Source organism: Vicia villosa, linkage group LG5 (assembly GCF_029867415.1).
Source record: "Vicia villosa cultivar HV-30 ecotype Madison, WI linkage group LG5, Vvil1.0, whole genome shotgun sequence".
Classification (NCBI taxonomy): Eukaryota; Viridiplantae; Streptophyta; class Magnoliopsida; order Fabales; family Fabaceae; genus Vicia; species Vicia villosa.
In genome coordinates, this window is record NC_081184.1 from 159,046,440 (window position 1) to 159,107,387 (window position 60,948).

Below are 60,948 nucleotides of genomic sequence, written 5' to 3' on the forward strand. Positions count from 1 at the left end.
AGAATTAATCTGTCAAGCAATTCAATATCAATTTTATGGTCCTATTCAAGTTGGTATCAAAGCAGCATTGAGGTTGTTCACTGTTAACAAAATGAGAAAGTTGGTCATGAATCTGGAGGTCATCTTCAATCTTCGTCATGTAAATGTATGGGACATACCCGAGACAAGTGAGCGTGGTTTGGAAGATTTAGTACAGTTCTTTAGAGGTTTGAAATGATTTGCAATGAAACCAACAATTTGGTGTTTGTTAAACATTCCTCCACGAACCAGTACATATTTATCTCTTGTTGCATGGTCTGTCATTCCAGGAGATAACTGCAATGATGTTTAATGTCTCAAGCAGCATTTGTTTAAGAATGTTAACCGAGATATTTCCTTCGAATTGTAGTAGCTCAATCAAAGGCAAGGGTTGCCATCTCTTAGAGGAAGTATGCCACTGATGTTTTGGAAGAAACTAGGATGTTGACGATAAGTCAATTGACATGACTTCTGATTGGGAGGACCTTTTGCTGACCTTAGTAGATATTGAAGACTGGTTAGGAAGTTTAAACATTCATACTATAACTAAACTTGACATAGCCCTTTCTTTGTAAACTTACAGTAAATTCCTTAATTCTCCTCGCAATAGTCATTGGGATGTAGCGGTTCGAATCTTGATATATTAAAGATCTTCACTACAAGAATTAATTTATAAGAGCATGGGTCATACCAATGTTGCAGCAAATACATATGCATATTAGGCTGGATGCCCCAATTATCACTCAACCACTAGTTGTTATGTTCTTCTTAGCGAAGGGAATGTAATTGCTACAATCCATCGGAGAGACAGATTAACAAGCTATGACTCTTATACTACATTTGAACTTATTAGTTTGAAAGTTGAAACAACTATTTTGAGAGTTAAAGCTTTGCAAATTAGAGATGAGACTCATTTGTATCATACGGTAGCATGATATTTTGCACCTAATCAAGTCTTCCTTGAGCAGACTAAATGAGATTGAATGTCAATCTATCTACAAGCAAGGAAACATAAGCTCAAAAAATACATCTAATGGTAGTAAAATCAAGATATACTTGAATATTCAACCATAATACCATTTCCTAGCATTACCGTTGACTTTAAATGTAGCTGCCAGTCTCCAATGTCAGTTCGAGAGCCAGATGCAAGTAAAGAACTCTCGCGAATGTTCAATTTTTCTCTACCTACATCAAGAACATTACCACCTTCATCAGCCAGATAGAAAAAGAGCTGTCCGCCTTTCCCAAATTCCTCATTCCACTTAGACCTGGGGTTTGACCACAAGAACAAAGCTGTTCATTTGATAAAAAGCATTCAATATAGCAATACTGAGAGCTGCGGATAGTCATACATGGGAACAAATCCTTCACTACCTACTTTTCATCAAGGAAAAACCAGAAACAAAGTACTTCTGCCATAATACTTATACGAAAAATGATTTGATTTTGAAGTTAATAGCATCACTTACTTATCAATCTGCACATCAATTCGAACTGCCCAGTCGCCTCCAAAACCGCTGCCATCCCCATTTGATTTTAAGAACTCAGTAGTCAAGATCAGGCCATGGTCAACTAATACTTGATGCCCATAATCACGTCCATTATGCTTTATCCAACCATAAGCACTTAATTCATCCTCATGTTTGCAGACGTGCCTCAAGTGATTACTACCATCTTTCACACCAATCCACATTAATCCAGCCATCAAAGATTGTGGAGTCCTGACATAAACACACAAACACGCCCCACAAAAAACAGAAAAAATGTGAGAAAGTCAAATGATGCTGAAAATGGCATGTCACACACACAATCTAAACTAGATATATAGACACAAATCTATATGGAATAAACCATTATTTTAGTCCCTAAAGCATCACTATACTTTCAATTTAGTACGTAAATTATATGAAATTCGTCACTTTAGTCCCTGCTATTTATATGTTAGAAATTAACATGACTGATTTTCATATGATTTAGGAACTAAAATGAAAAATCTCAGAAACCTTAGAGACTGTTTATCATTTTTAAATACTTTAGTATGTGATTAGTATGTTAGTTGTTATGTTAGTATTTTCGCCTCGAACCTAGTCTTTTAACTCCTTTACTCCTAGTGTGCTTTACCCAGCTACCAATCGAGCTGGCATTCGAGAGGGTGATACTCTATTGACTAAATTGACGGTTTATTCAATTTATATATGAGCATTATTTGCAAGCATAAATCATCCAAATACCTTGCACGGATTCCAAGATAGAGATGAGGACGATAAGTTCCCCAATACAAACTCTCCTTGTGCTCACCTTGAAACTGCAATATCACCGAACCAATTAATTCACATCAACCAAATTTACGAAAGCATAAAAATAAAAAGAAAGTAAGATAAAGAGTGATCAAAATTATGAAGTTGAAGTTGACCTGAGGAAGGTCCATGATCTTTGGCGCGGGAAATGGCGTAACGACGCGAGGTTCTGCAACGGAATTAAAAAAGTGACGAATGAGAAACAACGTGATGAAGAAGAAGGTGATTGCAATAAGCGCTTTGATTTTGAAACTTTCGAACAACGGAATAGAGTTTCCGTGTTTGCTTCTACCTGTGTGAGGGTTAGAACTTTCATGGAGAGAATCGGCGTCGGGTTCAGGGGAGGAGGATCGGAGTCTGTTACGAGCGGTTGTTCTTTCGGCTCCGATCATTTTTGGTGAATCGTTGACTGACGGGGAAGAACGGAGTTAGCAGTTTGCAGTGTAACTAACGACTACTTACAGTGTTAGCACTTTGGAATAGAAGAAGTTTAATAATGGAAACAGAAAAGGAATATAGTTTTATAGTGGATGGATTGGTCCATGATCTTTGGCGCGCGAGACACAAATTAAAAAATTAAATATAAAAATTGTATTTTTTTTGTTAGGTTTTTAACAACTTTGGCGCCAAAAATCGAAGATATTTTAGTAATTTTTTATTTATATTTTTACTTATTTGTTTATATATTTATTTATTTTTATCTCATTACTTTGTTATTTTTTCTTTTAAATAATAAAATAATAATTCCACTAACTTTTTCAAACTAACCACCAACTAATTTTTAATTTTACATTTGTTTATTGCTAAAATTTTCTAACTTAAAATACTAGCTATCTCACTAATTTGGCATTTGTTCTTTTAATTAATAAAATAATCATTCCACTAACTTTTTAAAACTACCCACTAACTATTTACTATTTTTATATTTATTTATCTATAATTAAATTTTTCTAAAATAAAATATTAACTATGTTTTCTTATTTTTATTTATTTTTTAATTTTCGTTTTTATGAAACACTAACTCATGTTTTAAATAACCACTAAGTAGACACGTTTTTTTAAAGAATTTTTCTTTACCCATTTCCCTATGGGGGTCACCCCCAGCGAAAAACCAAAACTGCCCCTGCTTCGAAGATTCATCTCCGAAGTTTTTTTTTTTTTGAATTTTTTTTAACTTCGGAAATGCATCTCCGAAGTTAAAAAAATTTAAAAACGTGAATATTTTCGGAAGTTCATTTCCGAAAATATTCCTGCATATACAAATTTCTCTCCTTCACTATTTCATCATTTTTCTCCAAAACATCTCAAAACCCTCTCCAAAACCCAATCAATCTCCATCCATTTTTCGCCCTAAAATCAAGTTTCAAACCGTTGATCACGTTAAAGGGAGCATAGAAAGCTACAATTTCAGGTAAACATCACTCATTTCATCCCCTATTTCACTACATTGATTGATAAATTTTATGCTGAAACTGATATGGTTCGGAAGTTCATTTCCGAAATATATTACCTAATAAATTTCGGAAATGAACTTCCGAAATATGCCCTGGCAGTTAAAAAAAAACAGTTTTGGCCAATTTTGCTAATTTATTCATTTGTTAGGTATGGTGCATCCGGACAACATCGTGCGAGACGATGGAGTATTAGTTCCGGAAATTGTCAACGTTAATAACGATCTGGTTATTGACGTTACTCCTATGATCAATGCGGTCGATGTTCGGCAACATTTTACAAATGATCGGAGCTTCGGTAGTCGCGAACAATTGATTGATTGGGTTCGGAAGGAAGCTAATAAACATGGATTTGAAATTGTTATTTTAAGGTCGGACAACGGAAATAGTAGGCGGAAAGCTTTCGTTGTTTTGAATTGCGAACGGGGTGGTAGTTATGTACAATCAAACCGGGTGCTAAAACACGAGGACACGGGATCGAGAAAGTGCGGGTGTCCGTTTAAGTTGCGTGCTACTCTGAGGGTTGATGATTTGTGGCGGTTAACCGTAATTTGTGGAATTCATAATCATGCCTTGGATGTCAAGTTACACGGACATCCAATGGCGTGTCGTTTGTCCCGCGAAGAGAGGAATGTGATATCGGACCTAACGATAGTCAAAGTGGCGCCTCGCAACATACTTGCCGATTTGAAGCGTAAGAATCCGGATAGCGTTTCAAATATCAAGCAAGTTTACAATGAACAGCACAATCTCAAAGTATTGAATATGGGCCCTCGGTCGGAAATGCAACAACTTTTGAAACTACTAGGCGATAACAAATATGTTTCAAGCTTCCGAACCTCCGAGGATAAAGTTACGGTGCGTGATATTTTTTGGACTCATCCCGAAAGTATCAAATTATTCAACACATTTCCAACCGTTCTAGTCATGGATTCGACGTACAAGACAAACAAATATAGGCTTCTGCTTCTAGAGATAGTCGGTGTGACCTCGACGGACAAGACTTATTCGGTGGGGTTTGCTTTTTTGGAGTGTGAAAAAGAAGACAACTTTACGTGGGCCTTGGGAATTTGCAAGTCTTTGTTAGTTAATCAAGAGGTTATGCCAAATGTCATTGTCACCGATCGGGACAATGCTTTGATGAATGCGGTCGATAACGTCTTCCCGACATCTACCGCTTTACTTTGCCGGTATCACATAACTTGCAACGTGAGAAGCAAGTTGAAACCCGCGGTTGGGACAAAAGATAGGCCGGATGAAAATGGTAAAGTTGTCAAAGCCGGTGTTGTGGTTGATAGGATAATGGCGGCATGGAGGGAAATTTTGGATGCATACTCCGAAGAGGTGTATACCGAGAAATTGTTACACTTTAGGTTTTTGTGTGGTTCCATTAAGACTTTTTGTCATTACGTCGAATCCACCATTCTTGACAAAGTTAGAGAAAAAGTCGTGTGCGCTTAGACAAATCGGGTTAGACATCTTGGTTGCACCACGACTAACCGAGTTGAATCCGCACATGCGGTCTTCAAGAGGTGGTTGGGTGATAGCAAGGGAGATTTGTGTCGGGGATGGGACACCGTCAACCAAATGCTCCAAAATCAACACAATGAAATTCAAACATCGTTCGGTCGGAGCAAGACGGTTATGGAACACCGGTATAAGGGCCAAATTCTATTCTCCCAATTGATTTACAACATATCTCAAACGGGTTTGAATTTTTTGTTTCATGAAGCTAAGCGGTCGGAGACCACGGGGACGGATAGTTCATTATGTGGGTGCACCATTAGAAAGACATGCGGCCTTCCATGTGCTTGTATACTTGCAAAAAAGAAAAAGTTGAATTCACCCATACGCATGGATGAGGTAGCCGACCATTGGAAGAAACTTCGTTTTGATGATTTTGACCCGCCGAAAGAAAATGACTCCAAAATCACCATCTCCGACGAGTTGGAAGTGATAATGGAGAAGTTTGCTAAAGCGGACGACACAACAAAAATGCATATAAAAGAACAATTGCGAAAGATCGCATTTCCGGAGACCGCCGATTTGAAACCGCATCTCAACCGGTTAAGACGAAAGGTGCACCGAAAAAGTCCAAAATTACACAAGATGACACGTCAACAAAACGATCTCCTTCCTATTTTGAACATGTTGATGCATCGTTCCCGGAAATTCATGAGACACCTAAGTCCAAGTTTAGTGGTAACAAAGGTGCCCGTATTTCGAAGCCACCTCGCACACCGCCGATAAAAAAATCACCCATTGTCTACATTGATGATATGCCACTTTTTATGCACAAATATATCGATAACATCGTTGATGTTGGAGGCGACGGAAATTGTGGATATCGGGCCGTTGCGGGTTTGCTCGGTAAAGGGGAAAATAATCACACTTTAGTCCGACGGGAACTTATTGCGGAGTTGACTTCGTATCGGGACATCTACGGCGGACTATATGAAAATCAAGAAAAGTTTGCGAAAATTCATGATTCACTTGTTCCATCACTTACCGGTATCGCTCCGGTCTCGAAGTGGATGTCATTCCCCGATATGGGTCATCTAATATCAAGTGCATATGATATTGTATGCGTCGATTTGACGAGGTTTGGACTAAGTGAGACTTTCTTTCCACTTCATAGTCGACCGCCATTGGACTCGTCGGGCCGGATCATATGCATCGGGTATCTACGATCGCGGCACTTCGTCCAAGTGTTTTTGAAACCGGGGTGTCCTATACCGGCTACTTGTTGTCAATGGACCGCACATCGTTCAAATGAGGCGGAGACTTGGCCGGATCCTTTCGTTTCAAGAATGGCGGAGTTTGAAGAAATGATGAGCCAAGAGCGCGAGCAAAATAGAGAGCGGTCGAAGAACGTGCCTATTTTGGACTTAGGATCCACCGATTGGTTCGGTGAATTTTAATTCGTTCCGGATCGTTTTTGGTTTGTAATGACCATTTTTGTATGTATTGTTGTTTATCATGTAAAATCGGACCGATTCAATACACATATAATATAAGTATGTTTTATGTCATCTTTGTCTAATTTATGTTTAATGTACCTTCCATTTGTTCAATTTACACAACACATTAAGCAATCAACAAAATGCAAAATTTATGTCTGTTTCTGCATAATTTGGAAATGAACTTCCGAAATATACATCTCTGCCTCCTATTTTCGGAAGTTCATTTCCGAAAAGTCCCCTGAGGCAGGATAAGGTTTGTTGGGTCATCAATGCTCCAATAAGTCTATAAATACTACACACTCTTCTTCATCCTCTTCACACCACAAAACACAAATGACACAAACCCACCCCCACCTAGCATTCGTCTACTTTGAAACCGGCTACCCGATGCCGTTCCAATTTCGCTTCTCGCGCGACACGCCGTTTGCGGAGTTGATAACGTCGCTTAACACGCTTTTGCACTATCCCGAGAATCGAAAGGTTGTCAAGCTCGAGTACCGCTCGCCATCGCTTAACGACGAGGGAGGCATTAAGTTCACGCCTTTTGAGATCAAGAACGACGAAGATTTAGCGGTTTTGTGGACAACGTTCGACCGATTTTCTTCGAAAGGCCCGATCGAGTTGGACGCGAAACTTCAAAGATCGGCGGACGACGTTATCAAAATGTTGACTCATCCCCACCTACCCGTGTTCAACAATATGTAACTTTAATTTTCAGTAATATTATCGTTGTAATCTTCACCCGATTAAATAAAGCGAATCGTTGTTGTTTTTCATTTTTCTTCTGTCCAGACATAAATTCGGAGGTTCATTTCTGAATTCCCTCAAGGGGGGTGCGTTCGGAGATGAACTTCCGAAAACACCACATTTTCTGAAAAGTAACTTTATTTCGGAGATGCATCTCCGAAATCAATATTTTATATTAAAAAAAACACGTTTTCGGAGATAGATTTCCGAAAACACCTTTTTTTACAAAAAAAGTACCTTTTCGGAAATGAACTTCCGAAACAAGGGGTAGTGTGGTAAATTCACCAGGGGTGGGCAAGAAGGTTAGGAGGTGGGTGAAGAAATTTTCTTTTTTAAATTTAAAATTAGAGCATAAAGGTAGTGCAATATTAGTGTAAAATAGTTTACACGGTCACTGCATTACAATCTTTAAAAAAAAAATTTATATATGATTTAAAGAAAAAGTCAAACTTCTACAAAAATTAACGATTATGATTTTACATTGTCAGTGTATTTTCACTAAATTCTTAAAATTATTAGTTATACTCATTTTTTTAAAAAATAATTATCATTATTCTTTTTTTAATAATAATTTTTAATTGTCATTATTTATTATTTTTTAATAATTCTGTAATATTTTAAAATTATTAGTTATCATTATTTTTTTCACAATCTTTGATAAACATTTTTAGATATCTATCACAAAACATTTTGATCAACTCGGGCACACATAAAAAATGAATGAATAAAAAATTAGTTTATGGAATGTATCGCAAGTAGTTTTAATTTAATTATCTAAATTTTAAAATAAGTAAAAGTGTATTATTAAACGTGTATGTGATTAGTTTAAGTTGTTGGTTGTTTAATCTTGGTCACTAACTTTTTAATGGTGAAATATGTTAATTGTTGAAATTATAGATTTTGAAAAGTCATTTCAACTCACACATATAAATTGAACTACTTCATCCATCCAATTAATATTTGTAGTGTATTTAATTTTAGAGTAGTGCTATTTAGTACGAAGGAATTTGAAGAAGAAATGCAAGAATGAATATGTGTCACTATTTTAGTGGAGAATTTTAAATTAATTTTAAATTTAACTTCCTTTTTAATAGGAATCATGGGGTTGTGGTGATAATGGATGGTTATGATTTATTCTTACATTTCTTATTTTTCTATTTTCTTACTAATAAGCATTTTCCTTAATTTTATGTATGTAACAAGAGTTGAACATGTATGTGATTACTGGATATCTTTTGTTCTCTACAAATATTTCACAATTTATCCATTTATGATAAGTTAACTCTTCTAAATATGATAGTTTTTTTTTTATGCATTTGCAATTCATTTCAGAGAAACGTTTCATAAGTTCTTTAGCGTTTCTAAAACAAATATTTTCACAAGAAAAAGAACAAAATATATAGTGTTGGCAATATCTTGAACAAATTTTATTGTATACCATTTAAGTAACAAATGAAGGTTATTCTAAAATAACAACTTCAACATTATCATGTGGGATAAATTTTTGGAGCATAAAAAATATTTTGTTCAAGATAAAAAGCATCCAAAAGACTGATGCGTACGAGTTTGGAACAGAGCGACTACATATAAGTTAGGTACAGGGGCGGATCTATAGCCCAGCCAGCCCGGGCACGCGCCCGGGCTCAACCCCTCCTTTCGTTGTATACTCCCCCACCTAATAGTCGATTTTTAGACAATACTAGGGGCAAAATTAATAATTTTTAGACAAAGTATAGGGCAAAATTAGTAAAAATAGAGGGCAAAATTTTTAGACAAAATCAATGGCAAATTTTTTAGACAAAATCAAGGGCAAAATTAGTAGAAATAGAGTATAAAATTAGTAAAAATAAAGTGTAAAATTTTTGCCCAGGCTCCCTAAAATTTCTGGCTCCGCCACTGGTTAGGTATATGGTATAAATTTATTAATAAGTGCTTTTATAGTAAAATCTCATTATATATTCCCTCGATTATTTGAGAAATCGAAGGACTAGGTGATTTGATTTACAAATAAAATAATAAACAAAATTTTCTAGGGTCATGAACTTTTTTTATCCTCGATTTTGTCCAAAAACTGAGGGATAAGATGATTTGTTAAATATAGGCGCTTTTGGTTCTAAATAATTAAAACTTAAAATTGTAGAAGGTGGGAATCGAAACTCAAATTCTGAGTCATATTTTATGTCGATTTTGAGTAAAATGAGGTATAAGATATCATTTTTTAAAAAAAGATTAGCGAATAATGGCGTGTTCCAGATCATTTAGCCTCGAATTTTGAATGGCTGAAGTGAAAGATTTGTCATAAAATGTATTATTTGTACTTTGTAGTAATGAACACAAATACCTTAAACATTACACTTACATACAAAGTTCTTCAACTCACATGAGTAGGTCCTCTAAACCACCATAATAGACAAGATAAGTGCGGGATGAATGTGCAATTGATATCAACAACCCAGCTCCCACCTTTATTTTAAATTTTGATTTTTTTTTTCACACTCATCTTTATCCTAGTTAAATCAATTTTTTCGGTTAAACTTAGAACAAAATCGGCTGAAATAGATCAAAATCAGAATTTGTCATCTACCTATGTTTCAAATATGTCCCAATAAATCTCTCTCACCTTGCAACCAAAAATAATTGGTTGTTAGCCCTATCCACTTGCACTTCATGCAATTACAAGTGGTTCTCTTGATTCAAATAAGCCAATTATTAATAATTAAAAAGTACTCTAGGTAGCATGGTTCACTGTCTTTTTCAATGTTACTATGTTAGTGACACGCTAAGGACAAACATGAAGTGATCAATATTTAATTTTGTTTCTCCCTATCGCAAGACCCCTATGTGCTCCACATAGTTGTAACATACATTATTATGTCACATAGATACACTACGTATGCATGAATCTCTTTGGCCATTTTGTATTTTTCTATACTTGTCTTTAGTTATTGATGATAAATTTTAAATTATTTTCATTTTCATATGCATTACACCATGAGATGAGATGATAGAACCTTAATACATTTATGGCGAATTTAAAGTCTCTATTTAGAGATATGCATATATTTGTATTTCATTTGAGGACGAAGTTTTATTTTGGTGAGCATGAGAAAATAGAACCTTAACACATGTTAAAGCAAACATTTTATAAGTTCACATCCGTTTTAAGATGATAAATCACATCTTACTTTTCTTTTGGTATTTTGTCATGTACACACATAAGTATAAATTTATTTTCTATTTTTCTATTGAAAATGAATATGGATGTTTTTCATACTCCAAAAATATTCCATGACGCAAATAACATTTTTTTTAAAATTAAAATAATATAAATTTTTCAGTCTTTGGTTTTGAATGATTTACACCTCTATTTTGTCAATAACAGATACAAAGTGTGAATAGAGCCTTTTTAATAAGAAATTGGAGAAGAAAGATCGTTTAGTTTAATTATAGTTCCAAGCCATTGATGATCATATTTTTGAGAATAATCAAGTGTCGGCGAAAATATTGAGATTAAGCTATTGATTAACTTAACTCGCAAATAAGCAAGAGTCGTCACTAATCTTTATTGTTTCTAAATGAATGAGAAAATAACATATAAAACCCACAGAACTTTTAAAACAAAATTAACAAAACTAACAAAACAAAGAGAAAAGGGTACGAGGGTTTGCTATGCAAGGGGAATGTATTAACAGCCTTCACATCCATGATACTCCATGGAAACCTTTTGAAAATTTGTGTTTAAAAATAAAAGAGTTAAAGGCGCAAAAATATTGATGGGATGAGAAAAGAATATTTTTTTATTATGCTCTACAAGACGTTGCATCTTGTGCCTACACACCCCTTTTGAAAAAGGGGGAAGATTTTGAAAATTTAAGAAGATGGGCAAGAGATGAAGGGACTATCCTAATACATAAAATAAAATTTAAGGAATAGAAAGATCTAACCAAGCATGAAGCAAACATTTGACAATAAGTCAAAATGAGCATTCCCTTTTCCTTTGGATAAAGCATTAGAGAAAACCTAAGTAAGCATATGAAAGTCCAATTGCATCCGATAAACCCAAAGCATCATATGAATCTTGGAACATCAAACAAATTTAAAGTATCAAGCTAAGCCACATGTATCAGATGAAATTCCAAGTGTATCCAATGAAATATTGAAATTCTCATGCATCCGATGAAATCTCAAAGTCACAATTAACAATCTCTGCACCAGATAAAAGTAGACAGATAAAACTCAAGGTATCAGATGAATTTCTTAAGGTCTCAACTAAAAGTCTCATGCTCAGATGGACGGTCTAGATAAATTTAGGTCTCAGATGAAAGTCCAAAGCAAAAGATTTATCCTAAGTTTCAAAGTTCAAATCTCCATATCAAAGGATAGTAACCATAGTCCAATTGATAATTTTTATAGGGTTTTGTCTTTATTAATGTCTTTTAAAAGAAAAAGAAATGCCCAAAGGGCAAAAGGAAAAGGCTTAAAGATAAATGGCATAAACATAAACAAACAAATGAAAATGTAATACTAAATGATAAATTGAATAAAAGTAAATTGCAAGAATTTAAATGACAAGAAATTAAATTGCATTAAAGTAAAGTTAGTACAAGATTAATGTTAATGTTAGTAATGATGATTAATCAACCGTTTCAGGACAATTTAGCGTTATGCTAAGCAATCGAAGATGTACTTATATAGAAGTGGCTTCTATAAGGCTGGTCAATGACAATTTATGTACCATACTTATTAGAGAAATTATATAGATCATTCTCCTAAAACAAGTAGCACAAGTAAAAGCAAAAGAGAGATCAAGCACAACGACAATGAGATTGGTTCATTACTTCAATCATTCTTCATGATGACTTAGGAAAAACTTATCATCGATCCAAAATACATCAAATGCTCCAATGATCAATGGAATGTAGATTTGAAATGATGAAATTTCATCAATCATCCATCCAAACTTCATGAACAAGATGAACTTCTAATCATCTAATTGATAAAAAAGAAAAAGAAAAAGATGAAGATGGATATAGAAAACCAAATCAACATCCAAAGTCCATTGATATTAATAAGACCTATGATCAAAAAGATCATAATTCAAGGCAACCAGCAATCAAACAAAGTAAAATGCATTAATACAAATTAAAATGCATGAAAAAGACTTTTAAAACGAAAATAAAAGAAAAATAGAAAAGTAATATCTAATTATCAATTAAATAGCAAATAGAAATATAGAAAAATCAGAAATGATGCACGAATTTTTAAAAATATTTTGGATGTTTTTAGAATAAAAAAACTATTTTAAAACAAGTTAAATATGAGAAAAATAAAGTAAAATAGCAAAAATAAAAATACAAATCTCAAAAAAAATACACAAGATGTAAAATGAGATTAATTTTTTTTTTGGAGTTAAAATGGATTTAAAATCAATTTTCTAAAGTAAAATAAAAGAAAAATAAAACAAATTAGAAAAAACTAGATGCGTTGGATCAAGGCCTCATTAATTGACGTGGCAGATCCAAGGGATCTAAATATGAGGTGTATGGTGAAATTTAAATAAAAAAATACGTTGTATCCATTTAAAAACAACCAATAGAATTAAAACACCTGGCCTCATATTATTGGTCAGAATGTTTAAAATAAACTCAGGCCAACCATCTGCACCTTCGATTATATTCTCCTGTCACCTCTCACCGGAGTTTTGAAAATGGTAAAGTTACGTTACAAGACCTATACCATTGTGATCGTTTCATCAGTGTGAATCTAGCGATAACCTCCATCGAAATTTATCTAAGCTATATGAAGCCAATTTTAGAAAACACGATGGATTTTTAGAAAATGAAATTTAAAATTAAATGGTGAAATCAACAAATAAATGAAAGGTGATGTAAAAGAAATAATCAGGGAACGAAAAGCTATATAATGGGATCGAGTTTGAGTCATAATGATGCCTCTAACTACCTTATTCTAGTGGTGATCGGAGTAGTTGAGCTGGAGAACGATTCGGAGGCTCTCAAGGCTTGGGAATTGTTGCAGAAGCTTCAGAGAGTGATGATGAAGCTTAAGGAATCAAGATGTAGCTTTGAAAGTATCTGAAAATGAAATCCGATCTCAGAAAAAATTTGGTGAAAATTTGAAGTTCAAGCAGGGTTTAAAAGGTTGTCAAAGCTTGAAATTCAGAGCAAATGCTTCCTTTATTTATAGCTGAGTTCGGAGAGCTTTGTACGTGTGAAAATGATGCAAAATTCATGTGAATCATGAGTAAGCAATGTGTGACAATCCTTGTGAATGAAATAACTCAAAACGCAAGCAAAACCTTCACATTTCTGTAGTTTTCTATCTTTAGCAATCACTAAACATGCCCAGGTCCTAAACACGTGCAAACTTTGGCTTGAATTGGAGTAATTTGTGATTTGCGAATTTTGACCAAGTACAAAATTCATTTTCATTGAGGCATTTTCAAACCTATGTGAAATTTCACCAAGTCCACAAAATTACCTCTAATGTTTTCAAACTTTTGATGATCTTCTAAGCATAATTGACTCTTGACTTGTAAAGAGAAGTTGTAGAGGATGTCAAGAAAAGTCATTTGCCCAAAGAAGCCTTATAACATTTTAATCTTGAACTTGAAATGTTGACTTTTTGGTCAAACCACCTTGATCAAACTTGAGTCTTTTAATCTTTTCTTACAATTCAAGGCATCTTAATGCACATATGAACGCATCATGATGGACTCTTGATTAAAATTTGATTGAATGAGGGAAAAACTTGAGGTTGCTTGATGAAGAAGGCATGAAAATAAACACATGAACCATGAAATTTTCTTGAGGAATAAGCAACCAAACTTTGCATAATTATTGATCAATTGATATTCAATGATTCTTAAAGATATCATGCATAAGATTATAGGTCAAGCCTTGATGAATGAGCCTTTGAGAATCAATGATTTATCAATCTTTTGAGCTTGAGCAATCAAAAACCTCGCTGATGAAACCATGCTTGATGTTCTTGATCTAACCCCTACCTTGAAATCAAATGAAAGAGACAAATAATATTTTGGTATTTGGATTAAAGTTAGTGACATATAAATAATATACACAAACAAGAATAAAGCAAACAAAGAGGGTGCTTGGTGATCTCCACAAGGCAAACTCATAGAGAGGGAGAGAGACTGATAAGCATCCAAGTTTGTGATCTTGATGTGATGCATGATGAAAAATGATATGGGATCTTAGGGGTAAAAATTAGGGTATGACACCAAGACCTTCTCATTTGCTCTTTCTTACACCACAAATCATGGATGCAAGTTTTGTCTTGTTAAAGCCATAAATGACAAACTCCTGAAGAGCCATTTTATACTCACTCAGGGGTTTATCAAACACACTTTTAATTTGATTTCTTTCTAAATCATCAAATTGATTTTTAAGAGATTTTAATTCATTAATTTTTTGTTTAAACGACTTTTTCAAAATTTTCACGCGTCTGGCTTTTTCTTGACAATGTTCCACGAGGTCTTGAATTAAATTAATTAAATTAGCACGAGAAAGTTTAACAAATACCTCATCTTCTTCCATAGAATATGAGTAAAAACTTAAGTAAGATTCCGTGTCTGAAGATGTTAAAGCCATCAGAGCCAGACCGACTTTTTCTTATTCTTTGTGAGATTCTCATTCTTTGTTAAGTTCATCCCATGTTTCTGTGAGACTCTTTTAGACCTTGTTTGTGAAGTTGTTCTTCTGAAAGGTTCCTTTCTTTGGATGGTCCTTTTGCAGCTCTGGAAAATCATCTATAAAGTAACTAGGCTTCTTGCAGTTGAAGCATCCCTTTAGTCATCTTTGTTGACTCTGAAGCTTAACCTTCTGAAGCCATTGCCTCTGCAAGAGAATCTTCTTTTCTTATTATTAGCCATATATTGAAATCTCTTGATTACAAAAGCTAATTCTTCATCTTCCGAAACTTCTTTAGAAACTTCTTCATGAGTAGGTTCTTCAGATGATCAACAAAATTCAAAACCAATTATTTTTGACACGTTCATCTCCAATTTCATGACTTTGACTTCTTGACATGTTCATCTCCAACTAAATCCATATCATAACTTTGCAGATTACTTATCACACTTTTAAGACTTATTGTGTTCAAGTCTTTGGCTTATTGAATGATAGTCACTTTTGGTCTGTATTTGACAGAAAGACTCTTAAGGATCTTCTTGACATGATCAACAGTTGTATAACTCTTGTTCAAAACTTGAAGTCCAAAAACAAGAACTTGAAACCTTGAAAACATGTTTTCATATTCCTTTATTATAAAGAGTTTATACTATTGGACCAAAAGGTTTGCCTTTATCTCTTTAACTTGTTAATTTCCTTCACAAGTATCACAAAGAGATTTGAAAATGGTTTGAGCAATACGTTTGCCAATGATTTTGATGTATTCAGAGTGAGGTAAATAATCCACTATAATCCCACGCACTGTGCGATGTTTTCTGTATATCTTCTTTTGAGCAGGCGTGAGACTCTTTCTGTCAGCCACAATACCTATTCCATATACTTCAATGCTAATTCCATCTTCAAGAATATCCCATAACTCATTGTCAATGCCTATGATGTGAGTGTACATCTTACTCCTCCACCATTTAAACTAGGATTAATAGGTATTTTTCCCCTGCCACATAGGCGGGTTTTAAAATACCCTTATGTAAAAAAAAGTTTGGATTCGCCCTCTAACATATGAAGATTCTGTTATTTTGATCCCTCATGATACACAGTCATTAGAATATTTGATGTGACATTTATTTTTTATTTTTTTATTATTATTTTCAATGACAGTGGATGGACAAGCTGGATTTATTTTTATTTATTTATTAATTTAATTTCACGTTGGTTTTCTTATTTGTTTTTTTATTTATTTAGTTTTTGATGCTAAAACATAAATAATCAACAAAATTTGTTTTATTTATTTATTTAGTTTTTGATGTTAAAACATAAATAATCACCAAAAGTGTCCTTGGAGAAGGTGTTGAAACGAGGACATATCACATGTAGCATTTTTTTACACATGCACTTGCCACTAAGCTATTTAGTTCTGCTTGTCATAATATTCGTTGAAACATTTTATAACAATAATATTTTAATTTTTAAAACTTAATAACATTTTAATTGTTTAATATATGTTATTAATACAATAGATTTATTTAGTTATTAAAAAATATTAAAAATATATATATATTTAACGTTAATATTTAAACTATTGTAACATACATATTTTTAAAAAATTAAATACCGTTGATATTTAAAAATGTTAATATTTAAATAAATTTAACATTTAAATTACTATTTAAAAATAACGTTAATATATTAGTTTAAATTAATTTATTACATTAGTTTAACAGTTACAGTGTTTTTTAAATTATCATCATTTTATATAAATAGTACTCGTATTTATATAAACCATTCATTTAATTCTAAAATAATTTTAATATTTTAACATTAAATTATTACAGTATATTGATGATAAATTATTAATTATTATATAGAACATAAAAACATTTTTATTTGGTTCAGTTAATATTAACGTTTTTATGTAATTAAAAATAAACCAAATTAAAACTAAATTAAAACTAAACTAAATTAATTAATATTAAAACTATATTAATTATTTTAAAACTAGTTTAATTAATCTAGTTAAATTAAAACTAATTAAACTAATTTAAATTAAAACTAAATTAATTTAGTTTATATTAATTTATATTTTATAATTTAATTAACTTTAAGAGTAAAATAAATATTAATTATTATTTTATAATTTAACTAATATTAACTAATAACTAGTAACATTAATTATTAACTAATAAATATTAACTAATAACTAATAATTATCAACTAATAACAATAATATTATTTAATAATGTAAATATTAACTATTAACTAATAATAGCGTTAACTAATAACTAAACTCAAATTGTAACACTATTAATTAATAATAATGGTAACTAATATTAACTAATAACTATAATATAATTATTATATTTTAATTAATATATTTTATAATTTAATTAACTAATATATCAACTAATTTATTTTATAATTTAATTAATTAATATATTTACTCATAACGTTAACAGTAATTAACTAATATTAACAATTATATTTTAACTAAGGCAATTACTTAACAAAATCAAGTAAAATCAATTACTTGGAAATTAACTAATTTATATTATAACGTTAACAATGATTAATTAACAAAAACCAAGACGTAGCCTAGAGGCAAGGGGGTTCTCTATGCATATTTTGGGTCCAATGTTGAACATCCCATGGAACCAATTTTATAAGCTTTGAAATTTAACCATTAACACCAAAACAATAAAATAATATTATAAAATGCGACTTGAAATTAAAATAAATAAAAAATAATAAAAATTTCAACTAAGCCAACCACATCACTAAAAATAACTAAAATAATTTAAAAAAATATTGCCACATCAATTATTCTGATGACTAGGTATCATGAGGGGGCGAATCCAAACTTTTTTTTTACAGGGGAATTTTTCAAAACTCGCCTATATGGCAGCCGCAGGGGGCGAAATACCTATTAACCCTTTAAACTAAGTAAAATCTCCATTGAAAGTTGGAGGTTTAGCAATATAGTTATTCTTCTCATAAACACTATAATCATGGTTTACATTAGAATAACCAGAGTTAACATCAGATTCAGGTTCACCACGAGACATGTTTTTCTTATAATCTTTTTTGTACCACTGTTAAGTGTTAAAGCATATATCGTGCTTTGATGCCAATTGAAGGTGAGAAAAACACAAGAAAGATGGTTGAATTGTGTTAAAATTTTCTTCTTTTACTCTTTAAAATCTCTTATTTGATTCTTAACACAAGGTTAAAATTTGGTTCAGAGTCTGATGATAGCAGCACAATAAAGGTTCAGAGGTAAAGAGGAATAACAAACTGATATATTCTGGTTCCTCCCATAAATCAGGAGTATTCCAGTCTCCTTGTACTTCCAAGCGATTTTACTATGATTAAATCTGATTACAAATGCTCAAGCACACGAGCAAAAGACTTCCAAATGCTCAAACAAAAAAGTAAGAAACTCCAATGCTCAAGCACACAAGCAAAAGACTTCAGATGCTCAAGCACACAAGCAAGAGACTTCTAACAACCTATCTTACAAATTAAAGATTGTTTAAGGCTTACACTTAATATATAATCAGAAGTGTAAACAAAATACTACACAAAAAACTATAAGACTTAAGAACTTTTAAGAATATACTATTGATAAGAAGTTCTAAATATAAGCTTCTGCAATAGTTTTGACAGAGTAACAACTCTTTGTTTGTCAAGGTGCAATGTTGTGTTTTTCTCCAATATTTTCAACTCATTTTATAGATGAACACAAAAGAGACGTTGGAGAAGACTTCATGCACAAGGAGTTTTTGAGAGAAGCATCATTAGAGACGTTGGAAAACTTTCGGATATGGTTAATTCCCTTGAGAGGCCATTTAAACATCCTCTACTACAAGAGGAATTTTCAATTGCAATCCTTCCGTCGTCTGCAGATTTTTGCTAAGTCTTTACGTGATCTGAAGAGGATAATCAAAAGAATATAAAATGGCTTTAGAGTCTGATAGTGACCTATAAGAGTTTCTTGATCCTAGAGCTTTGACCGACATCAGATTTTGAGATTTTAAGGGATGAATCTCAGCTTCTGATCCTTCATACTTTTAGACTTCAAACTCTGGATCTTTAGAAGTTCTAATCCTTGATCAAGTTTAGAGTCCGAGACTTCAGGTTCTAATCCTTCAGAGATTGACTTTCTTTAGACTATGGTCTTCAGAAGTTGACCTCTTTAGAAGCTGATTCTTCAGAGTCTGATCTTCAGAATCTACATCTTATAATTTCTCTTTGAATGTTCAATGCAGTATTATAACTGACTTTGAATTAGAATCTTGATCTATGTTCCTGCACACTTGAACAAACATTAGTATACCAAATTGTTTTTTTAATACTTTGTTATCATAAAAACCAAGAGATATAGTACAAACCAATTTTGTTCCAACAAAAATAAAATGATAGGGAAACTCTCTATTTATAGGTTAGTTTATGGTTTAAATTTGGAAACAGTCCATGGGCGATATGAATGCTATAATCGTGTACGCCAATCGATTATTGACCCCTAATAATCGATTATTCAAGCCACAAATGAAAGGATTTAATATTTAGCCATTACCAATCATTAAGAGACCATCCGAATTGATTTTAAACTCAACCAAGTGAAAGTATAATAATCAATTAGATAATTAAGACTAATCGATTATTCAACTCTAAATAGGGATGACAACGGGTCGGGTCGGGTGCAGGTTCCACACTACCCAAACCCACACCCAAAATCGGCACCCGAACCCGAACCCAAACCCAAATATTGTTCGGGTGGTAAAATAACACTCACGCCCAAACCCGTTGGGTTTCGGGTTTTTTCACCCAAACCCGAACCCGCATCAAAATACGTAAAATACATTTTTCTACAATTTTCCTACAACTTTCCACAATATATATATATACATATATATATATATATATATATATATATATATATATATATATATATATATATATATATATATATATATATATATATATATATATATATATATATATATATATATATATATATATATATATATATATATATAAGCGGGTGTGATTTCGGGTGCATGTTTCACATTATCCAAAACCGCACCCAAAATATAGGGTGACACCCGAACCCAGTCAACTCGGGTTTTCACCCGTTGACTCGGTTTCGGGTGCGGGTGGGTCCCGCAGGTTTGAGTCTACTTGTCATCCCTAACTCTAAAAGTTATCTAATTGATCAGACAATCCACTGCTCTGTTAGCTAGGTCCTAAAAACATTTTCAGGAGGTTTTAATAAAATATACGAGACTTCTACAAAATTTTAGTGTGTGTGATTTCGCCATAGTATTTCCAGAAGTACTCGTGTCTTTACAAAACACTATTCACTCAGACAGACACAACCAGACGAACTTTCACACTTTCTTTCTTTCACAACTCCGAAGCTTCAAGTCTTGACATCATTATCTTTAAGTTTAGCATCATACAAGAACCTTGAATCTTCTAGCTTGCCGAAGCTTGAGATATCTTCATGTTGATTACCATCATTAGAGAGTTAAGAGGATAAACCATTGACAAACCTAAAAGTTTCTACTTGAATGTCGTTTGACCATAATGTTAACTTCAAAGAGATGACTAGATCTTCAAGAGCATCATCAAATGATAGCTTTATTCAAGAGGATATCTTGATAAAACATATTTAACATCTTAGACCGTTTGAAACAAAAGTCTTCACTTGAATGTTGTTTGACCACATCGCTAACTGTTAAAAACTTTATTGGATATCGTTTGATATTAGATGTTATCATCATCAAAATCAAACTGATTATCACTTGATTGCAACTTTACTATCAACAAATTTTATTACCTTATATTATCTTGATAATACATGCAAGTAGATTGATCCACCCAATAATATTTTTTTAAAGAGGATTGCTCACTAAAGATTGTCTCTAGAACATATTCATTCCATAAACGACTCTTCTCTTAAGAGATCCTAATCATATTAAGCCTTACTCCGGTTCCAAACATATATATTTCATTTATACAACGAGTAGGATTCCAATTGTCATACCTAGAAGGCACATGATAATAATGCCCATACTTTTTGGTTGATAATGATCATAATATTATATGAATATGAACAGGGGTAGAAAAATAAAACTAAAACAATCAATAAACTTTCAAAACCTCGTGAAATAACATGCAAGGATAAATTTGTAATCTGACAAATCAATGACAGGCCTTGGAAAGGCAACGAACTAGCAAGTCAGCAACTGTCGGCCGGTGAACCTGGAGAGATAAAAGCGGCGAAGATTATAACTTCCTGCTTTCAAATCATTTTTCAAACTAAAAAAACATTAAATCAATTTTTTTTTTCTTTCATACTCAAAATAGTCCTCTACCCCACAAATTATAAAAATCATAATTAAAATTGACACTTCAGTTTTAACTTCCAACAATTATGAAAATTATTAAAATATTTTCAGTTTTACTTAAAATTATTTATTTAATTAATATTTAACCGCATTTTGATGAAATAACTATAAAGTCTTCAGTTTAATTAACTCTTCAGTTTAATTAAAAGTTTTAAATTCGAATTCAGCACACATTGTTAAATTCTTTTGAAAAATAATTTTATTATTTATTATAGTTCTACTCGATTAAATGAAGTATTAATCTTAATAATTGTGCATTGAAATCTACCTAAATTTTTTTATTTAATTAATTTTCACCGTCATTTCTTACATTTTTACTTTAGAATAAATAAAAACAAAAATACATATATATTCGTCTCTCTCCTACTCAGTTTTCTCTTCAACCTTGCGTGCTAGTGCTTCAACTCAACGCGTTCCGATTCCAAACTCAACTCCACTCAACTCGTTCCGATCCCAAGCTCAACTCAACGCTGCTTCTCAAACAACTGAAGATCTTCCCAAACCCTATTCTGCGATTTCTTCAAATTTCTTATTCATTTTCATGAAGCTTCTTTTGTAGTGATTTCGCTTGGTACGCTGCTTTACTTCCAAACCCTAAACCTTCCTTTAATCGCTTATTTTAACTGATTCAACTGTTTTCGCGCTCTTCTTTGGATTTGTTAATAACTGCTTCTGATTCTGAAATCAGATTTTTATTGATTTTTCTGTTGTTGATGATGTTGTAGCACCTGTTTTTTTCGGTATTGAATTTGTAGAAACGAAGATCATAGCTGGAAAATCATGTTTCCTAATTCTTATGTATTTTTGTTGAAATTATTCAAAAATTAGTTGATTAACTTTCTGTATCATTTGAATCAATTTTCTGTTTCCAATGGATATTATTCTATGAAGTGTTCTTAGATTACAAAGCTAATTTGGAAACTTTAGCAACACGTGTTGTTTTTTTGTTTTGATGGAAAAGTTTGGTCAAGAAAGTAGTTGTTTCCTATTTTGAGAAAATAACTTAAGGCTATGATAAATCTAAGGCTTAATTAATTGCTTTTGTTTTCTCAATTTGGTGGCATGGTGGTCCCTTTTTTTTGTTTTTTTTTTTTTGTTTTCTGAAAAGTTCACTTGTAAGTTGACATGAGATTTTATATTATGTATGCAAAACTAGCTTGAATTTGTTGTTTTTCTAGTTTCTGATTTCGTAAAGTTCACATAATTTTGGTTAGTATGTTTGGCTATAAATAAGTGTTGTGCTTTGGTTACTTTATAAGGTTAGTGAAATCGGATGTAAAGGATTAGATTGCCTGTAGCTGTAGTAATGATGCTGTTTTGTTTCTAAAATGATAGTTTTTGTCATCTTTTCTGACTTTCTTTCTTTTCTTATTTTGATCACGTAGGCTGTAGCTAAAATAATTGAGATCATTTAGTTCCCGAGTTTGCTCGGATAGTGGGTGTGAATGATGGATGTTGCCGCTGAGGTTGAAGAAAATCTATTTGCTGTTAGTGATGCGAAGGTAAGATTATATGTGTTTAATTGCTTAGTACGATGTTTTGGGAATTCTAATGCATTATGTATAGTAAATTATCATTTGCCTTTACAGTATGTGTAATCCTTATATCAAGTTATGATTAAGGGCTCAAATTTATTTTATATTAGTTTCTTCATGTTCCTTCCTCCAGTTAGCTAGGGAGGGAGTTGGGAAAATTGTTTTAATTATTTTTCTTTCCAAAATTGTCTATGTAATATGTATTTTTTTTTTATCTAGTAGCTTAATGGCCAGAATTTGACCCCTTAAAAGTGAGTAAGCTGTGGGATGTTGCAGATTCGAACCCTCGCCCCAGCAGTCGGATGTCCATACACAGTTCTTAACGAGACTATGTAATAGTTATTCCTCACATAGAGAAACATAATTAAATCCTCCGTACCTAATAAGTCTCATGAACACTGCTATTTGATTATCATTATTATTTTTTATTTCCCAGCAAACAAAAAAGGAAAAGAGTAAATGATTTATGCTCTTCCTAGTCTGTTGTTTTGTATCATTGTATCTCGTAATCGTATTATTACATTACACCCCCTAATTCTCTGCAATGTAACCTAACCAACATCTATCTGGTTTCTCTTGCAGTTACATGGACAAATGTGCAAGACTCTTTCTATAGTATATTGCAAAGTATTGTCAATATTTCCCTCTTTAGAAGCAGCTAGGCCTAGGAGTAAAACCGGAATTCAGGCATTATGTTCATTGCATGTTGCCTTGGAGAAAGCCAAGAATGTTCTTCATCATTGCTCAGTGTGCAGTAAACTTTACCTGGTATGATTCATTTCTTTTGTAGCATTACTTGCTGATTAAGTTTGCAAGGATTTTATCTTATTAAACAATTATCTGTTGTTGGTTGGAGGTTTATCGACCTGAAGTACTTTTGCAGATTATCTTACTTGAGGTTGATTGTGATGCAGGCTGTAACTGGGGACTCCGTTCTCCTAAAATTTGAGAAGGCTAAATGTGCTCTTGAAGATAGTCTTAGGCGGGTGGAAGATATTGTTCCACAATCCATTGGATATCAGGTAATAAACTTCAAACGCTATTACAATATGGTTTTCCTTTTGTGGCATCTGAATTAGGAGCTCTGTTTTAAATATTTTATTCCAAAATAAATGAATACCACCTTGTTGGTGATCTTATGGATTTTGTTTTCTTTAACACCGTCCCTTGTATGTATATACACATGCACAAATGTTCCTTTTTAATTGTTTTCGCTGTCAATTTTTAACCTAGTCTGGGGTATGACATTACCTGTTCAGGTTCAGGAGATTGTGAATGAATTTGCAAGTGTGGAATTTGCACTTGACCCCTTAGAGAAGCAAGTTGGTGATGATCTAATTGCATTGCTCCAGCAGGGCAAGAAGTTTGACGAAGATAGTGAAAGTTATGAGCTTGAATCTTTTCACCAGGCTGCTACTAGACTTGGAATCACATCTTCAAGAGCAGCTCTTGCCGAAAGAAGAGCTCTCAAGAAACTTATAGACAAGGCTCGGGCTGAGGAGGACAAACGAAAGGAATCAATTGTTGCATATCTTTTGCATCTTATGAGGAAGTACTCCAAGTTATTCAGAAATGAGTTTTCAGACGATACTGATTCTCAGGGTTCTGGTCCTTGTTCTCCCACTGTTCAGGGATCTAATGAGGACGGTGTTCCCGTTTCTCATAATCAGGCTTTTGGCAGACAGCTTTCAAAACTTAGTTCCTTTAGTTTCACGCCAAATAATACTATGGAGCCGGGGCAGATGGCTCTACCACCTGAGGAGTTAAGGTGTCCAATATCTCTGCAACTTATGTATGATCCAGTTATTATTGCTTCGGGGCAAACATATGAAAGGGTTTGCATAGAGAAATGGTTCGGTGATGGGCACAACAACTGCCCAAAGACCCAACAGAATCTTCCACATCTTTGCTTGACTCCTAATTACTGTGTTAAGGGTCTTGTTGCTAGTTGGTGCGAACAAAATGGAATTCCTATTCCCGAAGGCCCTCCTGAGTCTCTTGATCTTAACTACTGGAGATTGGTAATATCAGAGTCTGAGTCTGCAAATTCAAGATCTGTAAATAGTGTCAGCTCTTGCAAACTGAAGGGTGTCAGAGTGGTTCCTTTAGAAGAGAGTTGTAACTCAAAGGAATATGGGGAAAATGAAGCTGAAAGTGTATCTGCACAAGAGGAAGACACCGAGCAGTATGTTAATTTTCTGAAAGTCTTGACTGAGGAGAACAATTGGAAGGGGAAATATGAAGTGGTAGATAAGTTAAGGCTGTTGCTGAGGGATGATGAAGAAGCTAGGATTCTTATGGGGGCTAATGGGTTTGTTGAAGCACTTGTTCTGTTTTTACAATCGGCTTTACATGAAAGGAATTTGATGGCTCAGGAAAGCGGAGCAATGGCTCTTTTCAACATAGCTGTGAATAATGACAGGTCTGCATTATCATCTGTAGTTTTTATTATTTTGAATCATTATGTAGAAATTCTTTTCATGTGGTTGGAAATTCAGAACGGTTTTTGGTATTACCATTGAAATTAAATTGCACATTGTGTATTTTGTTTTGTTGAAACATTGAAAGTGCGATAAAAAAGAAATATATACTGCAAGTGGTTGTTGAAAACTTACTGCTGCCTTACATTGAATTGAATGCGTGTTGCGATAAAAAAGAAGTATATAGTGCAAGTGGATGTTGAGAACTTACTGCTGCCTTACATTGAATGCATCACTACAACTTTGATGATATACACACTTTGTTACTTTTTAGGCTCTTGTTTCTTTATTGGCTTATTTAAACAGAAAGAGATAAGATTAGAAATAACAATATTAGAGAGAGTGTTGGGGTAACGCCTATAGTAGAAAAGATGGTGGAAAATAGGCTTAGGTAGTTTGGATATATAGAGAGAAAACCTGTAAATTCTGTTGTAAGGAGAGTAGATCAGGCGGAGAGAAGTAAAAAAACTAGAGATAGAGGAAGCTAGAAAATTTATTAAGAAAGATCTCGAGATTAACGAATTGGATAGAAACATTTGGATAGAATATTATGGTGGAATTTGATCCATGTAGCCGACCCACTTAGAGGGATAAGGCTTATTGTTGTTGTAGTTAGTGTGTTATCCAAATATCGAACATGACTTAAGTTTCCCAAGATATATAGTAGAGTTAATGTTTCATCAACTCTTCTTTTAGGTCATTTTTTTTTAATCTCTGCCCATCATTTAACTGGATTTTCCCCCTTTCCTGTCAACAGAAATAAGGAGATTATGTTATCAGCTGGAGTTTTATCTTTGTTGGAGGAGATGATTTCTAGCACTAGTTCTTATGGTTGTGCAACTGCTCTATATCTGAATCTCTCTTGCCTTGAAGAAGCCAAACCTATGATTGGCATGAGCCAGGCTGTACGGTTCCTAACCCAGCTCCTTCAATCTGACTATGACATTCAATACAAGCATGATTCTCTCCATGCTCTCTATAATCTTTCTACTTTGCCCTCCAATATTCCATACTTACTTTCATCTGGCATTGTTAATGGCCTACAATCCCTTCTTGTAGACCAGGGTGATGATTGTACATGGACAGAAAAATGCATAGCTATTTTGATAAATTTAGCCACTTCTCAAGTTGGCAGGGAGGAAATGGTATCAACTCCTGGACTAATTAGTGCACTGGCTTCAATATTGGACACTGATGAGCTCGAAGTGCAGGAGCAAGCTGTCTCTTGCCTCCTAATTTTGTGCAATAGAAGTGAGCAGTGTTCTGATATGGTCCTGCAAGAAGGAGTTATACCTGCACTGGTATCAATATCAGTGAATGGGACCTCAAGAGGACAAGAAAAAGCTCAGAAACTCCTGATGCTGTTCCGACAGCAGCGACGAGATGAATCACCTGTTGAGGCTCACGAGTGTCCGCCTGAAACTAGTGATTTGTCTGTGCCACCTGCTGAAATGAAACCTTTATGTAAGTCGATGACTAGAAGAAAGACTGGGAAAGGTTTTGGCTTTTTCTGGAGAAGCAAGAGCTATTCAGTATACCAGTGTTGATGTTCTGTAGGTTGTAAATATCTCTGTTTTATATCTCCCTCTGTCCTTCCTGTTTCTGTGGGTTTAGCTTACTTTTTGGTTTCATAAGCAAAGAAAAGTTGTACAGGCCTGTGTAATTTATGGATTTTGTTTTCTTCATTCGCTTTTCTCTTTGTAACATAAATTTCTCCAATCTAAATGTTGGATTTGCATTTTTGAAGTTAATGTAAATGTGAATTATGTCATATGGCTATTCTGATTTCCACAAGTGTTTTAACTTAAAGCTTTCCTTGTTTTGCCTAAAATGTGAATTATGCCATATAGCTATTCTGTTTCCCATATAGAACATCAACATTGTTGAAAGATTCAAAATGTAAATTTTGACTAAAATGACATTAGCACATCTTTGTCAAATACAGTGTCAATCCAAATATACACTTATATACATATCATTGAAATGTAGGGAACCATAAAGATATTTGATTTCCATAAAACAAGAATGGACTTATTGAACAAGTTTCTTTCAAGATTCCCATCTAACAATAAAAAACAAATTGCAATACAATTAAAAAAAGGCACTCACTCTTGCATGGTAAGACTTAACTTTTAACTTTTCGAACTCATATCAATAAACAAGCTCTGATTTTAATAACTGTTTTTTAATTCATAGTTATCAATCATCAACTATAAGTTATTTTTCTTAAACGGAGCTCTATTAATTTACTTGAACGAATCTTTTTGTGCTTGTGCTTGGTTCCCGTAACGCCGAGGACTCATTAGCCATGCAGACTCAAACAAATCCATAAGTGGATCGTACTCATATTCATATTTCACACTTTCATTTCTCTCACCTTGGATTTTCTCATCACTTTCACACTCTTCAATTTTTTTCTCTTTTCCTTCATCTTCATCTTCACATTCATCATTATCTATTTTCTTCTCATTACTCTCCAATAACACTTCTTTGTATGAACTTTTCTTATTGTTAGCACAAGACACTGCCACATTACTTTTATTTTCAGCCTCTGGTATAGGAGGAAAACTGTCCACACTTGATGGATCCATTGGAAACTCAAGGTACTCCTCAGATGCACCTGATTCCATCTCTCTACTATCATTATTACAGAAACTTATATCAACATCTATAGTTTTCTCATCCACACTCGAATTTTCACGTCTCAATGTCGAAACCAAACTATTCATTTTCGAGGTTACAACTTTCAGCATCCATTCCAAAAACGGAACTTTCTGGATTATTTCTGGTACATTCTTGTTCAACACTCCATCAAATTTATCTGGCAAAGAAAGTATCATCAACACAATTTCGTCGATCTTATCAAACACATAGCTTGAAGGAGGAAACAGTTTCTCTGTGATGTTTTCGGCGGCTAGGATGCGATCGTCGATGAAGGCGAGGAATGTTAGCCATTGGTATTGAATTGTATAGATTAAAGGTGTGATAAATTTGGCCAAAGTTGCCATGTTTTTGAATGTTGAACCTATTGGTCCATTGATATTTTGGGTTTTTCCTATGGCAATGTCACCAATTGTCAACATTGAAACTCCACATGCATGTAAGGGCCGTTGCCTTGAACACATTCTTGTTGTTGTTTTTGCCTCCTGAGAAATCACATTAAAATAATAACATGAGAAAGAAATTAAATTCCCTCTAAAACTTGAAAATTAATATAGTTAGTTATTATCAAGATTTTTAAGTTTATTAAGTAAAAAAATCAATATAAAATTAATTTTCTTAATTTATGTTTTTATTAATGATATCAATTATGTTTATAAGATCTGTTTTTCTTCGTATGAAAAAAAATCTTATAAACGCAATTGATATCATTATGTTTTACGCGCCAAAACTCATGCATTCTTAAATTAATTGCATGCATGCAAGGTTTGGATTACTTTTTGTGGATATAAAATTTGTTGTCAAAGAAATCTGATTGAAAACATCATAAATGTAACGTTTTAAAGAGCAATTTTAGATCGGTAGTAATAACAATATTGATAAACAGAAATTTCTGGTATGAACATTAAAATATCATTGAAAAAAATGGAAACTCACCTGGGAAAAAGAAGTGGTGGGAGGCATATTTTGGAGATGTTAATTAAGAGTCCAGAAATAAATAATTTGCAGGTAATTAAGTTGATCTTGAGAGAATTTATAGATCTGTTAGATTTAGGTTGGTGATATAGATAGCAAACTATGTATATAAAAAGGAAAGTAAAGGTGTAAATGAAAAAAAAAAAAAACTCTCCTCGTAATGAAAAATAGTTATGGCAACTAGATATTGAACTTACAATATAAAAAAAAACTATTATATTTTATATTTAGGAAAATATCAATCAGATTTATAATTTTAAAAGTATGAAATAATGATTATATATATATATATATATATATATATATATATATATATATATATATATATATATATATATATATATATATATATATATATATATATATATATATATATATATTATGTGTGTGTCAAAAAGTACATATATATGTGTGTGACACCCCTATATGTTGGTAGAGGTGGTCAGAGGCTTTAAGGGCTTTTGGTTGTTTAGGACTTGTTCACGATGATGAGAAACTTTATTTGGTGGTGTTTTTGGTGTAGAGAGAGCAAGTTCACGTGAGGTGAGAAGCTCTGTATCTTTTGTGGTATTTTGTGTATACTTAGAATATATCCCGCTTAATGCTAAAGGTGATATATTTATGAAGGCCCTTGGGCATGAATTTGGAGACCTTTGGGAAGTAATAACCTCTCCACTTTGATTGAGGGAGCTGTTGATTGCCCACTTCTTAGAAAGTCGTGATCATGAATTCTTACACATGCGGTTATAGGCAATGTACACATCGTCATCCATGTTTTCTCTCAAGGCGAACCACCTACTCCATGGGGGCTTAGGCGACGTACGCTCTATGACGAACGCCTAATAAAGACAGATATCATGTTGTCCCTTATACCATGTCGTCCCTTTTATGGGCCTTTACAAATATATCACTACACAATCTCTCAAGCACGAGAGCTTGTAAAAGACGAAGTATTTTAAGCTCTTCAATTCTTTCGATTGGGTCCTGCAATTGGGAGTGAGCCCCACAGTTAAGGGTGAATCCCTCAATTATGGACGAGTCCCTCAGTTAAGGGATCAGTTGAGGGAGAGTCCCTCAATTAAGGGTGAGCCCCTCAATTAACACTACAAGAAAATTGACGTATAGAGACGGAAAAATTTCACAGGTAAAGGTTACAAAACCCTTGGTATAGATTATAAAACGTATAGTACATTGAATAACTTATACCCATGAAAATTAAATGCAACAATATCCTAGGCCATTGGACAAAAATAGTAGACAAAACTACTGATTCATGTCCATTCTGTGACAAAAGAGAGAATCTAGATAAGCATGGAGCATCAAAACAATACTATAGCATGGGGTAAAATCACAATCATTACTAGAACCACTATTATCATCCACCTAAGGATTACGATTTTTTAATTTATTTTAGTAATTAAGGTTTTAATAAAATCGAAAGACACAACATAATTCTTCCATGCTTAGTGCTGCCTGAAGAAGAATCTTTTTGTTTTTGTCAAAGAGAACTTCTTTTATCATAAGTGTGAGTCAATCACATCACTAGTCTTGATCCACACTAGAATCCATTCCTGCTCCCCCACCGAGACAACTAGGACTTTGATACCACTTGTTAGAAGTCCGGGGAGCGAGATCCGAAAGTGTCAATGGGCAAATGTCCATGATCTAATAGACCTTGACACCTCATATTCATCCAAAACTTAAGACAATTGGGTATGAGTCACCTCTCTTATAAGTCCAATTTTGTCTCCATTCTTAGTCGACGTGGGACTTTATAAATAGGAATTTACACCCGTTATTTATACATACACCTATTGTTAGAGGGTGTAAATTTAAAGAGTAAGAAATGTCTAACAAATTTACACCTGTTTTAAAATTGGTGTAAATAGAGGGTATATTACATTTTTTTTTTATAAAAAAAGGATGTAAATGGTTACATATATATACATTTAAATCAAACGAATTTACATTCCCTTTGATAAAATTCAGATGTAAAGTGAATAATGGTTATTATGAGTATCAACATATTTACACCATATTTTCTTTAAATAGGGTGTAAAAATATGGTATATTATATCATATTTTAGTTATCATGGATGTAAAATATTCTATAATTATATTATATTTAATTTTATTTACACCCTAATGATTATGTTACACAAGTGCACACATTAATAACAGATTAATGAATGCCGATGGAACTACAATTTTACAAATATATGACTAAAAGAGACTAAGAATAAGTTGATAGAAAAGAAACAATACAAACTATTGTAAATTGCATGGCTAGAGGCTAAGAATTAAAGATAAATAATTCTCAAAACATAATAATATATGTGCAGCCAAAAACATATAACTTGAGAAGACTTCATCACCATTCAAGGATTCTTAATCTTTATTCTTAACTTCCGAGCAATCTGCGCCGCTTTAGGATGGCTAAGCCTCTTGTTATTATATAGTATTGTTCTACCTCAACCCAGTTCATAATAGCTTTTAATTATGAGAGACTGAGAAACTTTACTAATATTCCCCTTTGATGCTTCCTTTGTTTTCTTCAAACCCGCTTCCAATGCCTTCTCAATGAAATCCATGAACCAACTCCCAGCTTCTGTTTTATGTTTTCCCAACTTGATTGTGTTGCTTAAGCTGCAAGATACTTGTTTCTTATTCTCATCATTTTTAACAATAGGTTCCAGGGAAGAACCTTTCTTCTCCAAAATCTCCTTTGGATTTGTACTTGATGAGCTCAAAAGTTTCCCTGATTGGTCGACAGAATTTAGCATAACTTCGTGTAAAACCTGCGATTGTTCTTCTTCAACTTGTTTGTCTGATTTTGGAGCCAATTCTGAAGCTCAAGTAGCTGCTTGGAACAATATCATTGCATTGACTCCTAGTATAATATCATTATGAAATTCCAAAAGCCGTTCAAAACATGTAGCACGTGCATCAGCTCGAGCCGATTAGCATAAATTTGAAAACAACCTGAAAGAAAACACCAAAACTAAAGTTAATTAGTTACTAGTTTATTCTTTAGTAGCTAAAACAAATATAAAAAAGTGAAAAGCTAGAAGAAAGAACAAAATTGTAAAATCCATATGTAGAAAGACAGTCTTCTTCATCTCACAGTCAACCAAACATTTCATTTCTTAAAAATAATCACCATATGCTCACACGATCTAAAATTGAAAACTTCAAACCAGAGGTCTTTATAGCTTGTTCAGAACCCTACACTCAAAGCAAGCTTTGGTTCAACCTCAGTGATTTGATGCTATGAAGAGTGAATACCTTGGACACTTACCACCTTTCCTCCTCACAGAAAATCCATAGAGTGCAAGTGGATTTTCAAAATCAAGGAGAATTTTAATGGAAGCATTAATAAATACAATAGGGTTTTGATTTTCATGAGACTTTTCCCTTTATTGTTAAGGTAACAACCATCAAAATTATTTTGTCTCTAGCTCTTACTTACAAGTGGGAAGTTCAACAAATAGATGTAAATAATGCTTTCAATGGTGGGAGTCAAGAAGAGGTTTACATGCAACAACCACCTGGCTTTGTTAGCTCAAACTCTAATATAGAATGCAAGTTAAAAAATGTTTTATATGGCCTTAAGCCAGCTCCTATGACATGGTATGAAAAGCTTCATCAATCTGTTATTCACTTTGGTTTTTATCAAGCAATTATCACTCCTTATTCATTTATAATTATCAAGGTATTACACTTTATGCTCTTGTCTATGTTGATGATATCTTGTTGACTAACACTTCTCCCGCATTCATTCATGATTTAATAACTAATGATTTCATCACTAAACTGCATGAAAAGTTTGCCTTATAGATGCTAGGGAAACCTGAATATTTCTTTAGAGTAGAAGTGAAATATCAGCCAAATGGCTCAATACTTCTGGCTCGAACCAAGTATATGAATGATCTCCTCTCCAAAGTCAATATGACCGGTGCAAATGGAGTCAACACTCCCGTGTCCAGTCATTGCAAGCTCAACAAGCATGGGACTGATATAATACAAGATGCCTCTTTATATAGGTCAAGTGTTGGTGCCTTGCAATATGTAACACTAACTCGTTCTGACATTGCCTTTTGCATAAACAAAATCTGTCAATTTATGGTTAATCCTCTTTAAAATCACTAAAGTACTAATAAGCGGATATTAAGGTATCTCAATGGCACCTTAACCCATGGCTCACTTCTCTCCCCTACTAATCCAATTCAAAAAATCTCGCTAAGAGCTTACAATGCCTCAGATTAGGCAAGTGGCCTTGATGATAGAAGATTCATGTTCGGGTCATGCATTTACTTTGACACCAACCTTGTATCTTGGAGCTCTCTAAAAAGAAGCCACTAGTAGCAAGGTCTAGCAGCAGAACATCATGTTATTGCTCATACTACTTCAAAATTACTATGGCTAGAATCTCTCCTCTCTAAGTTGAGCATAGAGTATTTTTCTCCTAACTTGCTCTGTGACAATTATAGTGTTGACATGCTCTCACACAACACAGTTCAATGTGCTAGAACTAAGCATATTGCATTGGACATTCACTTTGTTCGCGAAAGAGCAGTTGCCAACAAACTCAACATTCAAGGTGTTCCAAGACCATCACAGATTGTTAGGCAGTTAGAGTTAGAAAAGTTTGTTAAGGGAAAGTTGTTAAACTCTCAACAAACTTAGCTCATGTTTAGCAAATCAGTTTGAGATGTATAAATACTATACAAGCATTCACTAGTAAAGTTATCAAGAATGGAGAAAGACCAACTCAAATACCTTTAATTGTTTACATGATTTTCACTCGCGCCACTCTCCCAAGTAATCTCAAATTAACAAAATATACACTAGTATTTGTGAAAATTTCTGGCGAGTAGCCACTATCATTTTATTGAAGATAATCCATACTTGCTCTCTATGGTGATGAATGTGTTTTTGATAGTGGGAAAGTAATAAGAGAAGGAATGGATCAATCATGTGGCTATCCACCAGCTATCTCCTTCCATTTTTTAATCTCAACTACTTGTAATTTTACCATTACTAAGCTCAAATGTTACTATTTAAATCTTCATGCTTATTAGGTTTGCTGAATAATTTATTCCTTAGGTAATAAGCACAACATAATGCCAATAAGATGAAAGCACAAAGAGGACCACTTGAGCCTATGGACCAGACAATGATAATTTCCCAATCAAGAGATATATTGCAAAATAAATCCAGCCATAACTAATGGGTTCTCACAATTTGTTGGTTCAATTGAGGTATGATGTTGAATCATTTAGTGCTTTGCCATTGTCCATTTAGGCATATTTCAATTCTGTTGAAGTACTAATAATTAATGAATACATGTATATGTTCACCAATTCACATGGTTGCACCGATTAATTAATGAATACTAATATAATTTTTATTTTAAAATCAAAACAAAACTCTATACGAATATTATCCAACACCGAAATTGTTTACACTTAATTACGTTGTCAATGTAGTTTCAACAAAGTTACAGTACCACGGTGATTTTATCCAATTCAGCGTGATACCAAACATATAAATCAAATTACTAACTATTGTATATGTTGATTCCTAATTTTATAAACTAAATGATTCTCTGTGGACCCAGAAAACTACACAGTTACTGCAGATGGTGTGGCTAATCTAACAAAGACGTTCTTGGCAATGTGTTTAGTTGTTTATCAATGCAGCTTTCAAGTCATTTTCAATTGAAGATAGGATATTATAAGTTTGTTGGCTTTAGTAGATGCATGGAATTAGTGATTGTTTGATTTTCTAACCACAAACTTGCTATCTCTTTAAGACTTGACTTTTACTGTATGTCCTATTTGAGAAGCATCTCAATTCTAATCAAATAAATCATATATTTTGTTGTCAATTCAAAAATTAATTTCATAACCATGTGGATCTTAAAACTCTTACAGGGTCAAAGATGTTAATTATTGTAGGATAGGAAAAAAGAGTTCATTATTTTATTTATTTATTTTAATTTGAATTCAGATTCACGTGAATAAAAAGGCTCTTATATTCATTATTTGTCCGTTGATCAAGTTATCAATAACATTATTTTTATATTTTCCTTAATTATGAAAAATTCAAATTCATATTAAGAAAAAAATAAAACTTAAGTAGAGTTTATAAAAGGTGATGTCATTCTTCTTGCAAATCGATTTTATAAAATTAAGTTATATTCATATAAAATATTAATATGATATTAGAGTTTATAGAGCATATCATCCATTATTTATATATAAATAAACTCATTAGATGGGCATAATTAGTCACCAAGTCCCCTAACTTATTTTTGTGTTTTACTTTAGTCTTTTAACAAAAAAACGTGAGATTTTGATCTCTGAAATTATTTTCATTAACAACATTGGTCCCTTCTGTTAATTTTTCTAGAAAAAAAATGTTAACTAGTACCAATATGGCATTACTGAGTCAACAAAATGAATTTAACGAGATGATATGTTTTCATTTGTCTTCAATATGCGTTTCTTGAAGCTGCTTCGTCCTATACTTTTGTTCCATTAAGTATTCCAGCTACCTCTAGGGCTCCATCACATATCTTCTTACACTCTTGCAATCATCTATATTTTTGGGTTAATTTGTTCCTAGGGTTTTCATCTTCTTCAATGGCAAAGTTGTCAAATAGTGCTTCAATGTCCAACACTCATTCTGTTGGAACAACTGGATCTGTGCTTCGGAGAAACCAGAGGAAGGAGTGTTTTTGCCAAGATGATCGTGTCCTTCGTACGGTGGGTGATATGAATAGTGTGAATTTTGGGGAAAATTTTGGAGTTATAGAAATTACAGAAATCATATGGATAAAGGTTATAATTTCTTTAAATGTTTTGATGATGAAGTTGTTGATGAAAGGGATTTGAAGATTCATAGGCAAAAGAAGAAATTTTTCAAATTGAAGAATGAGGTTCTCCACACCAGAGGATGGTTGAAAATATCATTTATTGTTGGAATTTTGAACTTAGGGTTGAATAGTATTTTTTCAACAATGTATTTCAAATAGAATTAGGGTTGAAATTTGTATCTGTCATGAGCTTATCTATGTAACACTCTTGCTTGTTTAATAAGCTTATAGTTCCACGCCATATTAAACAAGAGAAACACCCTTTCGACTCACTCATGGGACTAAATTCGTCATCCTTGTTGAAATAGGAAAATTGAATTAGAAGATAACACATCATTTTCTAGAAGAAGATAATTCACGCGCTATCAAAGAGGAGGTAGACCATCTAGAAGAAAGAGGAAATTCATTTTCCCTCATGAGCCGATATTGGAAGGAAAAATGTCGGATATGGAAAATTTGCTACCAACTAGGAAGGACTGTACATGGTTAAGACTAGGATGGGGAACAAAGTTTACATCCTAGAGACTCTACCTGGAGAATCAGTCTCAAGGATATGGAACACCGTCAAACTCAACCAATATTTTAGTTAAATTTTCCCCAAATTATATGAATGTGAATTGGAATAATATAATATTTTATATATAAATAAATGCAACACTTTCTATTGGAATATTGTATAATTGTCTTTCCTAAAATAAGATCAAGATATGGAACGAATAGGGAGAATAAATTCGCAGCTGGCACACCCTCTATTGGTAGCTAGCTACTCTAGATTACAAGCAGTGGAGCCATTGATACGTCAACCTCGAACTAGATTTTCACTTATGGTCAAGAAGGAGAATTGACCCTTGGTTAGGAATGGGCCCCAGAGACATCAAAGCAAAATCTGGCCTCCAGCCCCGACGCGAGCATGATGAAATAAAATCATGAGAGATTACACAATGAAATCAAATCATGGCAGATTATATGATGAAATAAAATCATAGAAGACCATGTGATAAAATAAAATCATGAAATATTACATGGTGAAATTAAATCATGGCAGATTATATGTTGAAATAAAATTATAGAAGGATGCATGATGAAATAAAATCATAAAAGACTGCGTGGCGAATAAAGTCATGCGAAATCCGCTAGCAACACTTTCTAGGCCTCATTAGTATATGTGGATGATATATTATTGGTTGGACCTAGCTTAACAAAGTTTAACATTATCAAGGAGTCCTTTCAATCCACCTTTTGCATTGTGAATCTAGGTGAATTAAAGTTCTTTTTAGGATTGGAAGTAGTTTATTCATCAAGAGGTGTATCCATTTTCAGGGAAAATATTGTCTTGAATTGCTTGAAGATTCGGGAATAAGTCATTGTAAACATGCTAGCACACATCTTGATCCTGCACTTAAGTTATATAATGATGATAGTCCTCACTTGGACGATGTTGGTTCTTATAGAATACTAGTTAACCGATTACTGTACCTCACCACCACTAGGTCATATATTGCTCATACCACACAACAATTAAGCTAGTTTATGTCATCTCCGATTAAGAGTCATCATAAAGTTGCATTCATAGTTCTGAGATACTTGAAAAATGCTCCTAGTCGTGGTCTTTAGTTTCCTAGAAACTTTTACCTACAATTACAAGAGTTCAATGATGTAGATTGGGGTGGATGCTTGGATACTCAAAGATCCATTTCGAAGAATTTATTTTTCCTTGAACATTCACTTATTTTCTAAAAATCAAAGAAACATACCACATTATCTTGTTGATTAGTTGAAGCTGGATATCAAGCTCTTGCAACAACCACTAGAGAATTGCAATGACTCACTCATCTTCTTCATGATCTTAATCAATCATGCACTAGACAAGTTATGTATTGTGATACTCAAAATGCTATGCACATAGCTGCAAATCATATCTTCCACGAACGCACAAAGCATTTGGACATTGATTGTCACATTGTCATGATGAAAGTTCAAAAAGGACTCGTGCGATTGCTTCCTACTGCTTCTTCTTTCTAAGTTGCAATTGCTTCTACTTTCTAAGTTGCAAATATTTTCACAATGACATAAAATCCTTGATCATTTCATGCACTTGTGATCAAGTTTGAACTTGTGAATATCTTTCATCCTCCAGTTTGTGGGGATAACCATAAATGATGATGAAAGTTAGTAACTTGTTGAGCAAGTTACTCCGTAAAAGCAAAGCGTTGTATGCAAGTAAAGTCAGTTACTTGCTATACATGTTATCCGATTATTAAAGCTCGTAAATGTTAATTAAATGATTGTTGTTCAGTTATAATGTATGTTTGGTTCCGCTTTTGAAAGATCCATAATCAATTCTAAAGATGTAGAATTGATTCTAGATGATTTTGAGATGTTTGATTTTTCAAAAGTAGAATTGATTATGCCTCCATAATTGATTCTACTTGAAACTAAAATTCGTAGCTTTTGTCTTCAGAATTGATTATGGATAGTTTTAACACTGAAAATTTTTTGTTCAACTCATTTTTACATAAATGTATTCAAACATAAATCAATTGTACTAAACTCAATTTTTTTTTAAATCAATTATACCAAACTCAATTATACTAAAATCAATTATATCCACCGCAAATCCAAATACGTCTAATATCTAATTTTTTTTGGATCTAACTCCTATATAAACTAATTTTATTTTATTTGTTAAATTAATAGAAATCAATGCTTTCATTCAATCAATTTCGTTTTCTCTCAATTCGATCGAAATAGAAAATCCGTTAAATATTTCGACTAATTTTAATGTTGGACACAAAATTATTTCTATATAGAATTCAAACAAAGATTGGACACAAAATTATTTTATATATAGATATCAAAAGTCTCTGTTCGTTTCTGTGGTTTTATAATATCCACACGCATAGCATGTCCTTCCTTCTGTTATTACAAAAAAATCTCTCCACCACGTTTATATTTCACGTAGTGCTCGTGCCCGTGCCTTGTGTTGTGGTCCAGCACAATTGTCCATTGCGAGTCCATGCTCTCATGTCACAGTTCTTAGTACCATTGAACTACGAAAAGACAATTCAATCCATAGTGGAGGGACTTCTCACAAACTATAAATAATTTGTTGTGGAATGGGAAATGACAATCACGACAAATAGAAAGCAATAAACTCACGTTTACTCTCTGGATAAAAAAAATCATCATCCCATAAGTGAACAAAAAGTTAAAAATGAAGAAAAGAAATATTAATTTCATCATCTTTCTATTTTTTATAAAAGTAATGGAAATTGAAAAATAAATTAAAAAAGCCAGCTGTCCGAGTTTCTGAACGACGTCGTTTATGCAGCATTATTATAATTATTATGTATGGAAGACTATAACACTACTACTAATCTACTACGCTCTATTTTCCAGTTAGAGACGCTGCACGTGATCGACGAATTATCAACATGTTCGCAGCGAAGTCAAGTCTCTCGCTCCTCCGATCTCCAACTGTATTCTCCGGCGGAACTGATAAGAAACACCGGAGAATTCTTTCACGGTCATCTGTACAGCGGAGAGTTCAGATTCAAGCAGCGATCAGTGGCGGGGACAGCAAGACTGCGACGTCGTCGTCTCCGGTTGACAGCAATAAGAGCGAGAGTTCGGTGCCAAGTGGTTCGAGTGGCGGTAGAAGTAACGGCGAAGTGATAAATGTGAAGGCGGTTGTGACGATAAGGAAGAAGATGAAAAGTAAGAACGTGGTTGAAGATCAGTTTCAGTATTTCATCAATGGTGCTGGTCAGGGGATTCAGATTCGGCTCGTCAGTGAAGAAATTGATCCTGGTTCGTTTCATTTCTTCCTTATAATTCTATTTTTTCTAATTTAACATATTCAACACAGTCATGATGATTCATAGTTTATTTTTAGACTACCTTACTTTTTTTGTTTTTATCAGCACCAGTATGTAACCTACTGAACTGCTTAATTTGATTGGGATGTACATCAAGTAATTTCAACTTCCTCCCAAATTATCATATTCAGTACCACGATTAAAATTGATTTAGACTAACTTATTTTATGAAAAAGAAAAGTACAAAAATAATTTAAAAAATGAAAGAGAAAGTGTGTACTTAGATAGAGAGATAGGAAAAAAAGTTACAATGATTTTGGCACCGCAAAATCACTCAAACCTATCTCCGAAGTCCGAACCGCGTGACCCACGTGTTTTTCACTTGGTAGTAGCTTCTCTCTTTGATTATAAAATCCTTTTCCATCACATATTAATGATTTATTTATAAAAATATTAAAGGCTTAAATAATCTTAAGATCCATGTAAATTAGGGAAAAGATTTGAACCCATGTCCCTTGCATTGGCGATGATACTCCCTAATCATTAAGTCAAAATTTCCTTCTATTTACATAATTGCAATAATAATATATATACATGTATTTTAGTATTTAAACAATATTAATAGTTTAAATATAATATATGTGCTTATCATATGTTTCAACCATACATAAATTATTTAAAATTTCAAACATATTTATTAATTATTTAATTTTTAATAAATTAACTAATCATTAAATAGTTGAAGTTTTAACTATTACTCCCTCCGTTTTTTATTATAAGTCGTTTTGAAAAAAAATTTGTGTTTTATTATAAATCGTTTTACAATTTCAATGAATCATTAATACTATTTTTTTAATTATATCCTTAAACATTTATTATTCTCTTTCTTAAAATTATTTTAATTTGTCTTTCCCATATAATTAATGAAGGACAATATAGTAAAATCTTTTATAATTTCTCTATTTCATACAATAATAATTATTTTTCTTAATATGTATGAAAATGTCAAAACAACTTATAATAAAAAACGGAGAGAGTACTAAATACTAAAGCATATATGCAATATATACTATTGTTACAATGTCATAACAAAAATCAATGTTTGGCCTAGTGGAAAGAGAGTACATCCTGAAAGGAAGGATCATGGGTTCAATCCTTGATAAACGATGGGGTCACCGGTCTGGTCTGATTGCTGAACCAGATATGCTATTAAACCGGTGGTTCAAATGCATACTCTTTTTTTTCCGCACAAAACGACGCCCTTTTCATGATTTTTTTTATAAAAAATATAATTAAAATATAATTATCCGATTTAGTCATGCGGTTCGACCAGTGACCTAGTGGTTCAACCAATGAACTAGTGACCCAGTACCCTCACCAGTTTAATAACCGGTCCGGTTTTTAAAACACTTATCATGAGTGCAGTGACTTGTACTACAAGTTACAGGTTTGAAAGATTTAAAGCGCACAATACAAAGGACTGACTTGTCCTTTTTATAAATATCTCTTCAAATTAATTATGTTAAATCATTTTCTACCATCTGCACTAAATATTCTTTGGTAAACATTAAATAATTCTCTCTTCTAACAATAAATTTGTAAAATTATACAAATAGTCAACAAACTTAATACTCAATCATCTTTCTTAAGTCAGGTAAGTCAGGTCATTTACTTTAGGGGTGTTATATTTATGGAGGAACATAGAAGTATATCGAATATAGAAGTATATTAAGACACACGTATAACCGTTTTAAAATTGTGGTGTTATTTTTTTTTGGAAAAGTAACTAAATTGATTGATATTGTTCAACTTAAATGATTAAATTATTATTCCACAAATTTGGAAACTAGTTTGATCAGACCTTATACTATTTCGTTGACGTTGATTTACTAAATTCATTATATTTTTATTTAACAAGTCCAACTTCATTATTCTTGACTTTGTTGTTATGTTACATTTTCAGAGACTAATTCTGGAAAAAGTATGGAATCCCATGTAAGAGGTTGGCTACCGAAGCCGTCAAACATTCCATATGTTGTGGAATACTCTGCTAATTTCACATTGCCAAGTGACTTTGGATCCCCTGCTGCTATTCTCATCACCAATCTTCATGCAAAGGAGTTCCACTTAATGGAAATCATCCTTCATGGCTTCACTCAAGGACCCATTTTCTTCCCAGCAAACACTTGGATTCATTCAATTAAAGACAACCCTCAAAGTAGAATCATATTCAAAAACCATGTGAGTAGTTGTATGATAAATATAGCTAGCATTGAGTAATTATTCTTTTTTCCTATCAAACAGGGCATTGAATGTAAATACATGTGTTGTTTGATACTAACAAACAAGTGCCAGACACGTGACATGCCTTCGATATGAAGTGTCACTGATATATAGCATTATCTTCCTCCATATCAATGTAACTTGGCATGTTGTCTTGTTTGCATGGATTTGATAGGCATATTTACCATCACAAACACCACCTGGTATCAAAGATCTTCGACGTGAGGACTTGCTAAGCATAAGGGGTAGTGGTACTCACCAAGAAAAGGAAAGAAAATCATATGATAGAATCTATGATTATGCCACTTATAATGATTTGGGCAACCCTGATAAAGATGAGGAACTTGTTAGGCCTGTCCTTGGGGATCATGACAGACCTTAACCTCGTCGCTGTAGAACTGGAAGACCTCCCACTCGCTCCGGTAGAGTTCACTATTTTGCCTTTTTTTTTTTTAAATATTCTACTTGGTGCCATTTCGAATTTTTGGGTTTTGGAATAAACAAAATATCTAATGAAGTGTGATAAATGTGTTATAAATTAGATCCATTGTGTGAGAGTAGAATTGAAAAGCCACATCCTGTTTATGTGCCGCGTGATGAAACTTTTGAAGAAATCAAGCAGGCCACATTCTCTGCTGGAAGATTGAAAGCTGTGCTCCACAATCTTATACCTTCAATTGCAGCCACTCTATCCAATTCAGACATTCCTTTCAAATGTTTCTCGGAAATTGACAACCTTTATATTGGTGGTGTTACTTTAAGAGACGAAGAGCATAAAGGGATTATGGAAAATCTCTTGGTGGGAAAGGCGATGAAAGAGGTCGTAAGTGTTGGACAACGGTTGTTGAAATATGAAATCCCAGCCGTTATTAAAGGTATGCTATCTCTATTTTTCTTTCTATTTTACTTCCTTGACTTGAGGCAAACCGAGTTTGGTTCTGCCATGACCAAATTTAATTTATAATAAATTGATTATGTAAAATTGATCTTGACTAAAAGTAAGTTGAATATAAAATCCTTTAGGTTTGAATGCGTTCATATAAAAATGAGTTGAAAATAAGCTTGAGTCTAAAAATCAGTTGTAGAGAAAAGCATTAAATTCTAATTTCAAGTTAGAATCAACTCTGAAGACAAAATCAAATTTTACTTGAAAACATCTAAACATATCAAAATCAATGCTATACCTCGAGAATCAATATTAGCTCCTCCCAAAGTGAAGCTAAACATACACTCGGTTCGTGATTTCAATGGAGACCTAATCAGTCAAGTTTGATTTCATCAGCCAAATTTTTATGTACCGCGATTTTAAACCTTGAATGCATTATAATCTTGTATTGATCAAAACCACATTCATTCCATTAACTAGTCCTTTTGAGCTGTTCCAGGAGATAGATTTTCTTGGTTGCGGGACAATGAATTTGCACGGCAGGCCTTAGCTGGGGTCAATCCAGTGAATATTGAACTACTGAAGGTAGTTTTCAGTTTTTCTTCATATTTGTTAGCTAGGCTATTGCAGGAGTATCACTATCATTTTATTCATCAATGATCTCCTATGGATGTTCTTTGTCTTTTGCAGGAGTTTCCCATCTGCAGCAAATTAGATCCAACTGTCTATGGCCCTCCTGAATCAGCATTAACCAAGGAACTACTGGAGGAAGAACTTGGTGCAATGAGCTTGGAAAAGGTTCGCTACATGTTTTCTTTATTGATTTCTTTTTTTATGATAGAACTTGGTGTAATGAGCTTGGAAAAGGTTTGCTTCATGTTTTCTTTATTGCTTTCTTTTTTTATGATATGAAAATGTTAGTATTTAGTTTGTACGGGAGAGAGGACTTTGTTAGTAGAAGAGATCGAACCCTAGACCTCCATACTCGTTCAGAATCTCAGCTTATACCACTGGGCTACACCTTCATGGATGTTTGTTTTGTTGTTTGATTTGTTTATCTTACAGAAACTCACTCTCTCTAATTGCAATCAATTATTTTTACACTGGCAGGCTATGGAGGAAAAAAGACTATTTATTATTGATTACCATGACACACTTTTGCCATTCATCAAGAAGATGAACTCCTTACCTGGGAGGAAAGCTTATGCCTCGCGGACGATTCTCTTCTATACAAAGACTGGTATTTTGCGTCCAATAGCTATTGAGCTTTCGCTTCCTCAAACACATTCTTCCCCACAAAATAAAAGAGTTTACACAATAGGCCATGATGCCACAGCACATTGGCTTTGGAAGTTAGCAAAAGCTCATGCTTGCTCAAATGATGCTGGCATCCATCAATTAGTAAACCATTGGTAAGACAATTGGTGTGAGCAAACTCAAATTTGAGTTCATATTCATAAATTCAAATTCACAAATGGTGCATTTTCTCACATTTGGCTGTGAGTAAAGATAAAGTGGCACTATGTAATATGCAGGTTAAGGACTCATGCATGCATGGAGCCATATATAATTGCTACTCATAGACAATTAAGCTCAATACACCCCATTTACAAGTTGCTACATCCTCATTTGCGCTACACAATGGAAATTAATGCACTTGCTAGACAGAATTTAATTAATGGAGGGGGTGTAATTGAAGCATGTTTCAGTCCTGGAAAATATGCCATGGAGCTTAGTTCAGCAGCTTACAAGAACATGTGGAGATTTGATATGGAGTCTCTTCCAGCAGATCTTATTCGGAGGTAACTATGATGTCATGCTTTAAAACCCGACTTTCACACATTTCCTTGATATCTATTTTGTTCTTAAATTATTACATTTTTTTCCCTTAAATATTTGATTTTGTTGACTAAATCGTGCGAATTAAGAAAGTTGGTAGTAGTAGTAGTAGTAGTAATCGTATTAAAGTTATTGAGAATTGGTATTGTTTTCCAGGGGCATGGCAGTAGAAGACCCTTCAATGCCTTGTGGTGTAAAACTTGTGATTGATGACTACCCATACGCTTCAGATGGACTCCTAATCTGGTCTGCCATTAAAGAATGGGTAGAATCTTATGTTGAACACTTCTATTCCGAATCAAATGCAATCGCATCCGACGATGAACTCCAAGAATGGTGGAGTGAAATCAAGTTTAAGGGTCACTATGACAAAAGGAATGAACCTTGGTGGCCTAAACTAGATACCAAAGAGGACCTTTCTGGCATACTTACAACAATTATATGGGTTGCTTCAGGTCAACATGCTGCTATCAATTTTGGACAATACCCTTTTGGAGGGTATGTGCCTAACCGTCCTACCCTCATGAGAAAACTTATCCCTCAAGAAAATGATCCTGATTATGAGAAGTTTATTCAAAATCCTCAACTTTTCTTTCTATCATCATTGCCTACTCAACTTCAAGCTACCAAAGTAATGGCTGTTCAGGACACATTGTCGACTCATTCGCCTGACGAAGAGTATTTGGGGCAAGTGAATCATCTGCATAATCATTGGATCAATGATCATGCAGTACTGAAATTGTTTAGTAAGTTATCTACTAGACTTGAGGAGATAGAGGAAATAATAAATGCAAGAAATAAAGATCCACGTTTGAAAAGTAGAACTGGTGCAGGTGTTCCTCCCTATGAACTGTTGCTACCCACGTCAGGCCCTGGGGTAACTGGTCGAGGAATCCCCAACAGCATATCTATATGATTAATCTGTTAGATTACATTGGCATTATCACCTGTTACTTATCATATTTGATCTAATACTTTATTTTAGTGGCCGAAACTATGTATGTGCAGTGTAAGCATTCATGTTTTATAGATGGCCATAATTGATGAATTCGTATCTGCTGGCGCTCTACATGTATATTTTGCACAAAGTCAACCCCTTGGAGATACAAGTCCATCTTATTCATCATAACTTTAAATATTTATACATGGAATTGCTTGTTGCAATTACATACCTCATTTCTTACATACCTCATTTCTTAGATGGATGAAGATCTAATAATGATTCAAAGTTTAAAATTGTGATTTGAAGTTGATTTGATAAAGTTAATATATGAGTTGTTTGATCTTTGTCACATGATCAAGATCTTTTGACAGTATGATTGTGAGCTTTTGCAAGAAATTTGAATATCTGTTAAACATTAGCATCTGGCAACAAGTTTTCTTCATTACATATACACAGTGTATATCTGTTATACTGAGGTTATTCAATAGATCCAAGCAATTATTTTAACAAGCTTGCACTCATCCTCTTGTATAAATAAGACTTATTCATTGTGCACATTGATTCAATAAGGAGAATGATAAGGGCTATATTATCACAATTATAGTTCTCTAAATCAGTTTCATAATATGGTATAGGAAGAACCCTCTATTTTGTTTTCATTCATTCATTCTTACGTGTGTTTGAGATCTCCTTTATTGCATTTATGTTTGAATTTTGTGTGTATACCATCATCATGGTACATAGCAACTTTCATAATCCTCTTAATCAAACTACTACAAATACAAATTTAGTTTTCTAGATTCATCCTAGTGAAATACCTAATTTTCTCATTTTTACTCCACCTTTACCCAGATTTAACTATCTTCAAATGAGTCACCAGATCTTCTCTCAATTTAATATAGGGTTCAAAATTGTGTAATTCACTTCTATAGTTACAACTGTATTTTGTAGGATTTAACAATACAGGAGAACACTTGGTTTAGGTGATCAAGTTGAGGGACTAAAGGACTATATAGAGTAGTGGTTGATGTTGGTGTAGTTAATCCTAAGCTGAGAAGCATTGTCTCCAGTATCTTAGTGAACATGTTAGATTTCTCATTAAGAAAGTTTGTCAATGGTTGAAATTCACCTCTTTAAAGATAAACAAGTAGAATGCCGTGAGTTCGAACCCGCGCCTATGCATCTGATGTCCCTACACAAACTACCAACTAAGCTGATTTAATGAAACCAAGTGATAGTTTATACATCATAAGAACAATTTAGTAGCTTAGTTTAATGAAACCAAGTGAAAGTTTTTACATCATAAGAACAATTTAGTAGCAGCTATTATATTTTTTGGAGTTATGTTTATTATCTTGGAATTATTAAGTAATTAGTTATCGGAGTGATCCAACTATCAAATATTTTTACTGAGAAAGAACCAAAATCTCAAATTTTGATGTGTTTTGTGTCCTATTACAATGAGTTAACTCCCATAAATATTTTAGTGTGTCCATAGTAGTCAACATCGCGATCCCACTCGTAGGATCGTACGATTTTATGATCTTGCAAACCTCCACCGTGCCAGAGAATGACCATAATTGGTTTCTGGTAGGCGTAACCAAAATCACTATGATAACACGTGTAACGGTGGAATCATCATTTTTGGGAAGAACTACTATTTCTGTTCAAAGCCCTCAGGAATTCGGGTTCGCGGATCAACTTCGCGACTTGGTTCAGAAAAACCCTAAAGAAAACATTTTTTCTAATTGAAACGTTTCTTTTCTCCTTGACACTTAAACCGTTTTTTCCTAATAAAAAGGAGTAATCAATACTCACCCACCTAATAATCAATGATTTATACAACTTCCCAATATACACTCATGATTAGTGTAACTTTCCAAAATACATTATTCATTTTATCTCTCTCACGTCAAGCATCTCTCTCAAGTTAAATACAACAGTTATCTCATATTTAATATTCCATTATCTATCTTCTCTCTTACGCTAAAAACAACATTTCATTCTCTATTTCTCTCTCACGTTAAAACAACCCTTTGAGTTTCAACCTTTCTCTAATTGCTTCAAGCTCTGTTATTAAAACTTTAGTTGTTGGTGCTCTCACTGCTCCCTTCACAATTTCACCACCACGCCAAAAAACACTATCCAAAAATACTCCTAGTAACAAAACTGATATAGCATGAAAACATGGTATTGCTGATCTTGATAACAAAAGAAAAAAACAATGCAATAATTGTCAAAAAAAGGTAACTAGAGGTGTCTACAGGCTAAAGCATCACTTGGATGGAACTCAAAAAGATGTTGAAGCATGTAAAGTTCTCCCTGATGAAATCAAGAGAGAAATTCTGTAAATTTGTTCAAGATTGAAAAAAAAAAGATAAATAAATAGAGACAAAGTTGGAGGAGGAGAAGTCAGATGTGGGATCAAAATGACTAGTAATAACTCTGAAAACATATTTAAGAAAATGTGTTTCAGCTCACAAACTAGCACCAATGCAGTTCTAAAAAGGGGTTTAAGAGATGATGCATGTCAAGTAACTACAAGTTTTTTTACAATAATTTCACACCATCCAATGTAGCATGGAGTGAGGAGCTCAAAGTATGCATTATATGATTTCAAGACATCATAATGGATTCAAACCATCATTTTATCATGACTTAAGTTGTTAAACAAAGAAGTGAAGTTAACAAATGAAGCTTTGGAAGAACATAGAAAGAAATGGAGGAACATTAGTTGCACTATTGATCTTCTTGGTCAGAACAGGTGGCCGGCAACTTGTTGGCTTGATCTTCGGACAGTGGGTGAGGGAAAAAAAGGGGGTTGTACCTGCAAGACACTCCGATGCCAAAGTGAGAGTTTTGGACAACAAGGTACAACAGTAAAAGAGAGTTTTTAGTTGGATTGAGATTACCTTGCCCTCTAGGCTTAGAGGGCCTTATATAGGAGAATTTAGAAAGAGGAAAATCCCTCTTTCTACGGACAGTTGCGTGATATGAGGGCGCAAATATCGGGCTTCCGCATGGTTCCAGGCGTGGGACTTCAGCTCGCTCGGTTCCGTCTAGTCGTTTGCCCGGAACGATTCGTGTGGATGAGGTTGATTGTATAGGGCCTAATTCTTATTGGGCCGAAAGATGGATTGGCCCATTTAGAGGATTTGGGCCAGTCCGGAACAGGAGCCCCCCAAGTCTTTGCTTCCGCGCGTGGGAGCGAGGACTTTGATGAGAGGATCCGAGGGGATCTTCCGAGGGGATGGTCGAAGCGGGCCCGGAGAGCCGCGGGGGAGTTTTCCCGAGAAGAGGAAAAAGACAAGGACTTTAGCTTGTAAATAAGCGACTCGCAAGTGTCCGCAAGATAGTTTGGTCGCTCAAGATAATGCCTCGTAATCAACAAAAAATATCAGTAACAATGTAGAAAATGATGCATGAAAAATGATAAAGAAATATTAACAAATATTAATTAAACTAAAAATAATCTAAAAATAAACATATTAAAAATTCTAAAAGAAAATGACTAATTAAAATATTTTAGAAACATGAAAATAACAAGCTAACTAGTAAATATTTTGGTTTTCTATCATATAAAAATAAAGTTAGGAAAAGACACATAAAATAAAATGGGCTCAAATTAAACATAAACGGGGTGCAATTAAGAAATGGGGGTGTTAAATGGCAATTCGGGGGGCCTAAACATCTTAGCCCAATAGCAATTAGTAGAAGAAAAAATAAAAACTTTAGGTCAAAGAAGAAGGGACCGCTCCCTCTTCAACAACTATCTTTGTTCTCTCTTCTTCAAAAAAAAACTTTATTGAGTAGTAACTATGACAGTTTGAAATACAATATGATACTCTCACGCTTATTCCAAAAATTCCCCAATTTTGTTCGTCCCTCAAAATCCTCTTGCCCAATTTCTTCAACACTCTCACCAAGTTCAAATTTTGATCACCATTATTCAAACCCCACCAATCAATTCATCCAAAACCCAACCGGTTCTCTCAAATTCACCATTTTTTCACTTCACACATCCCGTCTTAACAAACCCAACCCAGACGCCGAAACAATCTGCAAAATCCTCTCCACCGCACCCGACTTCCCCGTCGACGTCTCTCTCTGCAACTTCCCGGCGGATGTATCACCGGAGCTCGTTGTTGATGTCTTGAACAAGCTCAGCAATGCTGGTATCCTCGCACTCTCGTTCTTCCGTTGGGCGGAGAAACAAAAAGGGTTCAAACACAATACAGAGAGCTTCCATGCTTTGATTGAAGCATTGGGTAAGATCAAACAGTTCAAGATGATTTGGAATCTGGTAGATGACATGAAACAACGAAAGTTACTGAATGGTGACACTTTTGCTCTAATCGCTCGTAGATATGTTAGAGCTAGGATCGTTAATGAAGCGTTGAAGACGTTTGAGAGAATGGAGAAATACGGATTGAAGCCCAAGATATCGGATTTCAATAAGTTAATTGATGTTTTGTGTAAGTCCAGGTTTCATGTTGAGAAAGCACAGCAACTGTTTGATAAAATGCGGCAATGGGATTTGGAGCCTGATTTGAAGTCTTATAGTATTCTGTTAGAAGGTTGGAGTCAGCAACAGAATTTGTTGAAGGTTAACGAGGTTTGTAGAGAGATGAGGGATGAGGGTTTTGAGCCTGATGTTGTTACCTATGGTATAATCATCAATGCTTATTGTAAGGCTAAGAAATATGATGAGGCTGTTGGTTTTTATCATGAGATGCAATTGAAGAATGTGAGTCCTAGTCCTCATATTTATTGTACTTTGATTATTGGTCTTGGTAATGGTAATAGATTGGATGAAGCTCTTGAGTTTTTTGAAAAATCTAAGGCTAGTGGGTTTCCGCCAGAGGCGCCGACTTATAATGCTGTTGTTGGGGCTTACTGCTGGGCAATGCGGATGGATGACGCCTACAGGATGGTTGGTGAGATGAAAGAGCTTGGGATTGGTCCGAATTCTCGGACGTATGATATAATACTTGTTCATTTGATAAAGGGTGGGAGAACAAAAGAAGCTTACTCGGTTTTCAAGAGAATGAGTAGTGAGATGGGGTGTGAGCCGAGTGCAAACACGTACGCAATTGTGGTGAGGATGTTTTGTAATGAAAATCAATTGGATATGGCAATGGTAGTTTGGAATGAGATGAAAGACAGGGGAATGCTTCCTGGAATTCACATGTTCTCGACGTTGATCATTTCTTTGTGTCGTGAAAATAAGTTGGATGATGCGTGTAAGTACTTTCAACAAATGTTGGATGTTGGGATTCGGCCTACTGCGAATATGTTCAGTGCCTTCAAGAGTGCTCTAATGGATGCGGGAATGGAGAATACTGTGAAACATTTTGCTCTGAAAGTTGATAAATTGAGGAATACTCCATTAATTGCTTAACATACCCTTACACAAACATTCTAGGATGTCAGGAGTTGTTTATGCAAGCATTAGATAACTGTTTGAACTTGAAGAAACCTTTGTTGTAACTTGTGAAATTTGGCGATAAATATAGTTATTTGATGTGAGCAAATGTATAAAACGGTACCTGTCGTGTTTAGATATGGATAGCTCATTGCTCATATCTGTCTCTCTTGAATTCGTGCTTTTCATTTATGCATCCTTGAAATGAACTATTAGCTTTCCTTTGACACAATATAATTACCAATATTCGGGGAGTAACTTGTTAAAATGATTCTAGTATGATTAAAATTATCTACAGTTTCATAAGATGTCCTTCATGGATGAAATGTCAAATATATAGTGCAAACTGCAAATAAAAGTATGAGCCACAAATTTGATAGTGAAAAGGTGGGGGCGTACCTGCTTCATTTTGCATTCTGTGTCTAACTATCAATGTATATATCTGTTACATATATTGGACGAATTGATATTGCACCATTCAAAGTGTACTTTGATTGTTTACTTGTGAATTTGATAACTGGTCATGTCTGATGCATTGAATGGAACTTATCCTTCATTTGTAATTACTCTGCAATTAATAACCAAATATTAGTGTTGCAAACTGGCGGCTATTACTTACCCTGTCCTTTGACAGTTAGGTCAATGTTTACATACTTACCCTTCCTATTTACTGTGCTCCTAGTTTAATTAGTTGTACTTGCCTTCAATTATGTGTTTAACCTTTTTTTTTGTCTGCATTCTGCTGCAGAAATAAGAGATCATTTACCTGATGATTGGCTATCTGTTTCTCAGGGCACCCAAACTTCTTCTTGGGGCAAGACAGTACTCGACAGCTATTGATATGTGGTCTCTTGGTTGTATAATGGCGGAACTATTGTCCAAGGAACCACTGTTCAATGAAAAAACGGAATTTGATCAACTTGACAAGGTATGCTAATTGTCAATTATTTGGTAGAACACATGCTCTTATTTTTCTATTTTTTGTAAATTTTTGTTGTCTTGTGCTTAACCATTTTTATTTTATTACAGTGGTTGCTGCTATTTTGACATCTGTTATTTTTTCCCAGATTTTCAGGATACTTGGCACTCCAAATGAAACAATTTGGCCAGGCTTCTCAAAATTGCCCGGAGTGAAGGTCAATTTTGTCAAGCACCAGTAAGTACTCATGATATCCTTTATTGAAGACATTGATTGTTTTATTACACTGTTCTTATTTGTCTGCCACTGTTTTCCCAGGCTTCCAACTTTGGGTGGTTTTGGTCTGACTATCTGGCCTCGCTTGGTGACTTGTACTGTTACACAACTTTCATAATTTCTATTAACAACCGAAATGTCCCTTTCAGGTATAATCTTCTGCATAAAAAGTTTCCTGCCACATCATTCACTGGATCTCCAGTTCTTTCTGATTCTGGATTTGATTTGTTGAACAAGCTTCTAACTTATGACCCTGAAAAGGTAAAGGTTCCTTGAGATTCATGAATTAATTCGCCAATAATTCTGTCTCGGAGTATTAAGAATAACACCTACTACTGTATGCAGAGGATCACAGCTGATGCCGCTCTCAATCATGAATGGTTTTGTGAAGTTCCTCTTCCCAAGAGCAAAGAATTCATGCCTACATTTCCCGCTCAACATGCTCAGGACAGGTATTTGATCTATTGGAAAACTACTGAGTGTATTTGTTAAAGAATTTTTCTTAAATAGATTGTCCTTAGTGGCGAATAGAAAAGGACAGCTGTGGCGGGGTGTTGGTAGCCACAGTTAATATCCTTTTCGTCTTTATAATGTTGTTTACCAAAATTCATGGACACTGGCGGAGTTTTTGGTTAAGATTAGAGCTATTTAAACCCATGTCTCAACAGTCATTCTAATATGCCACACTGAAAATTTGCATTGATGAGGTGAGAGCATGCACTGAATGGAAGTTGCAAGCTTTGTTTGTTAGACAATTGCTCATGCTGTTTTTTAGCAGGAAATTGTTGGTTTGAACAGAGATGTAATGTATTCTTTTACCTCCTCGAACCAGAATTTTTCAGGTTAACATTCTTCATGCTTGGTCATCTTATAGAAATACATGTGACATTTTGCCGCTCAAAGTGTGGCATAACCTTCTGAAATAGGAAGTCAGTGTCTGTTGAATCTTGTGTATGTAACATATTTTCATTTCATTGGCATATTGTAAACAAATTTGATCTGGTTTTAAGTATTAAAGCAATATAGATTTTCTAGCAGCTATCAGTTATTTCTCTTTCTCCTTTTTTTTAATATTCACATTGTATATGCAAGAGGTGGTTGGTGTGAAGTGCAAGAGGGCCTTCTATGCAATTCATTGGAGAAAATGACGGGGGATTTATTATGCGTGAAAGGTAATGCATTCCTATAATATCTTGGATATTAAGGAATGAGGATATCAATATGTTTCTGTGGGATAGAAGAGAGACATTGATATTTATTGATGAATCTTTACGAGAGGGTTAGAATCCTGTGTATTTCTTCATCATAATTCATAACTGCTACTCGCACACACTATTGATCTATTTGGATGTCAACAGTTTATATCAAGTATTCATGTGAACTTAGTTATGTGGGACACGTGATTTGCAGTGAGTTATTACTTTTTTGTAACACGGCAAATTTATTTCAAATTAATCATTGCACTTTTGGATTTTAAGTTACAACAGCTTCTCCTTTTTGTGTTGAATAATGACTACCTCTGTTAGAAAATTCAAAATTTTGTTTTCAATTGAATATGAAGCAATTTGTTCATTATAGTAGTTTACTGTTGAAGGTTCTTATATACAAGTGAATTACCTAGAAATTTTCTTACGATGTTAAAATATGCACATGCTAGAAGATTTTCCCTGCAGTGTCTCTTTAAGTGTGCCAGTAGTCAATGATTGTGTGTATGGAGTCTCCAATCTGAAAAGTTTGTGACAATGGTGTTTGAAAATATTTGTATTTTCTTGAGAGACAGTTTTACGTTGCTTTATATATTAAAACTACCATTTTTTAATGCGGATCATGTTGAAGGAAAGTTGTCAATGAACCATTTTTTCTTGCATTCTATTTTCTCACTATTGCTTTATGAACCATTGCTATATGAACCTATTTTTTAACCTTTTGTTCCACTATGATTCACTTGCATTCTTCCTGCAAGGAAAAAAATGTACAACTAATTTTCAGCTTGTTATCACTCTCTAGTGTGTTGTAGAACCTAAAAGTAATAACAAGTTCTTTAATGCTTAGTTAAAAGGAAGCAAAGAAGTTCTCGTATAATCATGTGTATTCGCTGTTTGAAGATTGAAGTTTTGAGCAAGGATAAGAATTCTTTTATGACATTTGTCGGTAAATATCACTGCAGTATTGAAGCAAGCAGGTTGAGGAGGATATCACATATCAGGATATCCTAAAGTATAGGAGTTCAATTAGTCCTTCAGGCTCTATAGAGGTACAGTGCAAAACTTGGTTTGTATTGTGTTTTGTACTACTTGAATCTCCATGGATCAGAATTACATGCTGTATTTCTATTTTGTTATACATGCCGTATTAACTCATAGTATAGACCTGCCCTTTTTTCTAGAATGGGATATATGATGGGGTATGACATTTATAGTAATTAATTAAATCAACGTTGTCAAATTCACTGTCTAACCTCATCAAGCATCTTCCAGAGCAAGGCCGTCATGTTGTTGTTGGGAAACTCATCTTCCCTAAGAGTCAGTAATGAAGTTTCTCTTCAGCAAACTGACTTCATATTGACTAGGATTTGTGTATTGTATGTTTCTGGTTCAGTAATATATAGATTTTCTTTGCAAAATAAAATCTATGTTCACCCTGAACAATTTCTATCATGCTTCAAAAATGGCACAAGGTTTCATGGCTTGTATGCTTGCTACAAGACACCCAAATCAGGTAAAATTTACAAGTTAACTGTTCCGACTTTCTATGTTAAACTAAGTGTCTCCAATTGTCTAATGCTTAACATTATGTAGATTGTGTGGTCTGATGCTAAAATATGCTGTGTCATCCGGTCTTATGAAAGTTGTGTGTTTTTGTATGATGAAAACTTACTCTTATGAATATTTTTTATTTATCTCCTATGATTTTTTTTCTTGATGCTTTAGTTATCTGTTATTCCCATTAAAGGAATCTAATGTTCAACAACTACAACATCTTTAGACATACCCAAAAGTAAATTTTTCGGTGTTTTCAGCTGTAGAATTTTTGCCCAACCTTGTTGTCGTGGTTGGGGACTGTTATTCAATCTATAAGTTGGATCCAATTCCTCCGCTTGCATGCTTGTGCCAATTTTGGGTGCTTTATTGTTCACATGATCACTATCAAATCACTCAGCTGTAAGATGGGGTTGCTAAGAGGACATGGATTTTAACAGTGCGAGTTGACGTGTTCCCATTATGCTCAACTAGTGAATATGCAATCAAATTTTACTTGCTACAAGGTTTGTGGCAATGTGTTGCAGGGGATCACTTCAATTTTGAAGGCTTATTGGAAACGACTAAAATGAGATTTAGCTATTATCTAGTCTATAGGACTTGAATAGTTGTGATATGGAGAAAAAAAAAGATGTTTTAAGTTTTGCTTGATCTTGCTTTATGGTGCTTCTCACGACCGATTTTAAGCATTAGGGGGGGATGCACCTATAGAGTTGTATGATACTACTTAACCATAAATGTTAGTTCTCGATTTCTCTGTTTGCCTATTATGAGTGGTAGCGTGAGCATGGTCAAACCTTATATAGGTGTATTTTTTTGAAGCAAAAAAATCCGAGAGTTAAAGGAACATGTTAAAATTGATCCTTTGCTGCAATATCAAATGTTATTAGATATTTAAGCTTATGGGAGCCTGATAGAAAGGGGTTTAGCAATTGTTACCAACTCTAAGAATTAGCCGTTGAACAACACAAAAATGCGATAACTAAAATAAATTTTGAATTCTTTCTTGCCTCCCATAAAGTTATGGAGGCTATAAATACTAGTACAATTCAGCTGTTGACATAATAAACCCTAATGGGCCTGGCCCTAATTTGAAATACATATTAAGGAAATATAATATCTATTAACACCCCCTTCAATAAGTAATGTAATCCTGCAATTTCTTGGGCTGGAACGAATGGGCCTTCTATCAGTACTATCTGGCCCAATGACAACCTTGTCCTCAAGGTTGGGCTTAATCGTAATATTTGACGGATCAATTAAAGGAGCCTAAGGGAAAACATCTGTTGCTGAAGTTGGAAACCGTGCAATGTTGGGATAGTTGGCTGTTGAAAGGAAGTGTTGGGAGAAAACTCATTACTGAGCGTGGGAAGTAAAGGCACGCGTGACAAGAGGGATTCACTGGATTTCGAGGAGACAACAGATAGATCTGGAGTGGTTTGTAAGGAATATGAAAAATCGAATGGGTGAGGAGGGGAGAGAGAAGATTTCTTGGAACTCACAAGTCTTGTACTTTGAATATCTGCAGAGATATTTGAAGATCTAGAGGCTTCACTTCCCATTACTTGTTTATTAACGTCTTTGAGTTCCCTTTCTCTGTCTTTACTCACAACTCTTTCTCCGATACCAAACTCTTCTTCTTCAAAGGCCGCAGTTGAACTCATATCGTTGGATCCATCTACTCACCGACTTCTCTTTGCTTCTTCAGATTTTGTAACGGATGGTGAGTCTGTTGTAAGTTGTATGTTGTTTGTATCGGTATTCTGTTGTTCGAGATGTTGCATGTTGGTAATTTGTTCCTCCACTGCAGGTAAAGCTTCAAGATTTGGTGGAAGGGAGCGGAAATCCGACGGTGGATTATCTCCATGGTAGGCGCGAAGCTGTGAAACATGGAGGACATCGTGGATCCGTGAAGATGGTGGTATATCCAAGTCATAAGCCACAGGTCCGATACGACGACGCACATCAAAAGGACGAAAATAGCGTGACAAAAGCTTCTGTGAGTGGCGATGGTGGACGTAGGTCTATCGATACGGCTGAAGACTAATCAAGACCAGATCTCCGACTTGAAAGGTAGTATCACTTCGTTTCTTATTGTGTTGAGATGCCATCCGTTGTCTTGTTCTTTCTAAGTTCAGTTTTAATGTTGTAAGAATTTCTTGTCTCTGTTGTAATGTAGCCGCTAGATTCAGAACAGTGGTTAGCCCATTTTGGTACTGAGGAAAAGATGGGGGTGGCGGCCGTAAAAGGGGTCATTTTTATGGAGGAGTGATACGCTGTGTTGTGCCAATACTCAGCAAGGTGTAAGTAGTTGTACCATTTTTTTGGGTTTTCCCCTGTAAAACATCGTAGGTATACTTCCATACATTTGTTTGTAACCTCTGTTTGTCCATCCGTTTCAGGATGGTAGGATGAACTGAACTTCAACGTTGTGCCTTGAACGCAGAAAATCTCTTTCCAGAAGGTGCTCACAAAGATAGGATCTCTGTCAGAGACGATTGATGAAGGTATACCGTGTAAACGAAAAATCTCAGAAGAAAAACGTTTAGCTAGGTCCTTTGCTGTAAAATGAGATGGCAAAGCTAGAAGATGCACAAATTTTGTCAACCTGTCGCAAATGACCCAGATTGTTGTATGGCCGTAAGATGAAGGTAAGTGAGTAACAAAGTCCATTGATTATTCATCCCACACCAGAGTAGGAACTGCCAAAGGTTGTAATAACCCCTGTTTTTGTTTTGGCTGATATTTGTTGTGTTGACAGGTACGGCAGGTTTTAACAAAGTGCTCCACATCTCTGTACATGACAGGCCACATGAAGGAAGCAAATAGGCGTGCCAAGGTTGGTTGAAGGCCAGAGTGTCCTGCAGTTGGAGTTGAATGGTACTCATAGAGGATAGCTTGTTGAAGACCATTGGCTGCAGGTATGCAAATCTTTTCCTTGTAGTACACAAGATTATCTTTATATTCATAGAGTTACTGTGAGGTTGAATCTGACCTGACCTTGGCCACGGGGTCTTGTCCCTCACTGTCTGTTTGGTAATAGGTCTTCAGCTGGTTGAACAACAATGGTATAGGGGATGAAATGGATAGCAATACTGCGGCATCTTCATGTTGAATCCTGCTTAAAGCATCAGCGACTTGGTTCACCTTGCCAAGTTTGTAAAGTATTTCAAAATCAAAACCCTGTAGCTTTGCCACCCACTTTTGTTGTTCAGGAGTTTGTATAGTTTGAATCAAAAGATTTTTGAGACTTTTTTGGTCTGTATATATGTGGAAGTGCCTACCAATCAAATAGTGACGTCATTTTTTGACAGCCTTAGTTATGGCATACATTTCCCTGACGTACACGGAGGAGGCTTGAAGTCTGGTGCAGAGCTTCTTGCTGAAAAAAGCCAAAGGATGACCTTGTTGGGAAAGAACTGCACCTACAGCGACGACGGAGGCATCAGTATCCAGAACAAAGACCTTGGAGAAATCTGGAAGGCCTAGTATAGGAGTTTCTGCCATTTTCTGTTTTAACAATGTAAAAGCTGCTGCGGCAGATGTACTCCATGAAAATTTAGTGGAACGAAGTAAATCGGTTAGGGGAGCGGCGAGAGAGGCGTAGTGATGTACAAAACGTCTATAAAAGCCGGTGAGGCCTAAAAAACCCCGGAGTGTCGTGAGTGAACATGGCGTCAGCCATTCTGTAATTGCTTGAATTTTTGCAGGGTCAGGGGTAACTCCTTCACTAGAAATGATGTGACCTAAATAATCAACTTTAGGGACAGCAAAAACACACTTAGAAAGCTTGGCATAAAACTTGTTAGATAGTAATAATTCTAAAATTAACTGTAAATGGCGACCATGGTCAGGCATAGAACGACTATAAATTAAAATGTCATCAAAGAAAACCAAAACAAACCGTCGTAAGTAAGGGCGTAATAGATCATTCATTGCAGATTGAAAAGAGCTAGGAGCGTTAGTTAGGCCGAATGGCATAACCAAAAACTCGTAGTGTCCATCAAAATTCCTAAACGCAATTTTGTGTGTGTCCTCTGGTGTAACTCTTATCTGGTGATATCCAGATCGAAGATCGATCTTAGAAAAAACAGTTGTTGAACCCAATTCATCAAATAGCTTGTCAATAGTGGGGATGGGAAAACGGTCTCATATAGTGACAACATTTAGGGCGCGATAGTCGACACAAAATCTCCAAGTGCCATCTTTTTTCGCACCAATAAGATCGAGGAAGAGTATGGGTTGTTGCTAGGTTTAATTATACCTTCCTGAAGCATATCCGAAATTATGGAGGTCATTGCTTCTTTTTTAGAGTGGGGGTATCTATAAGGTTTAACATTAATGGGGGCAGAGTTAGGAAGTATAGGGATATGATGGTCGTGAGAGCGAGGTGGGGGAATACCTTGTGGTGGTTGGAAAATTGAGGCAAAGGAATGTAGGATTTAAGAAATGGTTTTTGGTAGTTGGGTTGGGAAGTTTAAGGGTGCATTAGTATGTGTGGATAAAGAACATGGGTCGGGTTCTGGAGAGGGTTGGAAAAGGAGAAGATGGATGGATGCGATAGAATAAGTGTGTAAAAGGTGGCAGAAATTGTTGTATGAAGAATGTGCTGGGACAGATTTGGGATCACCCGTGATAGTAATGTCGTTACTGTTGTAGGTAAAGTATATTTTTAGGATTGAGAAATCAGCCATGAGAGGACCAAGCGTACGCAACCATTCCATCCCTAAAACAACATCAGCTCCCTCAATCGGTAGTAGGTGGAAAGGAATCATAAACAAATTGTTTTGTAGGGTGATTGGAACATGTGGACATAGGCCAGAACATAGCATTTTAGAGCTGTTACCCACCATGACAGAAAAGTTAGGAATGGGTGTAGTGGGGAGTTTAAGGTGATGGGCAATACGGGGTTGAAGTATATTGTGGGTACTACCCGTGTCAATGAGGACTGTAACTGCCAGGCCGTTAATAAGTCTAGAAAATTTAAGCGTTTTGGCAAAAAATTGACCCATGGCAGCTTGAGGAGAAAGCTGAAAATAAGTTTCCTCGGTTATAGTTGTGGATAACAACTCATCGGAGGTTGTCAAAGACTCTTGGGCGGAAGAATCGTCCTCATCAACCATCAATAATAGGAATTTTCCTGTGGAACACTTATGGCCAGGTATAAACTTTTCATCACAATTAAAATACAATCCTTGTGCCCGCTTGAGAATTGGATAATTTTTTGATAGGGAATTGTGCTGGTTGGGGTTGGGGGTTAGGTTTTGGGGGTACAATTGGGGATGTGGAAATAGGATTGGGTTAGGCTGGACTGGGCTGGACGCGAATAGGGTGTGGAAAAGGTTTTTTGAAATTTGGGTTTAGCTTCCCGTAGCTTGGACTCAATGAGTTTAGCTAGTCCAATTGCTTGAGAAATGCTGGTGGATTTTAGAATAGCAAGCTCGTTTCGGATATCTATATTCAGACCAGATATAAAACAGTTTAAGATTGCTTCATGGGATAACCCTAATACTTGATTCCCCAATTTTACAAAAGCTGCTTGATATTCCACAACAGATCCATTTTGTTTTAGCTTAAAAAATTTTGCTTGGTGGTTACTGTAGGTGGAGGGGCCAAAACGCAACTCTAGCGCCTTTATAAATGAAGCCCAATCAACCAATTCACGATTTTAGTGTATCCATTTATACCAACATAATGCTTCACCTTTCATATAAAAATA

At 34.4% G+C, this 60,948-nt stretch overlaps 5 protein-coding genes and 1 long non-coding RNA gene across 20 annotated transcripts in view; 3 read left to right on the forward strand and 3 right to left on the reverse strand.

Annotated features, from left to right (window-relative positions):
* The window catches only part of LOC131603501 (mannosyl-oligosaccharide glucosidase GCS1-like), a 9,258-nt gene extending 6,468 nt beyond the window's left edge, over nucleotides 1–2,790 (reverse strand). Inside the window, exons 1-5 of one of the 2 annotated variants that reach the window (XM_058875821.1) lie at nucleotides 2,608–2,790; nucleotides 2,432–2,484; nucleotides 2,250–2,323; nucleotides 1,488–1,739; nucleotides 1,112–1,286 (exon numbers count right to left, since the gene is read on the reverse strand). In XM_058875821.1, coding sequence (XP_058731804.1) covers nucleotides 1,112–1,286; nucleotides 1,488–1,739; nucleotides 2,250–2,323; nucleotides 2,432–2,484; nucleotides 2,608–2,707 — 654 coding nt within the window. In that variant the 5' untranslated portion in view covers nucleotides 2,708–2,790. Of the gene's footprint in view, nucleotides 1–1,111; nucleotides 1,287–1,487; nucleotides 1,740–2,249; nucleotides 2,324–2,431 lie in introns of both variants that reach the window. The other variant, XM_058875820.1, reaches the window with a different exon arrangement.
* Nucleotides 2,791–21,912: 19,122 nt separating this feature from the next.
* LOC131603503 (U-box domain-containing protein 6-like) lies at nucleotides 21,913–27,336 on the forward strand. Of its 2 annotated transcripts, none has more exons than XM_058875823.1 (6): nucleotides 21,913–22,121; nucleotides 22,936–23,052; nucleotides 23,668–23,853; nucleotides 24,000–24,107; nucleotides 24,345–25,507; nucleotides 26,323–27,336. In XM_058875823.1, the coding sequence occupies exons 2-6, from the start codon at nucleotides 22,996–22,998 to the stop codon at nucleotides 27,110–27,112; spliced, it is 2,304 nt and encodes a 767-aa protein (XP_058731806.1). In that variant the 5' UTR covers nucleotides 21,913–22,121; nucleotides 22,936–22,995; the 3' UTR covers nucleotides 27,113–27,336. The 2 variants fall into 2 exon arrangements, with proteins under 2 accessions (XP_058731806.1, XP_058731807.1); XM_058875824.1 differs by lacking the exon at nucleotides 21,913–22,121 and adding an exon at nucleotides 23,308–23,417 and having other exon boundaries at nucleotides 23,022–23,052.
* Nucleotides 27,337–27,512: 176 nt separating this feature from the next.
* On the reverse strand, nucleotides 27,513–29,313 carry LOC131603505 (uncharacterized). The gene is made up of 2 exons (XM_058875825.1): nucleotides 29,163–29,313; nucleotides 27,513–28,711 (listed from the first exon to the last, which is right to left on the reverse strand). The coding sequence occupies exons 1-2, from the start codon at nucleotides 29,187–29,189 to the stop codon at nucleotides 27,812–27,814; spliced, it is 927 nt and encodes a 308-aa protein (XP_058731808.1). The 5' UTR covers nucleotides 29,190–29,313; the 3' UTR covers nucleotides 27,513–27,811.
* A 2,032-nt stretch (nucleotides 29,314–31,345) lies between these two features.
* LOC131603506 (uncharacterized) lies at nucleotides 31,346–33,042 on the reverse strand. Its single transcript, XR_009284404.1, has 2 exons — nucleotides 32,362–33,042; nucleotides 31,346–32,183 (listed from the first exon to the last, which is right to left on the reverse strand). It is a non-coding gene; the product is annotated as an uncharacterized LOC131603506 (long non-coding RNA).
* A 6,185-nt stretch (nucleotides 33,043–39,227) lies between these two features.
* On the forward strand, nucleotides 39,228–45,955 carry LOC131603507 (lipoxygenase 6, chloroplastic). Its single transcript, XM_058875826.1, is given in 9 exon segments — nucleotides 39,228–39,891; nucleotides 41,863–42,140; nucleotides 42,358–42,604; nucleotides 42,725–43,057; nucleotides 43,568–43,653; nucleotides 43,759–43,866; nucleotides 44,179–44,480; nucleotides 44,604–44,870; nucleotides 45,064–45,955. Coding segments are annotated over 9 exon segments (2,757 nt in total). The 5' UTR covers nucleotides 39,228–39,515; the 3' UTR covers nucleotides 45,824–45,955.
* Nucleotides 45,956–49,600: 3,645 nt separating this feature from the next.
* Nucleotides 49,601–60,450, forward strand: LOC131603508 (pentatricopeptide repeat-containing protein At1g71060, mitochondrial-like). 13 transcript variants are annotated; one of them, XM_058875839.1, is made up of 8 exons: nucleotides 51,253–52,203; nucleotides 52,343–52,431; nucleotides 52,620–52,731; nucleotides 52,816–52,922; nucleotides 53,563–53,642; nucleotides 54,523–57,880; nucleotides 57,991–58,150; nucleotides 58,273–60,450. In XM_058875839.1, the coding sequence occupies exons 1-6, from the start codon at nucleotides 52,045–52,047 to the stop codon at nucleotides 54,684–54,686; spliced, it is 711 nt and encodes a 236-aa protein (XP_058731822.1). In that variant the 5' UTR covers nucleotides 51,253–52,044; the 3' UTR covers nucleotides 54,687–57,880; nucleotides 57,991–58,150; nucleotides 58,273–60,450. The 13 variants fall into 13 exon arrangements, with proteins under 13 accessions (XP_058731816.1, XP_058731815.1, XP_058731813.1 ...); XM_058875840.1 differs by having other exon boundaries at nucleotides 54,523–57,302; nucleotides 57,409–58,150; XM_058875836.1 differs by having other exon boundaries at nucleotides 54,523–58,150.
* Nucleotides 60,451–60,948: the final 498 nt, after the last annotated feature.

Excerpts from the sequence above, each read along its gene's own strand:
- LOC131603503 (XM_058875823.1), top strand. The coding sequence starts at position 22,996 with ATGATGGATGTTGCCGCTGAGGTTGAAGAAAATCTATTTGCTGTTAGT. Across the intron at positions 24,108-24,344 it reads CACAATCCATTGGATATCAG|GTTCAGGAGATTGTGAATGA; the intron begins GTAATAAACTTC and ends TTACCTGTTCAG. Across the intron at positions 25,508-26,322 it reads ATAGCTGTGAATAATGACAG|AAATAAGGAGATTATGTTAT; the intron begins GTCTGCATTATC and ends TCCTGTCAACAG.
- LOC131603505 (XM_058875825.1), bottom strand. The coding sequence starts at position 29,189 with ATGCCTCCCACCACTTCTTTTTCCCAG. Across the intron at positions 28,712-29,162 it reads CCACCACTTCTTTTTCCCAG|GAGGCAAAAACAACAACAAG; the intron begins GTGAGTTTCCAT and ends GTGATTTCTCAG.
- LOC131603508 (XM_058875833.1), top strand. The coding sequence starts at position 49,689 with ATGATACTCTCACGCTTATTCCAAAAATTCCCCAATTTTGTTCGTCCC.